This window comes from Pinus tabuliformis, chromosome 5_1, assembly GCF_031772625.1.
Source record: "Pinus tabuliformis cultivar Carrire ecotype Pingquan chromosome 5_1, CPIR1, whole genome shotgun sequence".
Lineage (NCBI taxonomy): Eukaryota > Viridiplantae > Streptophyta > Pinopsida > Pinales > Pinaceae > Pinus > Pinus tabuliformis.
Genome location: NC_142305.1, coordinates 388,119,137 through 388,191,225, shown reverse-complemented (window position 1 = coordinate 388,191,225; position 72,089 = coordinate 388,119,137). Strand labels below are relative to the sequence as shown.

Below are 72,089 nucleotides of genomic sequence, written 5' to 3'. Positions count from 1 at the left end.
TACCCCCGAGCTATGTTTGTTGGTTTAATCTCAAGGTCGTATTCTTGAAGAGTCGTTATCTAGTTCCCTCTCCATTCTCCCATCACCCTCTACATGAAGAGGGTCCTTACAGCAGGGTGGGGAATGATCACCTTGGTCTTGGCCTTCAGTAAATAAGGGAAAAAATGTTTCATGACTTTAAAAACCGCAAAACCTTGTTTCTCCACGGCAGGGTAATTTAGTTCTGCTCCCTGAATATTAGAGCTCATATAAGAAATGGGGACTTTGTTGTTGTTATCATTTTTTTGGGTGAGGATTACGGCATATGAAACATCAGAGGTGAAAGTGTACAGGAGGAATTCCTTGTCAAAATTGGGGCTAACCAATGCAAGAGCTTCTGCGATGGCCTCCTTAATTCGCTGAAATGATCTCTTAGCTTCATCACTCCACCTATACACGATGTCTTTCTTCATCATCAACTGAATGGGATGCACTATTTCTGTGAAACCTGAAACGAATTTCCTAATGAAATTAATCTTCCCGAAAAAATATTGCATTGCTCTTTTATTTACAGGAGGTTGTATTCTTATGATGGTCTCTATTCTTTCAAGACTAATAATAATTCCTTCCTTGTAGAGGATATGACCCAGTAGCATCCCTTCTGTAACTGCGAAAATGCTCTTCTTGGGATTCAATGATATTCTGTACCTTCAGCATCTTTCAAAAATCTGTTTCAGGTGATAAATATGATCCCTTTTGCGATAAGAATACACAGTAATGTCGTCCATGTAAACCACTACTGATCTGTTAATCAATCCTCGGAAAGCTATGTCCATAGCTCTCTGAAATGTGGTGCCTGCATTAATAAGTCCAAACGGCATTTTATGATATGCGTAGGTGCCCCATTTAGTGTTGAAGGTTGTCTTAAGTTGATCTCCATTTGACACCAACACTTGATTATATCCTGAAAACCCATCCAATAGGGACAACATTTCAGACCCAGAAATGCATTGAAGAATGTGTTCCATAGAAGGGACAAGATAGTTATCCTTTTGTGATGCTCTGTTCAAGTTCCTGAAATCGATACATAATCTGATGTCTCTATTTTTTTTTCTTACTGGCATGATATTGGCTACCCAACGGGTGTGCCTGACTGGAAAAATGACTTTAGCATCCAATATTTTGTTCAATTCTTTCTTCACCAACGGTTCTAGGCTTAGATGCATATTACGAAGCTTTTGTTGGTAGGGCTTAACATATTTTCCAATGGAATTACATGTTGCATGATGCCAGTATCAAAGGTTTTTAAGTCACCGTATGTCCATGCAAAGACGTCCTTATACTCTTTAAACAGCTTAACAAACACAACCTTTTCTTGTGGAGAGAATCCTAAGCCCAAATTAACATTTTTTGGGTCTTTTTCGGTTCCAAGGTTGACCGACTCATACTTCATGGACGAGCTATGCATTTTGCAGCTAGTTGGCCTTTTAAATTTATCATGTAGTTCATAAAAGTGCTCCATCTTGAAAACTCACTTGGGAATTATATTGGACTGATATTTTTCCTCATCTTCACTGTCATTCATAAGCTTGTCATGCTCTTTTTCATCAATGAGTGCATTTTTCAATATCTTTTCACAATGTAGGAACTCAAGGATTTGCTCGTCACCTTCGAATACCTACCAATTTGAGATGTTATCAGGTACAGATGGTCTGAAAATCAATTCAACATAATATTTATTCTTGTTTAATCTAAGGTCAGGCAAAAGTTTTGAAGCCATACCAGCCATCAGATTGGCATCTTGGTTTTGCCCTCGAGGTATGTATGTGATATTAAAAGAATCAAAATTGTCAATTAAGCTCCATACCTCATGTTGGTATCTTACCAGGTGTGGTGAATTGCAATGTATCCTTTTCCTTACCTGGTCAACAATTATCTATGAGACACCAAAAACTTTAAGATTTTTCATCGTCATGTCAATGGCTTTCTTCAAGCCCTGTAGCAAGCCTTCGTACTCTGTTGTGTTGTTGGTGCACTCGAACTCCAACCGGCTGGCCATCAAATGTTGGTTCCCTTGTGGGTCTATGAGAATGCTCCCAACACCTGTGCCCTCAATGTAGTTAAAGCCATCAAGATAGAGTGTCCAAAATATAGAATCTAATGTTACATCAATTGAACTACTTTCTACAAAATTAGTCTTATCATCTAATATAATGCAAGATAGTTCATCAGTTGGACTACAGGGGAGAGCTTACAACTATGTGTTCGTTGTAGTTTCTTCAACTCTCTCTACATGGAATTCTCCAAAATAGGTTTCAATGGCACAAATGTCGAAACTGTAATTCCCAAGGATAGAGTTGGTAAACATTACAGGTTCATTGGGATCATTTTATTCTGTCACTACATACTTCATATGTATTTCTCGATCAACTCTCAGCATATCACCTTTTCCTTTCTGAGGCAACAAGAGATGCGACCAATCGGTTGAGAAATATCCATTCAAATTTGCTAACTAGTCCCTACTAAGAAGCATTCCATATGCCTCGAGTATGTCAACTACCACTATGTCAATGACTTGCATGTATTGTGGTTTGGTAGTCATCTGAATCAGCACATCTTTCAATTCTCTAATTACTTTTACATTCATTCTGTCCAATTGCATAATTCGAGTTCTAGTTTTCTCGGGCATTGCATGAAGTCTTTTAGCAACAACGTAAGGCATAACAGTGGACGAGGCACCAGAATCTACTAGGAAATTGTGTACGTTCATGTTGAAGATTTCATATGTGATAAATAAAGGTGGAGTCATGGAATTTGATTTCCTTCCTATCATGGCTGCACTGACATCTTGGGGTGTCAGATTCATTTTTGACAAAGTGGCCTCCATGGTTGATGGCATTTGGGATGTACTAGAGGTACTAACAGGTCTGGACACTGAAGTTTTGGTTTGACTACTTGGATTGGTGAGATATTTGCAATTCCATTCATTCATAGCTTTCAAAAGCAAATCTCTTTGTTGCGTTAACTTTAACAAATCAAAGTACGTGATATTAGCTTGAGATTTCTTAAGATCATCAACAATGTTATAATCAATGTTATAAATGGGGTAGGGTAGAGTAAACATATCGATCTTGCCACTCTTAGGTGGGAATTTACCATTTTGAATTACCTTCATTCCATTTGGTGATGTATTATCCTTCTCTGGATAGCTCATGACTGGAGTACTTTGGGAATTACCACTAGGTTTATTCTTCTCAACAGGAGCCTTGGGAGTGGATGTCTTTGAAGGGTGAACATCTCTCTTTGTCTGGTCTATAGGCTTCATCACATCTGCAAGTGGCCCTCTACTTCGTGTGTGGATTTCATTAGTGTGAATTTCTTCTATACTATCTTCTTCGTCATTGTTCCCATTTGCATAGAAATCCCACAGTACAATGACTAGAGATGCGTCGTCCCTAAGCTCTTCTACTTCGTAATCTTCCTCATCTTACTATTCTTGCTCTAGATCTGCTATAGGTTCTTCTTTGGTAAGAAGCAATTCGATAAGAGCCAAGTCTTCCATATTTAAAATCTCTTCATTAGGTGGAGCAGGCAATGCAGGTTGACCATGACCACCTTCTGTCTTCTTACGATAGAAAGGTTTGAAGGAATTTCTATTATTATTATTTCCTCCATTCCCATTTGTACTCTCTATAGAATTTCTTTTCATATCGATGACTATGTTCGTCAATTTCTTAATGATATGAACCAAACCTTCCACATTTGTGGTGTCCTTTTCTTTGACCTCAGCTGCTTTGTTATCACTCCCATTATTCTTCCTTGATGATTGAGAGGCTTTCTTTTCTTCGGTCATATGATGACATGCTGTGAGACTGATCATTTCATTCTCAACGTTTACTACTTCATCAATGGCACCCTGTAAGGTTTGTGCATTACTCCTTTTGAACCACATCACAGTAGGGATAGGGAGAGTAGTGATGTAGAATTCCATGAGAACCTCATTAGTAGGTCTAGCATTAGCCAGGATTCTGTTGAACAAAGTGTTGAACCAGATGTTAAAATCCTTGACCTTTTCTTTGGTTTCCATTTTTAAACGTGATAGTTCTAAAACCAAGGCCGTAGGTGTCTTATCATCGCCAAACTTGTCTAAGAAGGCCCACTGAAAATCATCCCACGAAGTGATTTATCCTATTCTCAAGCTAAAGTGCCATGTGGATGTTGCACCAATGAAAGTAAAAGGGAATAAGCGACATACCACATCCTCATCGGCTACCCCTAACAAGCGCACGGATAGGAAGAAAGAGTGAATATGGTTATCAGCTGTGTCTCCTTGCTCAGGGTCGAATTTGGTTAATACTCTTTCTGCGCTCTTTGGTAAGGCATGCTACTACCCAGGTACTGCTACAACATCCTGTGAAAACCAGGGAGGGAGTCCTCCCAGAGGGGTTGGGGTTTGATTCCCACCTAGAGGAGGTGGTGGATGTTGATTCCCACCTAGAGGAGGTATGTTAGCCATATTATGGTTGGGGAGGTTCTGGTTGAAGGTTTCCCCCAGGTGTTCTTTATTAGGATTTCCCAAATCAAGCCAGGGATTACGTTTAGAGAGGGAATCCTCAGGAATTTCTTCCCAAGGAGTGTCGATACTTTGCAAGGACTCTAGCATAATATCTTCAAGAGCAGGGGTTACAGATGTCTCGTCACTTATGGGACAGATCCTTGGCTTTCTTTTATTTGTGAGAGGTAAAGAATGAAAGATGGGGAGCTAAGATAGGGAACATGTGTAAGCACGAGTAAGTACTCTGACTGGTTGTTCCTGAGTGACAAGATACTCCCACAGTCTCTTTTCCTTGGGTGACCCAAACATGGGACATAGAGGGACCTCTACTTCTTCAAAATGAGGCTCTTCCAAATGGGCAGAGGATCTTTTCGAACTTTACAATCCATACATCAATCTTGTCGAATCCTTGCGCGATGTTTATACATGAAATCCTGAAAGTTTTGGACAGCGGTTCAGGCCCTCCTTCTAGCACCAATTTGTTGTCACATTGAATGTTCATTGTGCCAACAAAGGGAGCCAACTCGATCGTAGACCCAAATTAGATCCTCTTTCATCTGGAGTGGCTAGTTCCAATTGGTTTTAAAGGATCCCGTAAACTATTATAGGTGTTGAAAGATTGCTTCTTAGAGGAAGACTTCAATTAAATCAACAAAAGGAACAACTAACCTATATGCACTAAGCTCTACCTATATTGATTCTACCTACTTGTGTTAATCTTAACTATTCTAACCTATCCTGTAGGAGCATAATCAAAAGAGATTAAACATCATATATGGATTCCAGGTCCAAATGAATCAATTACTGGGTTCATCGATGAACAAGGTTGTATCTAAGCTTAATTGCAATCTAATTACTCGTAAAGGGAATACACATTCATTTTCCTACAAATCAAACTTGCAACTGATGTTTAATACGGTCTCAAATAAGAGAGTCCTCATGAGTTAACCATGAAAACAAATTATATTAGGATAACCAAGACTAGCCATAAACTGTATGTCATTACTGTGCATAAAAACAAAACATATATCTCCTCATGCCCTCGACAATACTCTCATTCTTAACATAAAAATTGAAACTGTGAAAGGCCTCTTCTTGACTGAAATAGTCTTCTTTATTAGCACAATAAAATCGACCCTTGTTCTTCCAAAAAAAGTCCCTTTTCTTTTATCCATAGGTGATACTTATGGCCTTCCCTCTTCCTTTCCATATTCAAATTAAAGCATACAAAATGTAACGGTTAATGAAACAATGAACACATTGAATCCATTGCCACTGGAGCATTCTATTTCCTAAAGAAAAATATATGGATGTTGGTAGAAAGAGGAAAGACTGCATGCCATCCCTTTGCACACGTATTGACTGAATGTTATTCCTTTTTATTCCCTGAAGGAAAATGCAGACAGTGCACTCATTTTTTAACATCTAGCTTGTTTTAAGGTTTATCCGGAGGTAATAATAACTTGATGGATCTGTGCTATCAGGAGTACCTTTACTTAGTATAGAGCGTGCCTCCATTATACAATGTGGTGGTTCCATATCCCTTTCTTGCGGAGTATGTCTTTGCAACATCGACATCGATGATGCAAAGGTGTCATCTAGAGTCCCCAAAGCAACACAAGAACCCTTATACCAATGTTTGTTCTACTTCCCGTCTTCTTAGAATTTTAGGATGCCCTACCCCATTCTATCCCAAAACCATGACACATGACAACAAAATCCAGCTGGTAGAGGTATCATGTGGACTAGGTGTATTGTTCATGCTATGATCATTTAAAGGCTACGTTGCTTTCTCAAATTTCATTACCACCTTCCGATCCCTTTGCATCTTGAATAATTCTTTAGAGTTTAGCTATATGTTGTCTATGTATATTTACCTCTCTATGACTGTGATTGCATTTTTCAAATCAACCGAGCATCCAGGCCAGCGATCAACAATGACTTCGTACTCATTAAGAGTTTCTTCGATGTGTTCATATGTTTCTTCAACAGATTGCGGGGTAGAGTTATGTGTTGTTGTTTCCATCCATCGAGCCTTATCAAACTTGCGCAGATCTAGCAGATGAAGGCATTTTTCTAGGATCCAAATAACACTGTACATATGAAACAAATATCTGAGCTTGTACCTCCTTTTCTTGGACATGTATATCAGGATGTAAGATCCTTTTGCAAGTCAGCAGTTGCAATTGAAAGCTCTGTTACAAGAGTGGAAGGGCTGGAGGGAGGATAAGCAACAAGAAATCACCATAGTCTGTTGCGTATCTCCCCACTATGTATGCCTTCCCTGTTGCTTGTCATAAATTCCTCTGTTTCAGCTAGGTCTCTTTTGTATCTTTTCCCCGTAGCCATTCATGATGCTTATGCATCAGCTCATTGACCTCGCTTTTCTTCTCTTGGTCCTCACCTACAGAAGTAATTAACATTAGCTATGATTATGAGAGATATGATAGAAATGCCCAAAAACAAACCTTGCCTTCATTAAAACTTCCATAAAGAGACACACTCTGTAACTAGAAGCTCTATGAGTTCTTCTGGCTCTAAGTCTCAAGAGGGCATGGTGATATTTATTTGGTCATGGAACAATGATGGCCCTAAACTTGCTAGGTGATGGGGAACTCATGATTAAAGAAAAACGGATAGCCATGCGATGAAATGGTTAAAGTCTTCCGCCGCAGTAGGGATGCATCTATTTCAAATTTTGTTTTCACTTATTCACATTTGGTACTGTGAACTGAGAGCCCTAAGGAATTTCCCCAAAATCCAGAGTTCCAACATCAAGGGAAGTGATCACACGACGATCTCAGGCTCCTACTATCTTAGGCGAGGTTTCAACACTCGACACGATTCAAATTTCAAGAACCTATAGGTTGATTCCACGAATTATAGTATCAAGAATTTCGTGCCACTCTTCAGGCATACATAGTCACAGTTTCCATTTTAATCTCAAAATGCGTTGCAACCATAATTATTAAACCATTGAACCATTCAACTTTGAAGACATAATTCCATCTGACAATGCCAGTTATCATTCGGAGAAATGAAAGATCAGACTTCTTAGGGGACCTATTCAAATTTTCGCCTAGAGCAGGTTTTAATAGGTTGGTGCTTGTGGCCACAACATGTTGTATTCGTAGAGTTGGGACAAAGGCTATTTGAAGGATTTTAACATTCACTCAATGCATTGGAGAATTTTGGAAAAACTTTTCGTCTTTTCAGTAGTCGAGATGTAGCACATGTCCATCAATATTGCATTTTTTGCACCTACCTACAAAGAATTGTTCCACAGCATTCCTTAAACAATATTCATTCATGGAATAATGGGAGGATACTAACTGTCTTGCTATATTTTCTTTCATTTATAGCACACCTCGTCGACCACACTTGGGAATGATGTTTACATTCTTAATATTGCTATGGAGGCAACAAAATATCAACAAGAGATTATGATACATATGACACGAACATTGTCTTCCTTCTCTCGAATCGTGTGCACACTAGGTCTCTTTGTTGATATTTTCCACATCTGTACGAGTGGTTATCTTAGATATCCATACTCCACTATCATTTCTCACAGTCACAAATTTGAAAAAAATAATTTTTATGTTATATCAAAGTTTAAAAATTCAATGTGTGTTCAAACTAATAAGCCAAATAAACAAAACAAAGATAAACTATGAACCTTGCAAAGACCTCAAGGATACTCTATTGAACATAATCACTACACAAAATGACAAGAACAGACTGAGAGGTATGCATCATCCTCTCGAAGGATGTCTCTATTTACTTTGATATGTTAGTGCCTCTTTCCTCAATCTTTGGTGATTTATAGAGCTTGGTCGAAGACTCTCTCTCTCTCTCTCTCTCTCTCTCTCTCTCTCTCTCTCTCTGAGTTACTTCCCATGTGTTCCAACTCGCTTCAGTTACGTGTTTGTGTATGGACCCAACCCGCATTTATAAATTTTTGACCAACTCGCTTCAGTTACATGCTTCCAAGCTCCTCCTCCCAATGATTTAGGAATTTGAACCCAAGAATTGGTTTCTCCAATTACATTTTCAAACCCAAAACAATATAAATTCTCTCTCTATCTCCTCCCAATGATTTAGGCATTTGAACCCAAGAATTGGTTTCTCCAATTACATTTTCAAACCCAAAACAATCTAAATTCTCTCTCTCTCTCTCTCTCTCTCTCTCTCTCTCTCTGAGAAGTGAGAGAAGTATTCGCTCTCTCTCTCTTTCTCTCTCTCTCTCTCTCTCTCTCTCTCTCTCTCTCTCTCTCTCTCTCTCTCTCTCTCTCTCTCTTCTCTGTCTCTCTGTCTCTGTCTCTCTCTGAGAAGCGAGAGAAGTATTCTCTCTCTCTCCCTCTCTCTCTCTGAGAAGCGAGAGAAGTATTCATCTAATCATGAAAAAAAGAGAAGAATATATATTCTCTGAGAAGCGAGAGAAGTATTCATCTAATCATGAAACAAAGAGAAGAATATATATTCTCTGAGTAGCGAGAGAAGTATTCATCTAATCATGAAAAAAAGAGAAGAATATATATTCTCTGAGAAGCGAGAGAAGTATTCATCTAGTCATGAAAAAAAGAGAAGAATATATATTTTTTATAATGTCTAATAAGATGAATCAATGTTAAGCTAATATACACATTACATTTTTTATCTCCTCTCTTCCATGTATCACATATGAGCATGTAATATTCTTTTAATAAAAGCACGATTCCATTTGAAAACTGAGGATTATCAAGTAAAAATAGTCTTATTTGTTAAGGGATCATATTTTAGAAGTTTTGTATAGGGTTTTGCTTGCAAAGGATGTGGACACCATCTCTCATATAGAAACTTGGTGTTTTCGTCATAGAAATATACACTTCTATTGCTAGCCTATACAACTACATCAAAAATCCTACAGAACCCCATCTCTACCTCTATTTTTAATTTTTAATTTTTATTTATTTATTTATTTATTTATTTATTTATTTTTATTATTTTTTTCAAAAATGAGAACAAGAAGCATTTTGATCTTTCAAATGGTTGTGTAAGTGGCACAATTCAAATAAATAAAAGGTTTGAGTTGATTAAACCTTGTTGCATCTCCATCAATTTCTAAAGCTAAAATAAATATTTGATCATCAACTTTCAGTAGGCCTCGTAGAATAATATATGTCATATGAATACATGGGACATGAAGTCTCACAATCTCACATCAAAAAATACCTATTTAATCCCCAGTTTGACATGAATCTCTGTAAGTTTTTTAGCTAAAAGTTGTATACATAGAATTCGCAATGTGTCAATATGCATATCAAACATAGATTTTGATGCTTTTAAGAGACATCAATGACCAATTCCACCATGACCTTATGCCTCCTCCACTCCTTTTCATGGATTAGATTTCATAGGTGACTATACTGTGGAATTACAATATACACATATTATGGAAAAAAGAGGAGAGCCCTTATCCAAAGCCTAATAGTCCATAATAACATGTAGCATCCTCTCATATAAAGTCTTTTTCTGATGCAAAAGGGAGAAATGAGTGGGAAATTTGGATTTGAGATATAGTGCAAACAAAGAGTAGATGGAATGAGTACATGCATGCGACCAACCTCTATTGGAAAATTGGATCACTTCCAAGTCGGGCACTCTTGGGTGATCATGAAGCAAGGAGAGATCTACTATAGACGTTGGATCATATGCATGCTCAACTCATGCATCATGATTGGAGTTTGAAAGCGATCACCAACAGGTAGGCGCAAATATAAAGACATATTGGGATTCCAACACAAACCCTAAGGTTGCTCGCTACACAAGAATATCATATTCCCAAAGAAATATTGAACTACAATCCTACTCCATGAGTTTATGATATTTGTTTGTGCTAAGTATGAAATTCCTCTTTATAATGTTCATGGACATGATAGGATAGAGCAACTTTTCTATGTTTTTGTGTTTGGGTATGGTTATGCCAGATAGTGTCGATAACCTATGGCCTTCTATAGGGACCAATTTTAGGTATGCTCTAGTTTCCTTGGCAAAAGACCGGAATGACATATATTTTTGACGTAAATTTTATATTTTGTGGTAATAACATTAATCCTTGAAAAACAAAAAGAAAAAAATCGTGATTTTTTCACATATATAACTATAGAAAAATGTGAATTTTTATATCAATCATATCGCTACGATACATGCATTTAAAATATTGTACCACATGAGCTCTACCATACATCTCATTTACTTCATCTATTTTTCATTAACACAAGTAAATAAAAGGAATTCAAACATAAGTAGATAAAATAAAACTACCTCTTCTTATATATCGTTTTATGTTAAATAGGTTATATAGAATATATATTTTATATAACATAAAATCACACAAATAGAATAAAATAATTGTTTTTAATCTTATCATGGAAATAAAAAAATATTCATCATTATCATATATTAAAAAATTAAATTAAATTATATATTTAAATATTTGATAGAAAACTTACAAATTATGATAAAATTGTGTTCTCATATACAACTTCAAATTTTAATATGCATCTTAGAGTATAATGGTCATGGTGGTTTGTGATGAAGGTCTACTAAAACGTCGCAAATTATCTAGGTATTTCTCATTTGTTTCTCTCGCTATTTGTCTAGGCTAGTTACATTTCCAATCCCCATAGATTTATGTGGCATATTTCTTGATCTTTGGCCCTCGGGTTACCAGTAATTAGAAATTTATGCTTCGTAAATTTTGACATTATCTTTCTAAGGTTTATACTGGAGCTTTCATATTGGTCCTTCTATTAACTGAAGGCATAGAAAATCATGGATGAGGAAGGTGGGGGTCTATGTGGAGGAAGAGAAAGTGTTGCTAGTATCCAACTCTAGGAGGGGGGAATGTAGAAAAATACCCGATCTTAGAGGTGGGGGGAAGTAAATGCAGTGAGGGAGAGGATATTGGTGGGAGACAGGGAATATTTTCTAGTCTACAAAGAAATAAATTTCCTTTTTTCTTGGTTAGGGTTAAAACCAACATTTCGTTTATGTGGTTATCCTCTCTTCGAAGGAGCACACGATTTATTTTTTCATGGAAAGATAGAATGTGCAAGGAAAATTATAGTGGACATTGGAATGACGAGAGGATTGAAGGATTTCTCACTATGACACATAAGAGAAGAAGATGCAGGAGGGGATCAACATATCATGAGGGAAGAGTGTGTCGTGGTAATTCTCGGCCTCATAATAGGGTTGTTGTGTTTGTAGGTGACTACCTTGAACAGAAGTCTCACCATGTTGAGAAGGAATTATAGAGATTGGAAAGGGAGGCATCCTCTTAGAGAAGGTCTCTTTTTGACACATAAGTGAGGGCTTAGTGGGATAGTTGGATTCGAGATACAAATAAAGCAAGGAGCAGAGGGAATGAGTACATGCAAGTGATTAAACTCCATTGGAAAATGAAATTCCTTCTTGGTCGGGCACTCTTGGATAATCAATATGTAAGGAGGGATCTACTATAGAAGTTGGATCATATGCATGGCCAACTCAAGCATTTTGATTGCAGGCTAAAATAAATCAACACGAGGCTGGCACAGATCAAAAGACATCTTGTGATTCCACCACTAATCCCAAGGCCCCCAGCTACACCAACATATCTTATTCCCAAATATGGATTGAAATGAGGTCCTGCTTCCTAAGTTTATGATGTTTGTTTACATTGAGTACAAAATTCATCTTTCTAGTGTTCATGGGCATGATAGGATAAAGCAACATTTTGATGTTTTTATGTTTAAGTCTAGTTATGTTAGATATGGTCGGTAACTTATGGCCCTCTGTAGGGACCAATTTTGGGCATGGTTGAGTTTCCGTGTCAAGAGACCAGAAAGACATGTTTATGATGTAAAAGCCTGAATTTTTGGTAATACAACTCACCTTCAACAAACAAACAAACAATAAAAAAATCATGATTTTAGCACAAATATAGATACATAAAATGTAAATTTTTACATGAATCATATTACTACTATACATGCATTTAAGATATTGTGCTACTTCAATTTTACCATACATCTCATTTACTTCATGCATTTTTCATAAACACAAGTAAATAAAACTTCTTCAAACATAAATAGAGAAATTAAAACTGCCTCTTGTTATATATCACTTACTTTAAATCTAAGTTGCACTGAAACGGATACGGGAACAAATATAGATATGGGGTTTGAAATGGATACGACAAATTTTTAGAAAACCATGATACGATACGTCAAGAAATTAGCATAAACATTGTCATCGCCCTTAATGATTATTATAACATCCAACATATTATCATCATCATTAGTAATGTAATGAGAAATGCTACAACGTTTGTGCTTTCGGGTCCAACTCCTTCAAAGAATGTTTCATGCACAACAGATGATATCTATCTTCGTTGCATGGCAATTAAAAGGCCCATGGGATCATTGGAATATTCCATCAAGACCTATTTGAACATTTCAATCTTCTCAATGTTAGCTTGGTCTCTTGACTATATGAAAGCAAAATATTGTCTATAAAACATTTGTTATATTGGAGGGATTTATGAAATCAAGAGAAAAATCAATGACAATTAACAAACCTTAACCAAACTAAAAATTAATCGCTCAAATAAATCTCTTTACGAAGACATTCATCAAACCCTTTATTTGCATTTTTTAACATTTATCTTTTTCTTACTAAGAATCCTTGATAAATATATGGAGTGTCATTGTTCTAGAGATTTAGAAGAGACATTGTAAGGTTGTGTTTATAGTGAGTTTATTTGCAAATATGATTTCTTCATTTTTATTATTTATTTATGGGTATACAAATTTTCATGCTTTCAAAAATTTAATGGTGGATTCCGATCACGATTTTCATGGTCTTGTTTCGGGAAATCCAGAAACAATTCCAAAAAAATTTAAATCCCTTGGAAACGTATCAAATTCCAAATCTCAAGTTTCCAATTTTTTGAAATGGCACAAAAAAGTTTGTACAAAGTTTCGGATAAGAATCGTATCTGTTTCCATATCGGAAATTGGGATCCGTGTTTCCAGTAACTTCTTCAGGTGTTTCTGATAACCTAGATTTAAATAGGTTATATATAATCTATTTTAAATTTTGAAAATCAAACATAAGTCAAAGCAACACAGCTCTATCTTTATTGATATATATTTTATATAATATAAAATCACATGAACAAAAGAAAATAACTATTTTTGAACCTTATCACTCTTCAAGTAGTAAAAAATAAATAAAAAATCATCATTATCATCTATTAAAGAAATGAATTTAATTAGGGAAGGGAACATATTGGATATAATAATATCCATATTATCTTTCAAAATGGAAAGAGCTCTCGAATCCCTTGGGGCGCGTAGGGTTCCACCCAAACCCTAGCCGCCTAATCTTTGCTCTAGTTGCATGGATTTTCTACAGATAGTTCAATGGCGAATCCTCATGATTTGGCAAAGACATATTTTTCTTTTAAAGGTATGGCTTTCAATCAAGCTATCTCTTCTTCAGTTTCATACATTTCTATTCTGAAGTTTGGTTGTGGCCCTTGAGTGGTGCAAGATAATTTTTCCCTTTACGTTCTTGTGAATGAGGAAGCTTTAGAGTGTGAAAAGTATTTTTTTAGGAATGGTTTGGTTTACAGCTTTTATGGGTTATGGTCATGTCTTGTCAATCTGCTTAAATGGATCTCTAAGACATGGAAGCCCCTTTCGACTCGCGAGTTGGATATTTACCCTATGGCACAAGGCTTCTTCACTTTGGTTATCGAAACAATTGGATACAAGAAGGCTACATGTGAAGCTTGGCGATGGTTTTGGGGGAGCACTAGCCTCTCCATGAAACATTGGTGTTTCACTTTCGATCCGGTTGCGAAATAATTTTTTGCCACCCAAGTTTGGATAAGACTATCAAACCTTCCCTTGGATTTTTGGAGTCACACATAGCTTTCCTACTTTGCAAATGTGGTGGGAAAATTCTATTGTAGTTATCTTATTAATAACAAAAATAAATAAATCTTATGCTCACATTTGTGTGGGGATGGAATTCAACAAGGGTTTTCCTCGAGAGACTTATTTGATGGCTACAAACTATGTTTGGGTCCAAAATCTCTATTATGAGAACATCTCATTTCGATGTAGAGAGTGCGATGAAACATGGCATGTAATTAAAAACTTCCCCAAGCCTCCTTAGAATAAATAAGACCGAACAAAACCCCAAAGGCCCAAGTGGTGGGAAGGTTCACAAGGTGACCACTATATGATATTTAAAGAAGAGGAGCTTGAGAGAAAGAAAGAACAAGAAGACATGAAAGAAGCAGAATGAGTGAAAGAAGCCGGAGTTGCGCCAAAAGATTTTAAGAACGGAAATTCACTTGCCAATGTGGATCCTTCACTTGCTAATGAGGATTCCCTGAATGCAAAGTACGTCCTTAGAGAAACAACAAACCCTCGTGGAAAATGGATTACCTCTCGAAACCACAAGGAGCCTTGTTGAAAATGAAAATTATGGGGCAAATAAGGTGGATGAGAAAGATTTGAAGAAAAATACCGTGCATTTAACGAAGAACCACCAAGTGGAATTTGGAGAAAAATTGGCTTGGATTCAAGTTGGGAAGAAAGGAAAAAGTTTTTCTCCAAGAAATACAAGAATTCATTCTATACCAAAATAGAAATACAAGGGAAAATGGAATGTAAATATGTTGGTATTTTGGGGGTTTTTTGGAAAATATTTAGTTGGAAAGGGATTGAAGTATTTGTTTGATGGGGAACTAGTTTGAGGGTTTGGGCTATGGTCAATCTCAAAAGCATAAGGAAGAGTGGAATATGTAAAGGTTTTGGCCTTGCAATATTGATGTTTTTTAATACAAATGTCTATGAGTTCTGTTAAAAAAATAAATAAATTCAATTATAAATTACAAATTATATAAAAAAATAAATAATAAAAAATAAAAAAATAAAATAAAATTCGGGGGATATCTAAATGGAGGCACCCTACTAAGCGTGACCAGTTGCTCAGCATCACATGCCCTGTAAGGAGAACACAAATTAAGACTCTTGAGGAGGCCAAAAGGATAAATTAATATACCACAACACATTAGAACATAGTAACAAAGGATTATATGGAAAACCTTGGGTAGGATAGGGCTTCAAACAATTGCCAACAAGCACTAGAGGGTAACCCCAACTACTCCTAAACATTGTGCTACACAGTGGACTAAATCCAATAAAATCAAGACAAATACAAATGTGAGCACAAAAAGGATCGTTAAGTGCACTAACTCCAAACTTGAAGAGCTAGAGGGAAAACTACAACACCAAACACCAACTCTAGAAGAAGCCACAATGTCCAATGACAAGTCTCATTGACACATTCAAAGTTACCCATTAATTGGCCATCGCTAGCCCCAAACTACTAATCCATATACTAGTCCAAAGCACAAACAAAACCAAACCATTGGCACAAGCTCAAAAAGGCAAAAAGAAATTGCTAGTGGCTACATGCAATTTATTGTGCACAAACCCCTAGATGTTGAAAGACACCAGAAATAATCCCACCTGCTAGGAGGGAAGTATGTAACACATCATAAAATCCATTGACAAAGACACGAGTGTAGAATTGCCATATTCTTCAACTTAATAAGAAATGGTCAAATCTTTGGTGAATAGGGTGGGTTGGCCACCCCACCAACCCTCTTGAATTGAAATATGAAGCAATGTGGTGGTGAGCTAGCCTCCCAACCTTATGGGTACTCTTGATATCCACCTCCATGAGGGGATGAAACAATGTTCATTAATATGTATAAACAAATAATTTTAATTAAAAGAAAAAAATTATATTTATTATATCTAAACATTTCATGAAAAATGGGAAAGTATTGGGGAAAGCATCGTTGAATATGCAATTTAAAATTATAGAATTAAATGTCTCACAATCAAATACATTTTAATTTTTTTACAAGTCACTCCCCTACACATCAAATTTCAATGTATTTAAATTATTTTAAAATACACAAATTGTACACACATTTATTCAACTTAATTCAAAACACATATAATATGGCATACAAAACTCACACCATAATTAATTAAAAATTTAAACATTTCAATAAAAATTCACACATTTTTTATTATAAAAAAATACAGTTAAATATACAATATAAACTTATAATATCATACAAACAAAATACAAAATTTTAAAATGTTCATGTCTCTCCAAGTACTTACATTAATTTAAACTATTGTAAAACACAAAGTGTTAATTTATTATATCTAAACATTTCATGAAAAAATAGGAAACTATTGGGGTAAGCATAACTCAATATGCTATTTAAAATTATAGAATTAAATATCATACAATCAAATGCATTTTATATTTTTACAAGTCACTCCCCAAAGCATCAAATTTCAATGTTATTTCTCAATTTAAGTTTCAAGTAATAAAAGAAATAGCAAAACCAACCCATGGTATGACAAATATTGTAAAAGTGTGAGGAGAGCAATTAAGGAAGTTGTTGATGAATCTCTTAAAATTGGCAAGATAAAAATATACAAAGCCCTAACTAAAAGGAAAAAAAGGGAGTATATTTGGAAAAGACAAGAGAATCTCTTACACCTCTCTAAGGTAGCTCCTAAGAAATTCTAGAGGCAGATTCTAACTAGGAAAACTAAATATAATAATAAAATTGCTTTACATGACTGGAATTCCTATCTTAAAAATCTTTTTGAATCTCCAAATTTCATGGACGACTTTGAAACCTTGCTCACAATGAAAGAATTTTTCTCATTAGAAGACATTGATTTTGGGGTTAATCGCTTGGCTAATTTGAAAGCTAAGGACATTGAAGGTTACCACATGGAAATCTTAAAAATTGGAGGTCTTGTCCTCATCCCCCACATTCACAAGCTTTTCATCAAGTGGTCAAGAAAGGTTTCCATAAAACATGGACTCAAAACTTCATTATCCCTATTTTTGAAACTGGGGATACAAATAACCCCTCTAATTATCGGACAATTATGATCAGCCCTCTCCTAGCCAAGTTATATGGTATTATTTTGGAAAGGAAGTTGAGCATATGGCTTGAAAGTGAAGGTAAGCGGACTAAAGGCCAAGCAGGTTTTAGAAAGCAGCACTCAAGAACAGACCACCTCGTTACGCTTAGGATCATTGTGGAGGAATGTCGCAATGATAAATCCAAACTCCTTTGTTGCTTTGTGGAATTTAGAAAAGCTTTCAATACGGTTCTTAGAAACAACCTTTGGAACATATTATAAGAGCTAAAGGTTCCTTTTGAGTTGAGAGTTGTCACTATAAGGTTATATGAGAATGTAATTTCCAAGTTAAAGAGTTATGATGGGTGGTCGAAAGATATTAAGTGTAATATCGGAGTTAAACAAGGTTTCCCCCTCTCCCCTACCCTATTTGGCATTTACATCGACAAGCTAGAAGGTTGTTTAGAGGAAGCAGGATGTGGTGGCACAATCTTAGCTGGGATAGTCATCATCCTTCTTCTCTACACTGGCGATATTGTTCTTCTCACAAGGTGCCCATCTGATCTTGATAAGAAACTTATACGTCTTAAGGATTTATGCTCTACCATGGGTATGATTGTTAACACCGACGAAACAAAAGTTATGATTATCAAATCCAAGAATGACAGTTACGTTGATTTTATGTATGACAATAGTAACTTGGAGGAAGTGTCTTCATGCAAGTACTTGGAAATTGGTATTCATCACAAGCTCAACTCGAACTATAGAATTGAGAAAAGGATTAATGGGGGATGGAAAGCTTATTTTGGTCTTGAAAATAATTGTAAAACAACAAACCTCGTAATGTGGGATAGAAAGAAGTTCCTCTTTGAAACATTAGTCACTCCGGTTATCTTATATAGATGTGAGGTTTGGGGTTGTAGCATCTCTAGAGAATTGTGGAGAAATATTGAGAAAATCTAGAAGTGTTTTATAACGTATAACCTTAAAATTAAAAGCAACACACCCTATCCTATTCTCCTTATAGAAGTGGGTCTTTCCCCTATCAAGAGCCTAGCTATGACTAGACTTTTGTTGTACAAGCACAAACTCAATAACATATGAGACCATAGACTTCCTAAGCTAGCTTTAAATTCCAGCCAAAACCACCTAAGGCTCAAATGAGGTTGGTATAAAGACAACAGGGCCTTGTTAAACCATTGGGAGATTGATGAGAATGTTGCATTACAAAACATTAATAACATTAAAAATATTGTTACTTCTAAGTTCAAAGACAAAATGTGGTGTGAGAAAGATTTAGCAGCTAAAAGAAAATTGAGATATTATAAGGAGGTCATCAACCCCACCCTAGAAGATAAAAAGTATCTCTCTGTTTTAACTAGCTCAAAAAAGAAAATTAATATAGCCAAGATTAGAACGAACTTTCATGAGCTCCATAGTGAAACGGGTCATTGGGCAGTTCCTAAAACACCATGGATGGAAAGGTTCTACCATCTTTGTGAGAATAAGAACATCAAAGATGAAAATCACTTCCTCTTAGAGTGCCCTGCGTACAACCAAATTAGATCTCAGTTTCAAAATCTTTGTTGCAATACTGACCTTCCTACCCTTTTACAATGTCAAAATTACAGTGAGCTCGGGAGGCTTCTCTCCAAGCTTTTTGAGCATAGGAACAAAATATTAAATCAAACTAAATAATTCGTTTCTTTAGGTCCGATAGACCAAATTTTGGTCTCAGTGGACATTAACCATCATCATCATCGTCATTATTTTAAAATACACAAATCCTACACACTCTATTCAAATTAATTCAAAATACATATAATATAGAAAACAAAAATCACATTACAATAAATTAAAAATTTAAACAATTTTTTTTATAACAAATATAGTTTAATATACAATATAAAATCATAATATCATACAAATACAATGCAATTTTTTTAAATGTTCATATGTCTCAAACATCAAATTTCCAAGCACTTACATCATTTTAAAATATTGTAAAACACACGGTGCTAATTTATTATATCTAAACTTTTTCTTTGTATGCCACTCCCCCAAAACATCAAATTTCAATGTATTTAAATTATTTTAAAATACCCAAATTTTAAATTGAAATTAATTGAAAATACATATAAGATGTCATACAAAAATGGGAGAGAATTAATTAAAAATTTAAACATTTCAAGAAAAAATCAAACACCTTTTATTATTATAAAACATATACTTTAATATACAATATAAAACTATAATATCATACAAACACAATACACATTTTTAAAATGTTATGTCTCTAAAATATCAAATTTCCAAGTACTTACATTATTTTAAACTATTGTAAAACAAACAGTGGTAATTTATTATATCTAAAAATTTCATGAAAAAAATCTGAAACTATTGGGGAAAGGGGAAAGCATACCTCAATATGAAATTTAAAATTATAGAATTAAATGTCGTACAATCAAATACAATTTTTTATTTACTTTTTACAAGTCATTCCCCCAAAACATCAAATTTCAAATGTATTTAAATTATTTTAAAATACACAAAGTTTACACATCTATTCAAATTAATTCAAAATACATATAATATCCCATACAGAAATCACAACAGAATTAATTAAAAATTTAAACATTTCAAGAAAATATCACATTTTTTTATAAACAAATATAGTTTAATATACAATATAAAATTATAATAACATACAAACACAATACACATTTTCTTTTTAAATGTCCATATCTCTCTAACATCAAATTTTCAAGTACTTATATTATCTTAAACTATTGGAAAACACACACTCTTAAGTTATTATATCTAAACATTTCATGAAAAATACTAGGGAAAGGATAGGTGGATATGCAATTTAAAACTATAAAATTAAATTTTTAACAAGTTACTCCCCCAAAAGATGAAATTTCAATGTATTTTAATTATTTTAAAATACACAAATTTCACACATGTATTCAAATTAATTCAAAATATATATAATATACCATCCAAAAATCACAATAGAATTAGTTAAAAATTTAAACATTTGAAGAAAAAATAACACATTTTTTTTAAATGTCCATCTCTCTCAACCATCAAATTTCCAAGTACTTGCATTGTCTTAAACTATTGTAAAACATATAGTGTCGATTTATTATATCTAAAAATCTCATGAAAAATCTAAACAATTGAAAAATATAGAAGTAGATGTCATATAATCAAATACATTTATTTTTTATTTTTTTTACAAGTCACTCCCCCAAGCCTCAAATTTCAATGTATTTAAAACATTTTAAAATACACAAACTTTACACACTTATTCAAATTAATTCAAAATACACATAATATCCCATACAAAATCACAACAATTAATTAAAAATTTAAACATTTCAACAAAAAAATCACACATTTTGTTTTATAAACAAACATAGTTTTAATATACAGTATAAACTTATAACACCATAAAAACAAAATATACAATTTTTTTAAATGGTCATGTCTCTAAAACATCAAATTTCCAAATACTCACATTATTTTAAATTGTTGTAAAAACACAATGTTACAGCCATAACCAAATACAAACAATAGAACATTTACCTAAAACATTAATATGGTACAACATAGGACACTAAATATAACTAAATATAACAAAACATATGTGGCTCAATAATGGCACATCTAGGCACACAAATGAAAGGGAAAAGGTTTGTTTGAAATATATGATAAGCAAATGGAATGACAAATCTTCAAATTACCCTAAGTTGAAGCTTTGATGCAGAATTAGGGTTTTATAAGCCCTACAATTTCCTATAGTTGATGACATCAACCAGAGGGAAGAACTTTAACCCATGCAATTTTCTAGATTTTGATGTTTTAAGGTAAAGCAAGGTGGAAGGAACTCAAACAAACTCCACACTCAAGCCCTATTTGAATTCAACCTTATATCCTAACCCTAACAACTTTTCTTGAAGGGCCAAAAGTTTAGGAAGGAGGGAAAAAGATGAAGTTTTAAAGTTTTTGATCACCAAGATGGATGCCAATGCCTACTATCCACTTGGGTGATGGAGTCTTAGGGACCTTGACCATGGAAATATCAAACATTTGTAGGGAGTAAGGGTTAAAACCCTAGCTTTTCACTTGTTAACCCTAGCTAACACTTTATAAGGGGAGAAATTCACTAGAAAAAAACTCTATATGAGATTTTATAGGCAACTTAACAATACAAGATTAAAGCATGCAAAATCACTAAGCATTTCATATAAATATAAACATTTAGACAAGGAACATAGAAACCCTAGCAAATTCATTACATACAATAATCATAAATGATAGTCAACAAAAATTACTCACAAAATATCCAAGAACATGCCTTCTTTCAATCCCAAAACGACATCTCCACAACAAGCATTACTCCCTAATAGCCAGAAAACCACATGAGATCACATCTCCACAAAGTAGTGAAGTACAAAATCTTGTTTGAGTTCTCTAAGAGCGGCCAAATTTGACATAAGTGATGATGAAACAATGAGAGAGGTTATCCTCTATTTATATGAGGTCTACCTCTTCTAATTTATCACCAAAAGCCCCTACATAAATTTTAGTTTTGAGTGGACAAAACATAAAAGTGGGTTACAAGCCAAACCATTAGCTTTACAACAAGAAATGCCAAAATAAGCCCACAAGTGTGAATTGTAAGCCTAAAAGAGTGATGACACCATGCCATTTTAGGGCTCTAAATGCTCCATCAAGGCAAAGACAATGTTGAAAATGTCTCCAAGCATCATGATCATCCTCTATTAAATGAAAATCCCCAAATCAAGCATCAAAGCAGCTCTGAGGGTCCAAAATTCAGCGGTGGGTGCCACACTTCATTTCCATGGGTGCCAAGTAGGCAATGTGGTTGCCCCCTCTCTCTAGCATTAGGGATCCATCAGTTGCAACAAGCCCTCTTCTATCATTCTAAAGATGATCATCCTTTTTGGGACCTGGATGATGGCATGCCCATTAAGTGGGGTCAAGGCTAGCTTGGGGACATGTTGGGTCCAGTGGTACATCAACAAGAATCCTCCATGCTAAGTAAGAGAAGCTTAGCATTTTAGCAATAGGGTGCCCTGAAATGTGTGTCAACTACTCAATTCATAAAAAAGTGCAATGCTCTACCAAAAATGGGCAATGCTACACTTGCTAAGTCATCATGCTCTCTAAAATGTAATGTATGGCCTAAGCATGTTTCTTCAGACCACCTGAGAAAACCAAGTCAAACTCAAGTGAAATCAACCATTCATTAGAGACTAAGAGCATAACTACATCTAAGTGGACCATACTTAAGTGTTAATGGCATATTAATACTTCATGAAACTGAAATCACCTTCAAATATCTAACTAGACCAAGTCCTATAAAAGTGTTCCCTACCTTTGTAGGGATGCCTAAGTAGCCAACCCTATTAGGTGCTTCCAATCCCCAAGGGCATTTCCATGGTTGACCCTTCAATCAATAGGTGCGACTGTAAGTGACAATGGAGGGCAAAGACTTCATGGCCAAGTGCCATGGTCAGGGGACTAGCTAATGGAAGTCCATATCCTAAGTGTATAGATGTAATGGAAGAAATAATCATGGAGGCTTGAGTTACCCTAATTAGTTTGCTTTTTATTGCTCTTTATGATATAGCATTTGATTTACTCCTTAAGGTAAGGCATTTTATTGCTCATCAAGGTTGGAACATGCAAGGGTTCGTTTTGATGGATGGAGCTTTAAGAAGTCAAAACTCATGTGATGATTAATGAGGAGGGTAGGGCTCATGCTAAGATTTTTCCTACACACTCTATGATGTCTCGTCCATCTTTTTCATTTTAACCTTTGTTTTTCTTTATTTGTGGCCATCTTATGTTTTTCCATTATTTTAGCCGCATCAACCTCCTGGTAAATGTTTTCTGTCCCTACTCAAGGATGTGGATAAGAGAGTACCAAATGTCAATGAATCAATGACAAATAACTAGAAGGATGGAGATGATATCAAAGGGTTAATATAAGTGTTAAGTATGGCAAAGGAGAATGGACATGCTATTTCAATCCAAGTCTTCCATCTAGTGCCACTCCTAGAACACTAAGGCCTTAGGGGAGGTCCCACTAGACTAGGGCTAAACATTAACCCCCTCGTAAGGTGAGAGAACATTTTTACAATCATGATTAGTCAATCATCTATATCACCCCTTTATCTCTACTAAATTCCAAAAACATTAAGAAAAAGCATCTGATTGCAAAATGATCAAAATACCTGTTGAGTGGTAGCACGTGTTAGTTTTTGAAGTAGCAACAAATAGGTGTTCTAGTCTTAGATGATGCTAAGAGGATAAGGAACATGAGGTCTCCAAAATTCAGAAAAGGTTCCACGAAATAAGACTCATGTTAAAATATGTAAATAGGTTGCATCTTAATAATGACATGTGCAGTCATGATTTCATGTAATTGATATAAAGAAGAAAAATAAATTTGTTTTTTCATACTTGAGTCATGGTTTTCATGCTCAAGGAATTTTATTTTTATAACTGAAGCTCCCATTGAGAGCTATTAGGATTGGTCATCAAGTCATAAAGTCTATTGAGTCAACATCAAGTATTGAAGACCCATTTGGGAATGTTACACATTGTAAAAGGAAAGTTTATTTGTGTCACAAACCCTCCAAGACCTTGTCACATGCACTCCCTCATGTTGGCCTTCAAAAGAGATGAAGATCAATCTAGACAAGCATGTTGACCTAGTCACAAGGTGAAGTTGGCCTATTTTGACAAACAATCCACTATATATAGTGAGGACTTGGCCTCCATTAGCACACCATTCGATTAAGCATAAAAAGGATAGAAAATAAGTGTGAATATCACAAGAGAAGAAACTAATCTCCAAGCGAAGGAAAGAGGATCATAACTGCGTTGATTCTAATCTGTTTTTGGTTAATATACCTCACACGTTCAAGAAGAAGTGATGCTATCTACTACAGAAGGAGCCAAGATATTGCAGTCACACTAGAAGGTCAGATTAAGGAAGAAAATCAAGTTGGTTCTCAAGCCCCATTGCAGAAGGAGTCTCCACCTATTGAAGGTTTTTTTCCCCATAGTGGGTTTTCCCAAGGTAAATCTTCTCTCTCTTTTGTGCATTGTAATCTCTATTGTTCTATTCTTATTTATTGTTTAATTTATGATGTATAATTGTTGAATTATATATTGGAACAAGCTAAATTTAAAAGATCTACATCAAAAGTAACTATCAAAATTTCAAAAATATTGTGCTACCCTTAATTGCACTAGAAAATCAACACTGCCTGCATTGCATTTGATCTCATGTTGTTGTTGTTGTTGCAACCACTACAACTAAGAACTAATATACTATCCCTACAGTTGGATTCTACAATTGTTCCTTGTCTCTGAATGCAACTAGCTCTACTCTGTCTACAGAGTATCTAACTACGCCCAACTGTCTTTGTACCCTTCTAGCATTTTACTACAACTAGCTCTGCATAGTCTCTCAAGATCTAACAGCGCTTTGTTGACATATCGATCCTCCTACTACTAAATATTGTTGGCCCCCATAGCAAAGGTAATGATCCATGAGGAAACACATGTTTGATGTTGTGCATCCTCAGACCCTGCCCGATCCTACAACTCTAAAGCCTCGCACTCCTCCTCCATCTGGAAGTATAGCCGCTATTAAGGAAAACTACTCCAACCTAGAGGTCAACTCATTTATCTTTGCTGATGTTGTGGTATGCTTCTGACCCTTCTCATCCTTCTTCCTTTTGGGACACTGGGTCATGTAGTGACCAAACTCACCACATTCGAATAATTTGACCTTCGATAGGTCCTTTTTCTTCTTGTTGTCTACTTTTTAGTTTTCTCCCTAGTTGGGACCATTCTTCACCTTTCCCTTACTAACAAGGCCTACATTATCCTCTTCCTTCTCAACCTTAGGCCCCCTACTACTGCTGCTGGTAATACCCTCGACAAGACTGAGCCTTAGTTCCTCCTGAGTGAAGTACTCCACATGCATTCCCAATTTGGAAATTTATCTCGTCCACTAATTCCCTAAATGAAAGTTGTCCACTCTTTGGAAAAACCATTTAAAGAAACTTGCAAAAGTTATTTGTCATCAAGCTTCTCTCCTACAATAGCCAACTCATCACAGATGTTCTGAAGTTTGGTGAGATAGGAAGTAACTCCTTCACCCTTTTTCATCTTTTTGATCCTCAGCTTCTCCTTGAGAATCATTTTATGGTTCTTTGATGGATCCTTGTATAGCTTCACAATAGCCTCCCACATGTCTTTTACAGTATTCTTGTCTACAATATGTGGGACGATATGGTCCTGAAACCTGTCTAGGACCATCCTCTTAGCTTTGGCCATATCCTTCTTGTAGTCAAGATACTGGATAGGATCTGTTGGTTCAGCTACAACTGTTATCATGAACTCCTTCAGACCATGCTCATCCAATAGGAATAACATCCTGGCCTTCCAGACACCAAAGTTAGAAGCTTCGTCAAGTCTAACCTGATCTCTGAGACTTGTTGCAGTTATGTCTGCAAAACTCAAATAAACTGGAGACTAGATCTAGAAATCTCCTTCTCCTTCTGGCTTGGCCCTCTCCGTTTGCTACTTTCACTCCCTTAGGAATGCACAGATTTTCCTCCGGATTTCATTCTTGGGCTAATACACTGCCTTCATTTGCTCACTAAAACTACTCACTCTACCTCTCGAATATCCTTCTCCATTGAATAGCACACAAACTATAACCTCTGCAACTCAAATTAGCTAAATTGGCAAACTTGCATGGCCAGCTGCAATTGGAAATCTCGGATCTCCTCCTACAAACTTGAAACTAGAAACCCTCGGAGAATTTCTAGAAATTTCCTCTAGTGTGCTTTCTCTTCCTTTCACAACACAAATCTACTGCTGAAAGTATTCAACGCCTAGATTTTCTCAACGAATCAACCAATCTACACACCAAAACTGCTTCCCAGCAACCACACTGCTTGTTGGAATTCTTCTCTAGACAAATTGTACTTTTCTTGCACTCTGCTTCTGGAAATCGATTTTCCTGCCCAACAATTCACACTGACTCTCTAGGCCTGCACAAATCTGAATCTTTTGCTTCATATCTCCCTCTGAAGCTGCACAATCTCCTAATATTTTGATTCTGAGCCTCTGATTTGATCTTTAATGCTTTGATACCATGCGAAAATTCCTTGATTGCAAAAACTGGATATTATTCTCCTAACTATTACCAATTTAATTATTATGAAAATTAATGAATAATTCACAATTTCAATCTCCACCATAAAATACATTGCGGAAAATAAAATGTGAAACTAAGAAATAGATGCACACACAATAAAAGTTGACACAATTATTTTGGACTGAAAAGTCCCTGAAGAAACCCCGATGGGAAAATCGATGCAGCAGATGAGGGTTTATTTTATTATGCAGCAAATTCTGGGAGTATGGTAATCTGGATTTCAAACTCGTAATCCTCCATCAAATACACTGGCAAAATATGTGGGAGATATTTTACTCCCTCTGCAAATCAATTGAGCCTCCCAGTGTCTTGCTCACACTGCCCTCTAGAAATGTGCATTGTTGGTCTAGAATAATTCAAAATGCCTACTAGATGGCTCCAGTTGAGTCGTGCTACCTCCCTCTACCTCTTAAAAAAATTTGTTTGCTTCCCAAATGATCTTTCTGGCCTTTGGCAACTAAAACTACCTCTCTCTCGACACTCACACTAGGATTTCTGGTTGCTCCCATTGGTTGCATGGCCTCTTTATAGAATAATTTAGGCCTCCCTTCTCATGCCTCTATGACACTGGAAAACTAGTAGGAAATTCTCTGGAATCCTCCTCCCAAATTATCTGTTGCTCCCTCTCTCTGATGCTCTCTTTGGCTCAAATTGTCTCCCTTGTTGAATCACTGAAACTAGGTAGCTTGATTTGCCAAGTTAACTCGCTCTCCCTCTTGTCTCTTTCTCCATCCCATCGACTTGCTCTTATAATCTCTTGTCAGAGATTCAACAGCCAATATATAATCATGATTGATGGCTAAGATCATCTTGTACTTGATCCAAGTCATTTTCTAGAAGTCTCTAGAGCATAAGCCGATCTCCTTAATTAATTCACTTTAATTAACCACTTTTTCTAAGTTAGACTTAGGAAATATTTAAAATGATGGCTAATTAACTTAAGGCGTTTCATAAGGTTATCTCCCGAAATATTTTCTATGTTTTGGAGATATCGCACTCCTTAGCCTCTTTGACAAAAATCTAGACTAGAACACTTGTCTGATGGTATCAAATCAATTGAAAACTAACACACTAGTCTACTTAGCTTGGGTGAAGTTTTTTGTGTGTAGATTAGGGAAGTCCTCCACAACCTTTAGTAGGAGTTGACTTAAAGAGTGGGGATTTGTGCCAAGGTGACAATAAGCACTTATCCTATATGGTACCACCTTAGTGCCTCAAGAAGACCTTATTGAGACCACTAAATTGGTGGTAACAGTGAGTACTACACATTTTGTGTTTGAATTTCAACAAAGTAATTTTCAAGCTGAGCTGAATTTTGTTTCTACACGAATGTGGGAAAACTAAATGACTTTAATAAGTTGTTATTCATGCCAAAAATTCTTGACTAATGCAAGCCATGCAAAGATGGATATTATCAAGGAACCATATCATCTATCTAGGAAAACTAAATGACTTTAATCAATTGTTATTAGTCAAAATTTTATTGATCAAGTAGCAAAATTGCACAAAATTATTAGTTTTGTTTCTCTCATATGGAAGAAACAAGTGGATTTCACATAGAAAATGCTATGTTACTAGTAGGGTATGTTATCTTATTTTTTTTTTGCTAAAGCAAGAGTCATACCTTCTATTTCATTAAATCTAAAAACAACTTACATAATATACAACATTCCCAAAAGAACTGTGGGCCAAAGAAAAACCATCTGCTTACAGCCTAGGGCCCCGAGCTAAAGGCTTAAACACTGAGCCTCAGTCCCCCAAAAAAAAACTACAATATCCACAAAATACAAACAAATTCGAGACCGTTCGATCTCCCCTCAGAGATTGGACAGATGAGGCTCAAATCGGGCCAGAAACAATCAAACAATTAAAATTTAGAATCAGACCTGATGCGGAATTAGGGACTCAACTAAAAGGATTTCAGGGCCGAATGGGGGGATAACCCTCGAGCATGTAGAGCGCGTGAAAGCCACCGATTCCCACAAAGATGTGAAATCTGCCCGGACAATATTCTTTCCCGAATCAATGCCATTTTCCTTGACCGTCGATCCTCCACGCGAAATCTAATAGCAGAGGAAATATCGTGATACCAAGTAGCCCAGCGATTAACCACGCGATAGCCATCCTGGCCCCACCAACATGCTCACTTGTTTCTGACTGTAGATCTGACTTGCATGATCTGACGGTCGAGGAGTATATCGCATGAGCCTAACACACCGAAGATTACCATGTGATGAGGGTGGTATTCCTTCCCCGTACTATGCCATGTGTTGCTTGGTGAGTGGAATCACTCCCAACTCTGCAAAACCACTTCCTGCATGAAGGGCATGCGATGGACGATAAACCACCTCGCGAGCGGTATTGCAGCCACAGAAAGGAAAACAGGGGTTTTAAGGCTGTCGGGAAAGCCGGAATTCCAGCCCCACTCATCATCCCTTCTCTGCAGTCACATGAACCCGTGCAAAATGAAAATCCAACTATTTGGCCGACCATCCGCAGAATTGTATCTGCTCAGCAACTCCCATCTGAAACTTCTGTGTTCGTACTATCGAGGGTTGGGGAGGCTGACAGTGACTTGCATCCCCAGAATGTTCTTACTTTGGAAAAAACACTGCATAAAGAATCCAAATCAACTAGACCCCACCTCTGTGCCTTTGTTTCAAAACACCATTATGTCCTCATCCGCCTGGTCATGACATTGCACCTTTAATCTATTCAGAGGCATCTTAGGCCAACTCAGCGCAACCCTGCTTTTGGTATAGAGTACTCCTTGATTAGCCAAGATGTCCGCCAATTTGTTTGTTGTCCTTCGCACATGGTTAAAACTCACAGTACGTAATCCACAGAGATGAAGCTGAATCCTTTGAAAGACCTAGAGCAGCCTCCATTTTTTTGAGACTTTTTCCTACTCCATGCCATAGCTGATTCTTTTGACCAAGTTTATGATTAACTCTGAATCAGCTTTGATAATAACATTATGGAGATTATCCTACTTCAGGAATTCTAAGCATTGCTCAAGAGCCATTAATTTTTCCATATTGTTAGTGGCTCTTCCCAAATGCCAATGGAAAATGAAAAGGAGATTGACATTTTCATCCCTTAACACCCCTCCACAGCCAGCAATACCCGGGTTATCTTTGGAAGCCCCATTTTTGTTGTATTTCGAAAAACCCTGAGGGGGAGGATGCCAATAATCCTGCTTAATATCCATTTTCAAAACCTTCCTATCCAGGCCTTGTGGAATAAGCCCCTACATACCTAACTTAAGAAGTATCTATGTTTCAGCTTCTGAAGGTGGATTCTTAGGGAAAGTTTGCACTATGGTACTTACCATCTCCTTAAGTTGTCTTAAGATTTGCTCAAAAAGGCGCCGTGAGGAGATTTTTCCATTCTTAAAGATTTTGTTGTTCCTTTCTTTCCAGACAGTCCATATTATGAAGCTTGGCGTTAAAGCCCAGGCTGAGCCAAGAAGTTCAAAATCAGAGAAGTTACGTCTCCAATTGATTAGGGTATTGATAATGCTTCCTTTGTCCCTATCTGTCTGTTGGAAGATAGTGGCAAAAGTATCCCACAACCAAGAGGTGAAAATGCAATTATTGAGAAGGTGCTCCATTGTTTCCTCTTGGGCTTCACAGAGCTGGCATCTGGAAGGGCCCAGAACACCCCTCTTCTGAATGTTATCCCAAGTTAGAATGTTCCTATTATGAACCAACCACATGAAGAGTTTATTCTTCATCCATCCTTGATGTTTCCATATGTTCTGCCAAACCCTATTCGGTTCACTGGAATCCAGCTCAAGGAGTATGCATTTTGCCTCCTTAAGATTGAAGGCACCTGCATTATTGTTGCCCCATCTAAGTTGGTCATGCCCCCCTGTCACTAATATTTTCCTTTGTTCCAACATAGTCAGAAGTTCCTTTTCTTTGGCTTTCAGTGGGTTATCTTCCCTGTGATCTATATTCTTCTAGGTTCTCCATTTTCCTTCACTGTTGGTTTGATCCCAAAAATCTTTTACCTTAAATAACCTTTTGGTATCTGTTTCTTTTTTGAGGTCTAGAAGGTTCTCTCTCAACAGTGTAGGTTCTTGTTGCCATTTGTCCTCCCAAAACAAAGCAAGATCGCCATCTCTGATTTCCCAGAAGCTACTTTTTGTACTAATCCTCAATTCCACCATGCCTTATTCCAGATGTGTGAGCCCTTTATGATGCCAAACATCCTTATTAGATCATTATCTTGCCAATTGCTGGCATATTTTTCTTTCCATATTGTAGCCCACTGTGCCTTTGGGTCTTTGACCCAGTGCCACCATAATTTCTCCCCTAAAACTTTACTTAGTGCTTCTGGATCATCCAGTCCAAGACCCCCATAATTTTTAGGTTTGTAGATCTTCTCCCATGCTACCAAGGCCCATTTCTTTCTTTCCTCCCCCTTACCCCAAAGAAAGTCTCTTTGAATGGTTCTAAAATGTTGCAAAACTCCTTTTGGAGCTAGAAGAGCTGATAGCATGAAGACGAGGATAGATTGGAGAACAGCTTTTGTAAGCACCAACCGACCAACCAAGTTTAAAGATCTAAAGGTCAATTTTTTGATTTTATCCCACATCTTATTAATCACCGACTCCCAAATGCCCTTGAGAAAAGACTTATCAGTAAGAGGCACTCCCAAATATTTGGAGGGAAGGACATCCCTTTGAAATCCTAGAATCCTTGAGATATTTTTCTGAATAGCAATATTGGTATTAAAGAAAAAAATCTTAGATTTGGAGAGATTAATTTCCATACCTATAGCCATGGCAAAGTCAGACAGGATATGTTTGTACGCTAGAGCTTCTCTAACTGTGGGAATTCCCTGCAGCATAGTATCATCAACAAATTGTTGATGGGTCAAAGCCTGACCAGTCTCTGAAAGTTGGAGGCCTTTGATATTACCAACTTCTTTCGCATGCTTGATAGATCGACCCAGTCCTTCCATCATGAGGATGAAGAGAAAGGGAGAGAGCAGATCACCTTGCCTGAGGCCTCTGGAAGGAGTAAAAGTCTTGGAAGGAGAACCATTAACCAGAATTGAAAAGCTGGAAGAAGTTACCAGGGCCATGACCCATCTTACCCAGTTATGATCAAACCCAAAAGCAATAAGGACCCTCCTTATATAGGTCCAATTCAGCTTATCATAAGCTTTGGCTAGGTCCAATTTCATAATCATACCAGCCTTCCTATTTCTTGTCAATGAGTGCACCATCTCATGCACTTGAATGATGTTATTGAGAATTTGTTTGCCCTCCACATAACCAGATTGCTCCATAGAAACTAGAGTAGGAAGAAGTGGTTTGAGTCTATTAGCAACAACCTTGGATATTATCTTATAAACCACATTGCACAAGGCTATGGGTCTAAACCTATCTGGAGTTTGAGCATTGTCCTGTTTGGGTATTAGAGAGATGAAGGAAGTATTGAGCACCTTCAAAATTGTTCTATTCAACCTACAATCTTCCACTACATTAAGAATATCCTGTTTAACTATATTCCAGAAAGCTTTAAAGAAATCCACATTGAAACCATCAGGGCCTGGCGCTTTTCCATTCTGCATTTCTTTGATGACCTCACTAACCTCCTCTTCTATCACTGGCCTATTAAGATTGAAATTATCCTCTCTAGTAACCAGTCTAGGAATATGCCCTGTTAAATCCCTGATAAAATGCTCTCTGTCTGAAATGGGTTCCTGTGTTATTCCATGAAAGTGCTAAACTAACACATCTTCTATATCTTCATGGAAATTAAGAAGATGACCACCCTCATCCTTGATCGAAGAGATCCTATTGTGAGGTCTATTCACTATGGTAGATCTGTGGAAAATCTAGTGTTACCCTCCCCTTCTTTCAGCCATTGAACTCTGGATTTTTGTCTCCAAAATATTTCCTCTTGTTTACATAAATTCTCCCAGTCTTGATGGTGTTTAGTGACTTGGTCATTTCTATCTTTATCAAAGCCATCAGTGATAAGGGTTTGATTGAGTTCCCACATTTTATCTTCCACAACTTTTTTTGCTGCAAAAATATTGCCAAATTCATTCTTGTTCCAATATTTAAGTCTGAGCTTGATGTGCTTTAGCCTTTTGTGTAGCTGGAACATACTTGTACCCTGAATATGCAAATCTTCTGTCCACCATTTTGTAATGTTGTTGATGAAGTCTAGGTGGGTGAGCCAGATATTCTCAAATCTGAAAGGTCTGTTCTTGGGGGTACCAATGCCCTGAACCTTGAGTTGAACAGGGCAATGGTCCGAGCCTCCAAAGGGGAGAATTCTCGCTATCATTTCCTTGTTGGTGAGCATAAGGTCCTCTGAGATTATGAATTTGTCTAACTTTGAGGCTACTTGAGACTCTCCTCCTCTTTTATTGTTCCAAGTAAAGAGACCATTACTCATGTCAGTATCAACAAGCTTCATATTATCTATAAAAGTTTGAAAAGTTGTAGAGTCTCTGCTTAAAGTTCTGGTTCCCCATTTTTTCTCTGAAAGTGATTTGATCATGTTGAAGTCCCCACACAAGATCCATGGTACATCTACATGTCTATCTCTAAGCTCCATAAGAGAATATAGAAACCTAAGTTTGTCATCCATTCTTTGAGGGCCATATACATTCGTGACCAAATAGGTCTCCCTGTCTCCCACTGGCTGTATAACCACTGATAAATAATTTCTAGATGCCTTAGCATCTATTATACCAATCTTTCTGGGGTTCCAAAGAGTAAGTATGCCCCCTGTTGTGTTATCTACATTGACTTCTAGAAACTCAAATCTATTGAGCCATTTGTTGTGAATTTCTTTTATTTTTTGAATGGAACATTTAGTTTCCTGGATAAAGATCATATCCGGAGCTTCTTGTTTCATTCTATTACTAAGAATTCTTTGTTTTCTTTTACTACCTAGACCTCTGATATTCCAAGATGTAAACTTCATTATTAAAGATTCGTAAAGGAGTAGCTGGTTAGATCTTTCATCTTACCTGGATCTATCATTAGTTTTCCACATTCCATGAAGAACTTGTTCTGCTTTTTCCTGCCTCCTTTCTTTCCTGGGTTTTTTGGTGCTAATCCAGGTGTGATTTTCATAGTTTTCACACCTTCGTTGCCCTGTCTTTCATTTTTTCTTTTCCTGTCTATCCCTTTAGCCTGAGTTTTCCGTAGGAACAGCTACTGTACTCTATTGAAATCTTTTGGCGGTAATGAGTCTACCCCACTCATGGTCCCCTGTTTCAAGAACCCTTCCAGATCTAGGTGTTCCCTGTCAAGAATCTCCTGCAGTTCATGATCCTCCATTTCCATCTCACTCTGGGTCATTTCTTGGTCCATCTCCAGTTCTGCATCGCTCAGCATAGTCTCTTTCTGTTTGTTAATATCCTGTGTTTGTACTATGTCTTCTTCTTTCTCCTTCTCCACTGGGTTTCCTTCCATTACCTGATCTACTTTTATTATCTCTTCTTCTTCTTCTAGTACTTGGAACCTATTTAGATTAGCCTGTTACCCTTCTGTTTGATGTTTCTTTGGCCCCCTCTTGCCCCCTTTTCCTCTATGTACCACATTGTGAAAGCCTTCAATATCTTTCATTATAGTCAATTTACTTCTGTTCTTTGTTTTACTGAGAGGGCAGTCTCTAAATAGGTGCTCGTGCTCATGGCATCTCCGACATCTGAAAGGAATATGTTCATAGACTACTGTTTGCACCCATTCTTCATCAAAAACTTCCAAGATGACCTCATCCGGTAGAGCTCCAAAGAGATCCATCTCCACACATATTTGTGCGAAGGAAGTGTACTTTCCCCTTTTGGTGGCCTCAGAAGCTTTGAAAAAACGGCCTAATTTGTTTCCTATGGCAAATAACAATTCTGTTTACCAGTAATCAAGAGGTAGAGAGTAGAGTCTTACCCAGATCGAGACCGAGGTGAAATTTTCTCGCTCAGGGACAAAATTCATCATCCACGGTCACATGTAGAGGCTTGCTGCTGCATAGAAGTAGGGCCCTCCTTCAAACACCCTATCTTTATCCTCAATATTTGTGAAGACCATAGTAAAGAAACCCTTTGACCCAAGATGTAGGTTAATGCTTCATTTTGGTTTCTAGTTGTATTTAATCCATGTCTGTAAAGCCTTTTCCGTGGGCCATAATCGTATGAATTTACAAATGATAACATATGTCCGTAGGTGGTCCCTGTGCACCTGCAGAGTAGGATCATTTAAAACTACTCTGGGTATGACCTTAGCTTTGGGTTTACATGGCCCCTTTTGTGCTTTGCTTTTCGCTCCATGTTCCTTGTCTTCTTCCTCATTTTCTTTATTGTTGTTATTCTCCCTTGACTTGTTTAATTCTTTCTCCTCTTCCACATTCCTTATCCCTTCTCCTAAAGGATCTATGACACTCTCTAATGGTTTCTTACCCTAGCTAGCCACTGCATACCTATAGTAGGGAGTGGAGCTCCCTCCTTTGCGTACTTCCATGGATTTCTACACCTGCAGACACCTAAAAACCCTAGCTCTTCGACCCTCCCATCGACTCCCGATTAATTTTACTTCATCGCGCATCTAGTAGGGTATGTTATCACTAGTCACCACATATGGCATTAGATTTCACCGGTGATTTTTAATACATTGGATTGGTTGTAGCATGCTATATATGGATTTTTTGCTAGATTGTGGGTATACATACCTTCATTCTTTGCTCAGATATGATGTTCATGCTTTATGGTGTTGTTCCACATCATGATCAACAGGGAATTTGAGAAATGATCATCATTGTCAATCATGGCTAGAGAGGATCATCCAAGTCTGGCAGAAATGGCATCTCTCAAGATCCATTTTTAGACTTGTAGAAGTCCAAGATCATTCTAGCTATGAAGGCCTTAGGGGGAGTATTAATCTGGGAGTTGTTGTGTCAACATTCTTGTAGCAATGCAAGGGGTAATAGTGGGGGTTGAAGAGATCTATATGGCATAAGGCTTATTCCCTGATTTTATCCGAATTTTTCCACAGCAGCTAGCATCACAGGATAGATTGGAAGGTAGCAAAAAAGAAGAATATGATGACAAAGGACCAGCTAGGGGTAGATATATCTGATGTACATGATATTAGTCTTAATACAAGTTTATATAAATGTTCTAGATAAGAACTAGTAGAGTACATGCTAATCCTTTTTGGTACTTAAGCCAACTTACACTATGTTGAAGCAGCAAGTCACATAGGGGACATTGTCCTATTCTGTTATCACTTAACAGAAGATAAGAATTTATGTTAAATAAATTCTTGGTGGTCCTCTGTAACTGATTAAAGTTACTACAGTAAACATGTGATACCAGAGGAAGAATGTTTAAAGGATTTTATTCGAAGTATATGCAAGAAATATGGGTTAAAGGGTAGCATGAAATCTATCCCCCTTATCATTGAGGTTTGCATGATAAAATCATCTTGGAAATCCTTAACCCACCTGTATGAGAGACATTTTATAGGAGTTGTGTTGAGCCTTTCAAGCAACAGATTTGCGATGCACTCCCTGAGGTTATTTCCAGCAGATTTGAAAATCATATGGTGTTATGCTTGAAGGATATACACTCAGTATTAGGTCATTAATCTAAATCCCAAAACTGCATTTAAGAAGCAGTTCTAAAGCCCTCCCCATGGCCATCTTGTGCACTACTATTGGAGGAAAAAGTGTTGTTGGTTAAAGGTGAAGGTCACTAATGGACCACCATTGGTATACATCCAAAAAAAAGCTACACCCTAGCATCTCATTGGAATGATTGAGGATGGTTCCTATTATTCTCCCTCGTAGTCTCTCCATTGTACAAGGCACATTTCGTAGCTTACTTAAGAGGTCATTTTCATTGATCATGAAAAATATATCAATTCTCTATTGCTGTCATTGAAGAGAAGAAGAAGGTACCCATATGATATACATTAGAATCATTTGTTTCTAGGCCTGCTCAGGGTAGTCACTTTCGTCCTTTCAGACTATTTATTGCTCTTCACTATCAAATATGCCTAGGCCACCAGTCAACAGTTTACAATCCCACAATATCTTATATCAGCAATGAGCATTTTGGTTTGAATACCCTCAAATAAATTGTGTGCCTGATCTAGAACCCTTAGCTAGAGTTAGGCATTTAGCACCTTGAATTTAGACATGTGACACATATGTGTCATCATAAGATTCATCATCTAAGTTTAAAATTATGAAACATCTAAGCAAATGGATTATCTCACTCTATGGTCCATAGCTATTTGCATTCACTATTTTACAAAAATGCTTAGAATTTGTAATCTAAAACCAACAAAAAATTCCTGGTGTTAAAGTACTATTTATTCTTTTCTATGAGTAGAATCATGTAATTTTAAGATTTGGCTTACAAACAATCTTACATCAATAAAAATAGATCCACAGAGGACAAATTATCTATGTGAAAATTGTTTTCCAACTAAAATAATGGTTGTCTACTTTGTATGTACATAATATTTATCCACTTTTTCTATTTCATGGAACAATGAAACTAGAGATTTTTGGTAAAAGCTAAACTAGAGCTTATAATGTTTTCTAAAGCATGCAAGAGAAAAAGGTGTACCTATCCAAAAAATTGTGACATTGCCCCACCACTGACAACAACTAACCCCCTTACATGACACGCCACATCCTTGACTCACAAAAAAGTGCATTCTAGATTTTTCACCATAGATATAACAAAGATCCATTTAGATGCTTCAATCCTCTTTTGCACTCCCATCTAGAAGGAACAATCTACATAACAGATAATCCATAATTAATGACAGAATATAATAGTGTCTAAAAAAATCTACACTTTTTGTGTGTGATTTTGCTTTTTGATTTCCAATTTCATTACAAAACCAAAAAGCATAACTTTGAAGTATTCTTCCTTCATGAAGTTGGAAGCATCATCAAATCATGTTCACTTTCAAATATAAAAATAAAGAAAGAAAAGATAAATAATTATTTTCATTTTTTTATTTAGATTAAAAGTAAATTTATAAAATATGATATTTTATTTTTTATCATAAATTTAATATTTTAATTTTATAAAAAAATAATTAAAATATAAAATTCTACTCTGTAATAAAAGGTAATTTAATTTTATGAGTCTTATTAAATTTATATATATATATAATTCTATTAAAAATAATTTTATCAATTTTATAAATATTATTTAGATAAAAAAATGAAAAAATTACTTTGGTTTTTTAAAAGTACACAAAATCCATATGTTAAAGTGAAAATTTATTTTAAATCAAATACCTTTTTACACAGCTATGATCAATGAATCTGTATTTATAAATAATAAATATTTTTACTATAAATTAGAAATTAAATTATTAAAAAAAAAAAACTAAAAATTAAATAAATACAATAAACCTTTTAACTTATTAATTCACTGGAGTGATAAAACCCTTTCCCTCTCTCCCACTTAAGGCCAATTGTGAAAAATTCTTACCTAAAATCCCCTTCCATCTAGCTCATGGCCATCTAATTCCAATCGTGAATATCACCCTAGCAGAATTTTCCGTGAGTGGCAAATCTAAAGCCTATATAAAACAAAATATGCTTAAGCTACAATTGTTTTTGGATGCAGCTACATTGTGACTCTAGAATAATTTTATTATCAATTTCAACCGTCAATAAGAAATTAATTAATGATCATGGTCTATCTCCACATAATTTACAGAGGAAGTATACGAAATGTAGCAGCCAAGTTTGTTAAATAAACATTTAATCAAAAAGCAGCCAAGTTTGTTAAATATTTATACCCTGGAGAGCAAGAAATGAAGCTACTCTGAATTACGGAGTAAGTACGCACAACTTTCAAGCCTACCCTGTAAATAATTAGCATTTAGCTAGCAGGAAACTACAGAGAACTACAATAACATGATAATTGATGTAATATCGGTAGCAGGAAAGATTGAGGGGTAAGCAATGAGTTCATACTCTTATGTGAAGCAATTTCATTGAAAAAACCTTCAAATTATGAGACTAATCCATAATTCCCATCCCTCAAATTTAAACATTGTAATTTTATGTTTGTGATTTTTTTTATGGGCTTTAACTATTTTTTATTTGAAGTTTAGTTATTTTAAATTTTAACACAACTATTTACATTTTTTTCCGTTATCAGTTATAATGTTATTTTTGTTGATATAAAAAAGGTATGGGAATATACTAATATCTAAAAAAATATTCTGAATTAATTTAAATTTTATATATATATATATATATATATATATATATATATATATATATAATTACATAACAAAATATATATATATAATCACATAACAAATTAATTTAAATTATATATATATATATATATATATATATATATATATAATCACATAACAAAATTTTAGTTCTTGTATTGTAAGTTTGTGATTCAAAACTCACATAGACATTTTAATTTACACATTTAAATTATTTTTACATTTCTTTATTATTATAGTAAAAAAATAATAATAATTTTTTATTTTTTATTTTTTTCAATTTTTGAATATCAATTAATATTATAAAAAATAAATAAACTGTTTAAAATTTAAAAAAAATAAAAATAATAAATAATTATAAATATAGATACTAAATTAATAAAATTGATTTTTTTATAATACATTAAAAAAAATTTAAATTTATAATTATCTTAACTTAACGTTAAATCAAGTTATCTCATAAATATTTATTATATTAAATATTGTAATAAAATAATTTTAATAGTAATAATTTTAGAATTTATAATTATCTTAAACTTAATGTTAAATCAATTTTTTTCATCAATATTTATTATATTAAATATTATAATAAAATAATTACAATAGTAATAATTTAATTTAAAAATTACAATTAAATTAAATTAAATTGTAACACTGCAAGGAAATAGGATCTTGGAGGGCTCGAAAATTGGCCAAGTGTTGGCCAGAGCCAACGAGCAAGTCTGGAAGAGAGATACACTATACAGGCAAGCGTGAGTATTCATCTTTATTCTTTGCTTAATGCAACACATATAGGAAGGGGTTTTGAGCAGTTGTTTTCCCCTAGATAAATCTTTGTACATGTGTGACGTTTCCTTTTGCATGTCTACGATTCTTGTTCTAGATGGTGAATTAAATTTCCCTCATGAGTAGAGTAGCTTCAATTCTTGTGATTTAGTAAATTTCATGAGCAGTAGAGAAGAGATCAGAGCTGGAATCGCTGTAGAGAAGCCCACAGCATCTGATGCTAAGGATCTAGCAAAATGGAAGAAGTGTATTTCCAGGGCGAGGAGAATCGTATTGGAGGGAGTACGAGACCATATTGTCTCAAATATCCATGGGAAAGAGGCTATGTATGCAATTTGGCAAGCACTGACATATTTGTTCCAAAATAGTAGTGACCACATGAAGTTGACACTCAAGGATAAGCTTTGAAATATCAAGGTGCAGAAGAACGAGACTATTTAGCAGTACCTTAGTAGGTTAACACAATGTTGTGATGAACTTAGTCAAGTGTCAAGTTCGTGTTACTATCATAGAGAATGATTAGTGAGCCTATCCCCTCTAGGCCTTCTTAAGAGCTGGCACAACTACCAAGATTCGATGAATGGGAGGGAGAAACTACCAAATTGGGAGCGCCTATGGTCCGACTTGATGCAAGAGAAAATAAGGCGGAATGCGAGAGATAGGACCTCATCCAAAGAAGAGGAAGAGTACTTTGCATTAGTCAGTAAAGGAAGGAAGGACCAGGCAAAGAAGTCCCAAGGTGAGGCTAATTCTAGCCAAGAAGAAAGAATGAAGACTTGTCCAAAATCAAGTTCTTTCACTGTCATGAATTAGGGCACTATGCCACAAAAATTTTCAAACACGAAGGAAAGCAAGAAGGAACCTGCAGTAGCAACAACAAGTGAAGCTTTAGCTTCAGAGTTTGAGCTTGACTTCACTCTCATGACATGTAATGTGAGCGTAGTGATGGGGAGCATGTGGTACTTAGATAGTGGTGCCTCATTCCACATGACGGGGAATAGAGAATTTTTCATGGACTTGGAGGAGAAATATCTTCAAATGAACATTGAGTTTGGAGACAACGAAAGGTACAATGGAACCAGTTTGGTACAGTGACCTTTCAGACGGAGTCGGGCTCTGCTCTCATACTCAAGGATGTGATGTTTGTTCCAGATCTAAAGAAGAATCTTGTCTCCATTACAGTTTTGGAAGACCATGGTTATGATGTGATCTTCAACAAAGGAAATGAATTCTTGAGACACATAGCTACAAGACAAGTGAAGCAGATTGGGGTTCGAGTCAAGAACATGTATGCACTTGAGGTAGAATATGCATGCAAAGCCTTGAGGAGCAAGGCAAAGACTAGAAATGTGGTGGTTGAGACGTAGCATGTTAAACCTCTCAACATGCAGCCTCAAAAGAAGCCTCATGAAGTTGTGGAGCATCCACAAATGGAGAAGCAAAGAGGAGGCAGAGTGGAGACATCCACTAAAGTAGAGACCTCCAACAAGGGGAGAGTTTGAGCCAAGTGGTCAAAGGGAGCACATGCAGCTATACCTCAAGGAGTGAGGTGGAGCGATGTAGATCCTTATTCCAAGAGGTGCAGAAATGTGGGAAGGGTCCATTGAAGAATTCTCCTCATGGATCATTACCTTGATATGGGGGCCCACAATATTCAGTAGCAGGAGGATGAGTGTCAGTTAGATACTAAGGATTTTTGACAGCAGAGCATGAGGCTTAGTAGAAGAATCAACATCAGTGCAATTTTCTGAGTGTACAGTTGTAGACACAGTTGATTCAATTTGTTTTTTTTTATGCTTCTCAGTTGTAGATGTTGCAATTGTAGCAACAAAAATGAGAGTTGTTGCGTGCAGTACATTCCATGGGTCCAGGATAAGGGTGGTTGATAATCCCTTTCTTGCTGAGAGGGAGGTTGAAAATGTAGCAAGAAAGTCTCAATTTTGATTTTCTGCCTTCAAATTGAGAAAATTCAAATTTCCACATCAACATACAACTTGTAGGAGTTAACTAAGGTGACATAGCACTTGTCACTCAATTAAGAATAGTCAATTCAAGTTAATGAGTTTAAGTTCAGTTTACTTGAGTTTATTCCTAAAAAATAGGAGTCTAACTTAGTTAATTCAGGTTCGGGGCATGAAGTTTAGTTATGTGTAGTGAGTTCCTAAATTTTAGGAGCCTAGGTTGAGTTAATTTTAGTTGTAGCAATTTAATTCAGTTAAATTGAGCTATGGTCAGTTAAACTGGTTGTAACTGTTTGAGGAACTAGTTGAAGGTCAAGTTGTGGAAGTGGAACTTCAACCACACTCAGTAATCATCCAGATAACTAATCAATCAACCTAGATTAGCTCATAACATAGTTATTGATCAAATGGGAACTCTTACCTCAAAATGGATAGTCTAGCCCAAAAGCCCCGAAAAAATAGGAAAAGACAACCCAAAAACATAAATTATGTATGTTTTTTTTTTTAAGATAAATTTTCAACATTTTTTTTTAAATGGAAGTAAAAACAATTTCTTTCTTTTGCAAAATAGATGAAAAAAACACCATCAAAAAAATAATTGTTGATTATGGAATAAAAAAAAATGGGTTAAATTTTGACACTTTTTAGCAATGGAATTAAAGATAAAATATCTAGACTTTGAAAAACTGAGAAATTCCAACAATTCTCAGACATGATGTTAAAGATACAATATTCATTCTCAAATCATGATAACTCCAACAATTTCCATCCATGTTGTAAAAGATAAAATATCTTGACTCCAGAAAACCGTGAAATTGTAATTGTTTTCAACCATAGCATTAAACATTAAATATCATGACTTAGAAAAACATTAAAATTTTGACAAATTTTCAACCATACAATTAAAACCAAAGATTATGATTACAAAAAAATCTTAAGTTTTCAAAATATTTCAAGCTTGACATTATGGAAATTTTTTATGACTAAAAAAACTTTAAAAGAGTTATTATACCAAGAGTAATTTATTTTTTAAATGGTAAATATATAGCGATTTTAAAATCTTAGCTTAAGACAACTTGATACATTGCAACAAAAAAGTAAAAATCAACCATCAAATTGACATGCGGTGTAGGTAAACTTGACCCGTTGTAATGAAAACTTAAGGACCAACCATGAAATTTACACATTGAGGGGGCGGACTTGATTTATTATAAACGAAAATTTTAAAATCAACTATCAAATTGCACATAATGGGATCGGGTTGCTAGACGAGCATTCACACAAACACTTTACAAAAATAAAATAATAAAAAAATATATAAAGAAATAAAAATGAAAAATACAAAAGAAAACAAAAATTCAAATATTGAAAAAAAAAAACACAAAAAATAATACAAAATAAAACAAAATTCAAATATTGAAAAAAAAAACAACAAAAAAACACAAAAATTGAAATATTGAAAGAAAAAATGCAAAAAATAATACAAAAGAAAACAAAACTCAAATATTGTAAAAAATTAAAAACATTTAAGAAAAACAAAAAAAAAATACAAAAGAAAACAAAAATTCAAATATAGAAACAATTAAAAAAAACACACAAAAAATAATAATAATAATAATAACAAGTAACAAAAACATAAAAAAGAATTTTAAAAACATGACAAAAAAAATTCAAACAAAATAAAAAATAGAGGTAATTTAAGAAAAGAGATTAACTAACCAACAATAAAAAAAATTAAAAAATAAACAATTTTTTTAAATTAAAAAAATAAAAAGTATATAACTAAAAAAAATAACAAAAACAAATCACAAATTAAAAAAATCAAAACAAAATAATTAAAAAAAACAAGTAAAAAATAAAATTAAAAAAGATAAATAAAACCCCAGCATGGGCTAGCATGGCTGATTCCATGCAGTTGCCTCCCTCCGGAGGTGCCCAACCCCTCCGAGAAGTGGCGAGTATTTTTTAATTATATATTTTATTTTATTTTTTAATTATTTTGTTTTGATTTTTTTTTTAATTGTTTTATTCTTTTTTTTTTTCTTTTTTTTTTTTATTTTTATAAAAAAAATAATAATAAATTAATTTTTTCATTTAACCTCTCTTTTTTTAATTTTAAATTTTTTTTTCTATTTTTATTTTTTATTTTTTATTATTTTATTTTATTTTTATTTTTTTTCACTTAAAAAATTGTTATAGATGTTTTGTTTTTTTGTTAATTTTCAAATTTTTTCTTTAAATTATATATATATATATAATACAATTTAATTTATTTTTTTTATGTTTTTATGGGTGTTTCTTTTCTTTTTCCTTTTTTATATATATTTTTTATTATTTGAGTTTTTCTGTCATGTTTTTTATTTCTTTTATGTTTTATTGCCAACACGAAAATCACAAACATTTAACAAAAAATATCCACACTTAATTAGAAAATTTAAAGTGTAAAATATAAGCCCTCTAAACAAAAAGGGTTGATATTGCATCAACACTTTTCAAAATCAAGATGAAAATTACTAACACTTTTAAAAAATGTTCATACTCGAAACATTAAAATAAATAAATAAAGTGTCAAAAATAAGCTCTTTAAAAAAATTTGTTGATGTTGCATCCACACTTTTTTAAAATCAATAAGAATGTTCATACTTGATACATAAGAAAATTTAAAGTGCCAAAAATATGCCCAAAAAAAAAAAAGTGTATTATGAATCGCCAATTTTCAAAATCGGGTGATTTTTTGCAACCTCAAAAAAACAGGTACTAGGTATTTTTCCCATTTGATCGATAATGGGTAAGGGGTTGTGCTCAAGCTTGAGCAAGCATGTGTATTCGTCTCTATTCTTTGATTAATTTTGGATGAATTATGCACCAAATGTGGTATCGTGCACAACAACAAACTTGGCATGAATTTATTCCAATTAACCTTTGTTGATATCTAGTAGAATATTTTGAAGGTGTATGATTTCCACTATATGATCAAAGGGTTTTATTGTTTACATATAACAATGATTATCATAGTCCACATTGAGTGCCTTCTTTCTATGATCGAAGTGCCTGCCTTTTATATCCAAGTGGCTACGAGTGGAAATATATTCAGCTTTGTATTAATGTGAATGTTGTATGTGGCAAGCAATTAATCCAACAACGTCTCCACCATGATGCCTCTGCATTCTTTGGATGTTGCAGTGAATAAAACAATTTCGTACAATAATAATGATGACAACAAGCAATGTGTATAGTGAACAATACAATTTCGTACAATAATAATGACGACAACAAGCAATGTGTATGGATGAGCAACCACAAAAGGTGAAGATTTGTATAGCGTTGCGACAATGATGACTACAACATCATATGACTAGATGGAATGGTGGCCAAGTAGTGAACTAGTACAAGGTTTGCATGTGAGTATATGGTATGTGAGGCGTCCATGGCACCATGTGCGACAACTCGAAGAGAGTGTCGAAAAAGGCCATTGTGGTGGAGAAGGTGACTAGGGTGGTTGGAGATGGAAGATGGGCAACGTGTTCGATGGTGGCTTGCTTTCAACTAGTGGTAGCCATTACATATGATTTTTTATTTTGATTTTTGTTATTTTGATATATCTTTATATATATATATATATATATATATATATATATATATATATATATATATATATATATATATATATATATTATTTTATTTTATTTTAATTATTATTGTGGTCAAAGGCTTGATGATAAAATGGAGAACCTCCAAATACTTGTGTGGCTAAAGGTCTCAATTGAACGACAATGAAATTGAAGAATTGATGACCAAAAGCCATATCAGGCTAACTCTTTGCAACGATTTAGCGGCCAGAGGGTCAAACAACTCTGATATCTGTAATGAACAGAGATTGTACTTCACAATAATCTTCGAAATACTCGGAATACGAAAACATCCATTAATTATATAAACATATATATATATATATATATATATATATATATATATATATATATATATATATATATGAATGAGAATATGATGATGAGATTGTTACAAATGAGGGCCCACTTATATACTTAGGTAGGTGCCCCTTCATGAATGGTCTTGTCTTCAAAGATATGCTTCTCATATACTAATCACTAATTAATAATAAATAAAAAATGTAAGCTTGGTAGGACTCTCCGATTTTCGAGTTTTACATGTCCATTATTCACCCCGTTATGGGGGAGGGTAGCACAAGATTCGAACCCAAGATCTCTGGTTCGATGAGACTTCATTCCACGACCATCACCACTTGAGCTACCTGAGGCAAACCACTAATTAATAATAATTATTAATATTGTTATTATTATTTATATTTACATTAATTTTTATATATCGTCCTTAAATATATGCCTCTCAAATACTAATCACTAATTAATAATAATAATTAGTATTGTTATAATTATTTATATTTACGTTAATATATATATATATATATATATATATATATATATATAACACTCACAAATGTAGGTGAAGCGGACCCCACTACATTTCATCATTGACAGTGAGAGTGGGCATAACATGATGTTACTCAAGGTCATCAAGATATTAAAGCTATTTATAGTGTCAATTACCACCTACCCCTCCAACCATAAACAATTACTTAGTTGAGCCATGGGCAAGACATTTGTGCCAACCATAAATGTTACATGTACTAGGAGTCAATCCCTTCAAATATGAGATATTATGCAATGTGGCTCCACTAGAAGTTTGTGATTTTATTTTAGGAAAACCTTATATGTGTAAATGCTATTTTGTTTAAGAATCACATGCATATAGTGTCATTTTTATTCTAGGAGGTTAGCTCTACAAGGTACTATAGGTAGTTTTGACTATTTTAATTTCGATAATCTTAGCAAAACAATGTCAAAAGGTCATTTCTCATACTTTAAAGTTTGTCCTCTTCATGGTTTGGTTGGAAGGTGAAAGGAAGGTCACTACAACCACCATAGCCTCAAGATGGGGCCTCTCTATACAACAAAAGTATGTGGACAAGATTGCAGAGACATACAAATATATCTTTTCTCCACCTGTTGGGGTGCCTCTGTACTGCTAGGTCAAACATTCAATTGACTCGATGCTTTCTGCTACTTTACCTAATGGTCAAATATATAGATGCTCCCTCTTAGAGAATGAGGAAATAAAACATCAAATTCATGAGCTCATCCAAAAGGGCCACTTTCACCCAATCTTGTTATCTTGCAAGAGACTAATTGTGTTGGTGCAGAAGAAGGATGGCACATGGAGATTATGTATTGATTATAGACCCCTAAAAAAAATAATTTCCACAAATAGACAGCTCATCCCCCTATTGAAAATCTTCTTGATCAAATTACGAGTGCCAAGTTCTTTAATAATATTTATTTGAAGTTAACATAATATCAAGTTCCAATTTAACAAAGATATGTATGGAAGACAACCTTCAAAGCTAAAGAAGATATTTTCAGTGGTTGATCATGCCCTTTGGCTTGACTAATGCTCCAACACTATTCATGAGGACGATAGATGATATCCCACAACTATTCATGAACTTTTTTGTGGTTGTATTTTTGTATGACACCCTCATCTTCAATGGAACTTAGGCATGATATTTGCAATACATTCAGTAAGTCATCAGCACCCTATGAAAAACTAACTTGTATTCCAATCTCGAAAAATTCTCATTTGGAAGGTAGAGAGTCCAATATTTGGGATCCATCATGGATGAACATGGGGTGCATGTGAAACCAACCAAGAGCTATGTTGTTCAAATTTGACTAGTTGTGATGACTCTAACATAGCTTTTTGGCTTCATGGGCCTTGCTAACTTCTACCAAAGTTTCATGTTGGGTTCTATCATATCGCTTAACCCTTAAGTCAAGTGATCAAGCTTGGAGCTAAGGAAATTTTTTCTTGGTCTATGTCACAACAGGACACATTCAAGGATATAAAACACTACCTCTACATCACACTAGTCCTCACCCTATGACATCAATAACAACTATTTGAGATTGAGATAGATGCCTTCTAGTATGTTGTTAATGTAGTCCTCATTCAATAAGGATATCTAGTGATCATAGAGAAATAATCTCTGGTATTGTCCAAAGATACCCCACATATGACAAGGATATATATTCCATCTTGTAGGCATGAGTTTATTGTAAGAATTATATTATGGGATGGAGATGATCATCCACATTGATCACAGGCCTCTACAATTCATGCAAACACAAGGAAAGTTACAAAATAACTTCCATCTGAAATGGTTAACATACCTGCAATAATTCCACATGAACATCAAATATAAGAAGGGAATCACCAATCATGTTGCAGATTGCCTCAGCTAATCCTCGTTGTTTGCGCTAACCATAGTTCTTAACTCTTGTAGGAATGAGACATTTGGGTGGCCATAATTATACAATAACGACTCTAACTTCATTGTCACATACTAGAAATTGATCATAGGAAAATAAGTTCTAAATTTCCACCTCCATAATGCACTCTTATGCTACCCAGGTCGCCTTTGTGTTCCTTCAAGCAATCGTGCTAAACTAATCTAGGAGGCACATTACAGTTGGGTGGAAGAGCACTTTGGTGTGGAGAATATAGTAGTATTATTTTAGAAGTATTTCTATTAGCCAAATCTTCAAAAGGAATCCACCAGTATATCAAATTGTGCACTACCTATGTTATTTCCAAGCTAACCATCAAGAAGTAGGCCTTGAACACTCCTATACATACCCTAGACAAGCCCTGGGAGTCAGTCTCCATGTATTACATGTTGAATTTTCCCTCCACCAAACATGGTAATGATTGTATGCTTATGGTAACTTGTTGATCAGTTCTCTAAGATGGCCATTTTGGCAGCATGCAAGAAAGGTATAATAGATGAAGCCACTACTAAACTCTTCTTTGAGTGTGTTTGGGTTCATTTTGGGCTACCTCGGACCATTATTTCAAATAGGGACATGAGGTTACTCAATAACTTCTGGTTCAACCTATGGTAATTGATGGATAATAGGTTGACCAAAATGAATGTGTTTCATCCCCAAATAGATGGAAAAACATAAGTGGTCAACATGATGATTGTGCATATATTGGACATGTATTACTCCAAGAATTTGCATACATTGGATGAAAGCCTTCCACATGTTCAACATAACTATAAAAAATCCATCCATAACTCCATAGTAATTTTTAGGTGTTCTTGTGGTTCCAACCATTGGCCCCAATTAATGTAGTTATCCCCATTATACCTTGATTGGTAGAGTCCTCCCATATTGAGGTTGAGGAAAATAGAGCAGCAAAATTTGTTGAATGCATCGAACACCTCCAATAACAAGTTCATGATATCCTACAGAAATCCAATGCCAAGTATAAGAAACATCATGACTAGCATAAGGTTCCACACAAGTTTTAGGTTGGTGATAAGATGTGGTTGCATAATTTATAGAAAAAGAACCCCACCCAGAGAAAAATTATACCACTATGGTATGGGACTTACACAATCACAAATGTTATGGGTGAAAATTCTTTTGAATTGAGTATTCCCCTTTTCCTTGGCTTACACCCATTATTTAATGTGTAGTTGCTTCGACCATATTTTCCACCTATGTTGGACACCTCAAGGGAAGTCGAGCATCTAGCCCCCATAGAACTCAATCTTGACTGCATTTAATAGGCTATACTTGATCAAATCATGGACATCAAGATAGAGGATAACTTCTAGTAGTGCATACAACATCACTAGGTTGTAAAAGTAGGGCAACATTTTTACCAATGCAAGAGTCTCACTAGGATCCAAATTCAACAGAAGTTTCCCCATCTATTGAGGGAAATTGATGCAATGGATACCATGGTTCCTAATGGGGGAGGATTGATTTAGGTGGATATCAATGATCACCCACCTCTTTGACTGACTCAATGGTTCTTTATCTTCTTCGTAAATATTTCTATGGTTTTTCGGTCCCAAAATTTTGGTGTCATTTTAAGGCCCTAAACAATGTTCTTTGGAAATTCAATGGGCCAGGGGTTTCCATGGCATGCCATAGCCCTAGTCAAAATTATATTCCTTGAATATTTCTTTCCAAGGAGCTATTGTGCACCCTTAATGGAGATTGTATGAAAATGTTGTGCCCCTAGTAAGTTGATGTACCAGCTAAACACCTCAGGGCCCACAAACCTTATGGTGGTTCATCTTCCAGGGTTAGGGATTTGGACCTATAGGGTTATTTATTTATTTTAAAAGGCCATTCTTCAACCTCTTTTAATAGATTTTGCGAAAGTGTATCCGCCATTTCTCTATGTTCAGAAATAACTACCACCGTTCTAGCCACTTTGTGTTCTACAATATTCTGTTATTTTATTTATTAATAAAAGTTATTTTTTCACTATATTATTATGCCCTCTATTATTTTTCAATCCAAGTGTGTTTCATTTCCTTTCTTTAATTTCATTTCATTCCTTATATAACTTGAATCAAAGGGTAGTCGAAGAGTGGTATAGAAGAATTTTATCATATGCATGGTCACCTCACGCATTATGATTGCAGGGTGAATGAAATCAACACGAGGCTGGCACAGATCAAAAGAAATCTTGTGATTCCACCACTAACCCCAAGGCCCCTGGCTACACCAACATATCCTATTCCCAAATATGGATTGAAATCAGGTCTTCCTTCCTAAGTTTATGATGTTTGTTTACACTGAGTACAAAATTCATCTTTCTAGTGTTCATGGGCATGATAGGATAGAGCAACATTTTGATGTTTTTATAAATAAGTCTAGTTATGTCAGATAAGCTCGGTCACTTATGGCCCTTTGTAGGGACCAATTTTGGGTGTGGTCGAGTCTCCGTGTCAAGAGACTAGAAAGACATGTTTATGATGTAGAAGCTTGAATTTGTGGTAATACATCTCACCTTCAACAAACAAACAAACAAGCAAACAAAAAATCATGATTTTAGCACAAATATGGATACATAAAAATGTAAATTTTTACATTAATCATATTACTAATATACATGCATTTAAGATATTGTGCTACTTCAATTTTACCATACATCTCATTTACTTCATGCATTTCTCATAAACACAAGTAAATAAAGTTCTTCAAACATAAATAGAGAAATCAAAACTACCTCTTGGTATATATCACTTACTTTAAATATGAGTTGCACTAAAACGGATACGAGAACAAATACAGATACGGGGTTTGAAATGGATACGACAAATTTTCAAAAAACCACAATACGACAAGTTTTCTAGAGACTTGAGTATACTAGGAATATTTGTTTGCATATCAAGTTTATCTCCTACTAGTCAATTCCAACTAGTCAATATGTTTCTTTTACAAACGCCAAAAAAGATTACGAGAAAACTAACTTGTTCTCTATCAATATAAGTGAAAATGCTAACAAGTTGCAATTGATCCAATAGTCTAACCATGTTTTGAGAGGCACCTTTCCTACATAAACTTGTGGCTTTCCTCTCTCCCTTTCATCACCTTATCTTTGAACACACCACCTCATTTATCTCACATGCAAATGCAATAGCACATATAGCCATCTCCCTCCATTTACAACATCTAGATTATTTTTGTACAAACTTATAAGGCAAAATATTAGAAAAGGCATACATCCACTACCTACAACTCTTTCTAGCTATAAATGTGTTTCTTTTCCTTCCAATAATCCACCAATCCCACTACAATACTATTCCTCTCACTTCGTCCATCTTCCACATACTTTTCCATGGAAAGAAGTATAGCATGGTGGCCTTTGACCCCAGGCCATGGTATTCCCTAATCACATTGGAAAAAAGAAACATGTTATTAATTCCTACATTGCTCACTGATTGCTAGGCTCTTGTGAAACATCAATTTTTGTCTTCTTTCAAACATATTGCTTGTTTTCAATAACTCTAATAGCCTCCACACCAATACCGATTTTATCATTGATACACATTCCCTTTCCTGGGTAACACTAACAAGCACCATGAATCGATGCCTCTTTTCAAAGGATTTTGTACAAATATGTAATCTCTATTTTATGTTCTTGAGTTTTTGTTTGGGACGGAATACAATAAATCACATGCATATCATGATGCCTCACCTATATGCCTCTCCTAGAAAATATTTCTAAACTATGGTATTGGGGGAAATCACTCCCTTTACTAAAACTGAGAATAATATACTTTTAGATGGGCTGAAATATATTATTTCTATTGGCAAAAAATTGGGTCTCCCTCTTCTCTGCAAGAGTGCAACCATTTCCTCATAAATCATATCCCAACCTCAATCACACGGCTTTATGAATGTCACAATAAAACTCCATTCCATTCTTCCACACATTGTGACCTAACTCCTTAATGTTGTCTTCGTAGAGTTGGGACAAAGGATATCTCAAGGATTCTAACATTTACTCAATGCATTGGAGAATTTTGAACAAACTTTTAGTCTTTTCAGTAGTCGAGATATGGCACATGTCCATCAATCTTGAATTTAGTGCACCTACCTCCAAAGAATTGTTTCACAGAATTCCTCAAACGATATTCATTCAAGGAATAATGGGAGGATACTAACTGCCTTGCTATATTTGCTTTCATTTATAGCACACCTCTCCAACCATACTTGGGAATGATGTTTACATTCTTAATATTGCTATGGAGGGCTAAAAAATATCAACAAGAGATTATGATGCATATGACATGAATATTGTCTTTCTTCTCTCGAATCATGTGCACACTAGGTCTCTTTGTTGATATTTTCCACATCTCTTTCGAGTGGTTATCTTAGAACTCCACACTCCTCCTCTCATTTCTCATGGTCACAAATTTGAACAAAATAATTTTTATGTTATATCAAAGTTTAAAAATTCAATGTGTGTTCAAACTAATAAGCCAAATAAACAAAACAAAGATAAACTATGAACCTTGCAAAGACCTTGAGGATACTCTATTTAACATAATCACTACACAAAATGGCGTGACCGCATTGAGAGGTATGCATCAGCCTCTCTAAGGATGCCTCTAGTTACTTTTATATGTTAGTGCCTCTTTCCTCAATCTTTAGTGATTTATAGAGCTTGGTCGAATCTCTCTCTCTCTCTCTCTCTCTCTCTCTCTCTCTCTCTCTCTCTCTCTCTCTCTCTCTCTCTCTCTCTCTCTGAGTTACTTCCCATGTGTTCCAACTCGCTTCAGTTACAGGTTCATGTATGTACCCAACTCGTATTTATAAATTTTTGACCAACCATTCTTCTTGCATGCAAGTTGTTGTTGCACTTCATGTTTTTCTAAAGGCATGCATGCACTAGGAATATTTGTTTGGATCTCCAACACCTTGGTTCAATTTTCAACATCTTCATCCAATATTATTCTTGAAGCATCTATACTTTTCTAGATAACAATTAGAGTTTGAATTACAAAAACATTTCCGCTTACACATTTGTTGACTAACAAAATAATTTTTATGTTATATCAAAGTTTAAAAATTCAATGTGTGTTCAAACTAATAAGCCAAATAAACAAAACAAGGGTAAACTATGAACCTTGCAAAGACCTTGAGGATACTCTATGTAACATAATCACTACACAAAATGGCGCGACCGCATTGAGAGGTATGCATCAGCCTCTCTAAGGATGCCTCTAGTTACTTTTATATGTTAGTGCCTCTTTCCTCAATCTTTAGTGATTTATAGAGCTTGGTCGAAGTCTCTCTCTCTCTCTCTCTCTCTCTCTCTCTCTCTCTCTCTCTCTCTCTCTGAGTACGTATTTATAAATTTTTGACCAACCATTCTTCTTGCATTCAAGTTGTTGTTGCACTTCATGTTTTTCTAAAGGCATGAATGCACTGGGAATATTTGTTTGGATCTCCAACACCTTGGTTCAATTTTCAACATCTTCGTCCAATATTATTCTTGAAGCATCTATACTTTTCTAGATAACAATTAGAGTTTGAATTACAAAAACATTTCCCCTTACACATTCATTGACTAATCTCAACGTGTTTCCTTTACGAATGCCAGAAAAAATTCAAAGCACAAACAACATGTTCACTAACAATATCATTGAAAATGCTAAGAAGTTTCATTTGATCCAACAATCTAACAATGTTTTCAAAGGCAACTTCATATATAATGTTGTGCATTTATTATATAGCGTGTAATTTTCCATAAGTATTGTTTTTCATCTCCTTATCTCTAAAAACAACAAGTCATTTATTTCATATGGAAGTTTAATAGCACGTAGAGCAATCTCTCCGCATCTACAACATTTGGATTTATTTTGTACAAACTTACAAGACAAAATATTAATAAAGGTAGACATCCAATAACTAAAACTCTTTCTAGAGATAAACGCCTTTCTCTTCCCTCCCATCATCAATCAATCATGCTACAGTATTTGTGTCTATTCTTCTTGTGTTCCAACATGCGTTTCTATGGAATCTATTATAACATGGTAGAGTTTGATTCAAGGACAAGGAATTCCCTAACCACATTGGAAAGAAAGAGTGTGGAATTAAGAGTTGTTCTTCCTACATTGCTCGTAGTTTCCTCCGCTATTGTGAAACATTTATTTTTTTCTTCCTTCAGAAATAATATTTGTTTTAGATAAATCTATTAGCATCCATAACTATACCAATTTGATCATTGATACAAATTATCTTTCATGGAGATACCATCTTAGCACTAACAATCACCACGACTCAATGGGTCTTTTCAAAGGGTTTTGAACAAAAGTGTAATCTCTATTTTTCATTGTTTGGTTTTAATCCGAGATGAAATAACAAAAATCATATGCACAAGATGATTCCTTGCCTCTCTCCCTCTCCTAGAAAACATTTCTAAACTATGGAAGTGGAGGCAAATCATTTGGTTTTCTAAATCAAGGTATATGATTTTTTTATGGGATATAAGACATTATTTTGGTTGGAAATAACTCCGGTCTCCCTATTCTGTCCAAGGGTTGTGCCACTTTCTCAAAAATCATATCCCTCCAAAGTATTCATCATCGGCATGATCACTTCAATGTCTTTGTAGAGCTCCACAAGAATCCTATCCAGAAGGGTTCCAACCTCAATCGCATCGCTTTGTGAACAACAATAAAACTCCATTAAATTCTTCCATGGAATGTTAACTAACTCACTAATGTCATACTTGTATAGTTGGGGTGAAGTATCATTGAAGGATTCCCACATTCACAAATGTAATACTATTATGCGACTTTTCTTTGTTCTTGGGTTGAGGAAAATTAAAAGACATGTGATGAAATATTGTTTTATTTTATAAATAAGAAAATAATAGTGAATGAGAATTTATGTTGATATAATAAATCCTTTGAAAAATATGTTAAGAGGCTAACATTAGAGATTGACCCCAACGGTCACGAAAAAGGTTGAAATTAGTTATGCCTAAAGAGGCAAAATAAAAAAGGAAGGAAACAATCCTCCTTCTCTCTCTATCTTGAGATTCTAAAAGAAAAAACAGAAGAAAAAGAAATGACTCGGCAAAGAATACATACCACTATTATAAGTTATGAGGTTGGAGAGAAATACCATGTGGTGGAACATATACTAGGTACTATGGGATATAAATAAAGTGTCATGGAAGCCACACGAGTGGTAGAAAAAGACTAGTAAACACATAAAAGGATTTTCAAGATGCTACAAAAGGTTGTCGATGTAGAGAGTTGAAATTATCCTTCTTCCTCTGTGTGAGGACTTTTCTTCCTCTCCCATAAACATCTCCATCTCTTCTATGACTGAGATCACATTGGTTAGAGAATCCAACTCAACATGAATGGATGTACTTTTCCATGACCATTGATACTATAACACACCATTTATTAAAATTTATAAACATAACTATAACACTCCCTCTCACCCATCATACTATCTCGAGCTCTTGAAGGTGTTATCTATGACTTAACCCAACCTCTGAAGTTTGTTATGAATATGGCCTCACCAAAAATCCTTCTTTTCCAAAGTTTGCAGAAATAAAATTTGATACCATGATCGCGTCTAGCTTTTCGAGGGCTTTCAAGAGATATAAATTCCATCTCAATCTAACTCTTGGATTGAAATTTATGGCCAATTGAAGTTAGGTCAATTTCTTAATGCCATGTGGCATCCACATGTAATTCAAATGGCTTTAAGACATCTACACAAAAAGTTCTGCCTCACACCATACCACCAAGGATGAGGTTCCATAGTGTTACCACCAACCAAGACCGGGTGATTTTAAACATGGGCAGTATTCAGTTTCAGACCTCGCCCCCATTGTTAACTCCCAATACACGAGGTGGACCTCATCATGAACATGGATTGTTGATCAGTCTCGTGCCCCTATTGAACCTTCGAAGAGTAGCTCCTTGTTAAATGGGGGACCCACAATGAGGGTTTCCATGTTGAACACCCCACTCTAAAGCCATGGTGTATTGGGGGGCACCAGGATGATAGTGGGCCGATGAGTAGTATATGTATTTAAAACACTGTACTACATCAATTTTACTATACATCTCATTTACTTTATCTCATTTTCATAAACATAAGTACAAGTCATTTAAACATAATAGATAAAATATAACTACCTCTTATTATATATAGTTCATTTTAAATAAATTTATATATATGTTTAATTAAAAAACTACAAATTATAATAAAATTATATTTTCTATTGTACAACTTCAAATTTTAAAATTAAATATCACACACTCCACTATAAATTTAGAGAAGTTCATATCCATTAAACATCAAATTTCAATATATTTAAATTAAATTAAATAACGTGTTTTTGCATAAAGTAATATTATAATATTTTTGCATAAATTAATATTATAATATATTAGATGATTATAATATATATGAAAGGTAAAGTTATATTGTTGTGTATAATATATTTTTATAATATCAATCAAATTAAGATAAAATTTAGAATTTTGTGTTTATTATAAAAACAAAAAGTTGAAAATTACAATGAATTTTAAAAATACAACAAATAAAATAAAATTTGCAATTTTATAGATTTTTAAATATATTACGAAAGGTTACAAGTTAAAAATTTAAATTAATATTAAATTACAACTTTACATTATTATGAAATATGTATATAAAATCATTTGTGTGTGTTTTGTATATAAATATAAAGAATTCATAAACACATGAATAACTAAAATATCAATTTTTCGTATTTCAAAGAATTTTAATCTCAATCGAGTTGTTGATGGACGAAATGAATGAGTATGGGATAAACGAAGCAATTAAGAGAGATGGCTTGGTGGCCATCCTTTGCCGCACGCCTTTGCATCATGACAGATGGATTTGATTATGTCAAATTTCAAGAGACCTCCAACACTAGTGTCATTTGTTTTTGGGAGAGTTCTGGTTTGTTTCATGGTAAATATTTGGGTTGGGCTCCTTGACTAGTAGTGGAATGGAGGGTTTGAATTTGGATTCCTCTTTATGAGTCAAAATTTATGGTTTGTTTCATGGTAAATATTTGGGTTGGGCAACTTGACGAGTAGTGGAAGGGAGGGTTTGAATCTAATTGAACTTTTAAAATGACAAAAAACACTATGTTTAAAATTTTGCACTCCAAGAGTGGTACTTTGATAACAAATTAACGCTTCACCAATAATTTCCTTAACCTCCTTAGCCTACTTGGGAATTTCGCCCTTAGGCTCCATTCAATTAAATATTTCTTCATTTACAGTGGCGTTTTTAGTAGCCATCACAAGTGTATTACAGATACAATGATTAATGTACCCTTTATATTAGCCCTTAGTCATTAAAACACAACTACGATAAGGATTAATTTATAGCATACAATTATTAGAACTCTTTGATATCCCTATCTCATCATATTTGGAATAAATTTTTGAGTTTTGTTGTAGCTAAATAGGCTAGGAACAATGAATAAAAATCCCAATACAAGTATGAGACATGACATCGTGAGTTCTTTAAGCAGCATACAAGAATCATCAACAATTCTATGGGAGACATTTCTACATAATTGTTCCATATGCATAAACCTTTGCATATTACCGAGCATACTATCCCTCCTTATCAAATATAAATATGATCATAATATCCTTGACATGCATATGCATTCACATGTGAGTCACATGCATTACTCGCTAGACCTCATCTTGTTACAAGAAACCCTCAGTCCTATTGCTGATATATCTCACACTCTTGAGAATATACTACCTAGATGGAAATTCACTAGACTGGATGCCCATGGTAGATCTAGGGGTCTAGCCTTGGGATACAATTCTCGTTCTATCAAACGTCTTAATTGCTGGGGAGGGGCTGGTCATATTCGAGTGAATATACATTCTGCCTACCTAGGAATGACATTTAGAATCTTCAACATATACCGGCCTTTTGCCAAAATAGGCCTGAATTTTGGGAACATCTCCTAGGTTTGGATCTGTTCACAATTGATCATCTAATTCTTGGAGGAGATTTCAATTTCTCCTTAGGACACTCAGAGTCTTGGGGTCATCGCGCTCAGAGAGATTCTCTCTCGGATTTTTTCTCTACCACCCTGGAATTACACCACCTGATTGACATTCCTTCTCCCAAGATTCAAGCCACCTGGAGAAATAATCGGACAGGAGAGAATGGGTTGGCTAGATGACTGGACCGCTTCTTAGTCAAAGAAAATGTTCTGGATTTAGGTCTTCATATCAGACAATGGGTCAGATTAGGGGGGATCTCTAACCATCTGCCTATTTACATGGAAATTGATGGAAGCAGAGAAAAACCCAAGGAACCATATAAATTCTGCACTGCCTGGCTCAAAGAAGCTTCATATATCAACATGGTTATAGAATACTGGAAAGCAAATCCACCTGAGGCAAGGGGAAATTTCACAATGGGCTTCATTAATAACCTCGCAGAGCTGAAGAAACTGTCCAAAATTTGGGCAAATCACAAAAGAACTAAGGATGATCTCATCTTGAGACAAATTGAACTCGAGTTGGAAAATTTTGAAAATGATCTAGGTGGATTGTACAATTCAGAGGAACATAAGGAGAAGATCACATCCCTCTACTCTACTAGAAGTAAAATTCTTAAGGACAGAGAAGAAGCCTGGAGGCTGTGAAGCAGGGCTCTTTGGATGCAGGAAGGGCTATTTGCTATTTGGATGCACTCAGCATGAAATCCATTTTGCACTGCACCGCTTCCAGTTTACTCAACTGGGTCTATCTGATGGACTAAAATATTTGGGGTATAAGCTTAAGCCCATAGGATACACAAGAGCATCTTGGATGCCACTCCTGTGTACTAGATGTCCCTGGCTTGGATTCCTAGAGGAATTCTAACCAGAATTCAAGTGATTTGCTGTAGATTTTTATGGAGGGGAAGTTAGCCAAGAAATATTTTTGCATGGGTCAAATGGGACGCCCTAAATCTACCAAAAAAATTGGGAGGTTGGGGACTTAAAAATGTGGATGACTTTTCCTCTGCACTGGTGGCAAAGCTTGGGTGGCACCTTGTCACATCTGATAACCTTTGGACAAGAGTGACTTCATCGAAATACATTGCCCCCTTATAGATCTTGGATTGGATCATAAGACCGATCCGGAACACCTTAGGGATTTTGACAATTTGGAAGGTTTTCATTAAGGCTTTGGACCCCATTTGGGCAGGCCTTACTTGGAGGATACACTCGGGTCTCAATGTCTGTATTGGTATTGACCCATGTGTTGGGTGCGGGAACACTCATAGACTGCCACCTGAACTGTTACAGCATCACCGAGAACACAATATCTCTCACATTGCTCATATAGAAGATGAAGCAAACTCTACATTTCTCTACTAGGCCTGGAAATTCGCCCACCAACTAAACATTCCCCATCCATGGAAACAACTCTGGAATGACTATAAACAGGCTCTATCAAAAGCACATATCCGTATACCAGAAGGAGAAGATGAGCTCATTTGGGCTTTAGCTAAATCGGGCAGATTCACCCCAAAGGATGGATACTTGTTCTTATCGGAAATAAGGAAACCATAGACCATACACGCATGGTGGAAACATCTATGGAAGCTAAAGGCTCCCGCCGCTACTAATTTGGTGCATCTTGAATAATAAAATCCCCACTAGAGATAACCTACTGAAACGCACCTTACAGGGTCCTCACTGGTGTTACCTGTGAAAAAGAGATAGTCAATCTGTAGAACACCTGTTTCTTATTTGCTCGGAAGCCCGCAAGCTATGGTCCCTATTATCATCTACTATTTCTCCTCCTTGTGACTGGCTTGCAGATACAATAAACTCAGCATGGAATTTATGGTACTCCTTGGTGTCCCCCCACAAGCTACGCAACCTCCCCTCGCTGTACTGCTAGGCCATTTGGATCGCTCGCAATTTCCTTATTTTTCAAAACACTCCTCCTTGCTGGCCTATCATTGCTACTAAGCTCATGGCTGATTTTTCACTCATCCCAGATGACCCCCCTCCCTCGAGGCCAAGGAACATTACTCCAGAGGATTTTGACCCCCATATACCAAGGGCATATTTTGACAGAACCGCTCAGGATGATGGCTGCGGTGGAGGAGCCATATCACATATCTCTGCAAAACACCCACTCATCATGCTCCTGGGTTTTAGAAGAGGCACCAACAATTTCGTGGAGTTATCAGCAGCAAAACACCTTATACTTTTTTCTTTGGAGAAGAATTGTCGAGCCTTACAATTTTTTGGGGATTCTAAAATTATTTGTGACTGGTTGAATAAACCACTAGATGCTGGTCTTTCTCTTTGAGACATATTCTAGATGAGACTCTAAGATTGATTACTCATTTTGATTTTTTTTCTTGCAAACACATCTACAGGGAGCAGAACATAGTTGTGGACTGCGTTTCCGAAGAAGCTGTGCTCTGGGAGCTGGGCATCTGGTTGATCCGCGAACAAAATGATGGTGTCCATTATCAATACTATCATCAGCCTTTTATGGCAATTAATGCATAGATAGCAGGGCATCTGGTTTTTTCTTTTTTGTATATTTATTGCACTTCTGGAGAGTTATGTCGCTATCATATCATGTTTATCTTAGTATTTTTTGGATTGTTACCTCCCTGCGTGGATTAATGGTAACAAATTTATTTTGAACTCTGCTACTCTGGTTGATGATAGCTATGTCACTGAACAGTTTTTGAATATGCATTAGCATCTACAAAATATAATTTCTTATATTAATGAAATTATGAATTTTTCCAAGGGAAAAAAAAAGTAAGGATTTAAACATGATCACATACCATGCAAATAAATCTCATCTAAATAGAGGGAACATCCTTAAGTATATTAATATCCAAGCACATGTAATTCCTTCAAATATTCTTATAACTAAGAAAAACCACACATAAGGAAATTGGAACAGTAACAGAGAGAGAGAAAGAGTCAACATACAACCATTCCATGTAAATTACACCAACTAAATCTAACTTAGAGGGAGGAGCACCACCACCCAGCCATGAATCACCTCTGATTCCCTCCGAGCCAAAGATCTTGCCACGGATCATCTATCCTCAATTGATCGATGCACTCGGTATTTAATACCCTCTTTCATGATTTAGTTGCCATTAGCGGCGTCCCGCTTTATGGATTTTTCCACTTGCCTAGGTTTTATCCGGAAAAGCTTGTCTTTATCTCCTGCAAAGCTTTTATGTCCGATGGATCTTTATCTCCCATCCATGTGATGGATATCGAATCCATCCAAGCTTATCTAGAATCACATGTGGAAGCTTATCATGAAAAATTCATCTCTATCCCATTCCTCATGGGATTTGGCAAGCATCTCCTCTCTCTTGGTGCTTCACCCTCCAAGTGATTTATTTTATTAATTTATTTAATAATACATTTGCTTTTCATATTACATATAACCTAGCTTTCTTGAGCTTAGTTTTACAACATTTAATACACAAGGGAGGATATCACACCTAGCTTTAACTTAGCTTAGGTTTACAATAATGTAGTACACAAGGGAGGGGTGTTACATACTCCACCCCTTAAATTTTACACCATCCTCGGTGTATCTCTACATCATGTCCTTGTTCACAGGTAGCTGATTTCTAATCAACACCTCTCATGGCTCTACCATCTGATGCAACTTTTCCAATGTACATCTACCACAAGGAGTGCTCCTAGCATCTCTCCTTCCATAGCTACATCGGTCTAAAGGAGTGCTCCAAGCATCTCTCCTTCAACAGCTACCTGTCACATATTTTTTAAACCATTTGTGAGAATTTATCGATGCAAAGTTTAAATATCATAATCTTTTATTATTAAAGAAGCTATTGCTTATCATTTATTTTATTTGAAGAATGCATGTCCTCTGCTTTCATTCTTTCAAGCCTTTGTGTTCTTGTCAAACACCTGCTTCTTGCAGTCTCTCTGCATACAATACATCAATTAGCATATTTGCCACATTAATATGCCTGCAAAGTCATAACAGATTATTTCGCATCTTGATATATATATTCATATACATATACTCATCATAATTGTATGTATGTCAAACTACGATTAACCATAGTTACTTATACCAACTTACTTTCCTTCTTCTGTGTAATCTCTAGGTTTATTTACTTGGCCAGACATCCATCCAATGACTACAGCGTACCCTGCACATAGGGTATGTTATACACACCAATACAAATTTTAGTTTACAACCTTGTAGCATATGTAGTCATATGATCCCATATGTACTGCAATACCATCGTCACGGTATCACCTGCATGACATAAGCTTTATCCACATATTTTTCCACCATGTTAGTATCATACCCACATTCATTGATCATGGTTCATCTATGTAATTAAGAAGGTTTTTAAGTCATATGTAAATAATTCGAGATCTCATGTGGTTACAATATCAATCGCATATTATTGGATTCATGCACATTTTCCTATTAATCATATCTTCTGCTTAATGTTCTAAAGAAAATTATTAACTCATAGTTGTTGAAGTTTAATATTCATGAGATCATTAATTCACCTCATATGTTTTATTGTTGCCCTATTTATGCTTCAACGACCTATTGACCATGCATAATTCTGTGTAGTTATACATGAAAGTTTTTACTACTTACAATCGTACACTCCTTGTAGTTGTAAGTGTTTATGATCTCAGGGTATTTACATGTTAGCTCATTCTTAACATTAAATCACCCTTTACCAAAATTTGAGTTATCTGTTTATGAATTCTTGTTTGAATCACACAACATTTCCTTATGTTGTCCAGACACCTTATCAATGTAATATGATAAGAGATCCTCTCAAAATTTCTTGGTACAAATATGAATCTATTTTAGATAGATTGTTAAATATCATTGACCGAGGGGTCCATACCATTTGTGTTGCTTCACCAATTACTATGGTTTGAACTCAAGGATACTTATAGGTTCTATTATACATATCCTTCAAAACATTCACATGTCCTGGAAATCAGTTTAAGTTAAATTCATGGAAAATTTTAGGGGCTAATGTTCGCCCAGTGGGCTAATTTTCCTTGATTTTTCCAAAACAAGATTCGCCAATTACCAATTTTTATAAAAGACGATTCGCCCAAATTTTAGAATATAAAATTATTTTACCTCAAAAATCGCCAACATTATATAGAGACTATATATAAAATCATTATAGATTTGAATAATTTTACAAATATATCAATACACATTTTATAGTTTGCATATTGGGGATTAGTGAGATTCGCCAATGTTTTTAAACTTCAAGAAAAATTTCCATCCTTAAAATTTTCCTAACTTAAATTTCCCCTTTAACCATACTTCCTTACAACCAAAGAATGAGTCACATTGTAAGCAGATGCATTAATCAAAGGATTTATTTGACCACAATTTGTACAATTATATAGTCTTTATACTATAACATTCTCTCACCATCCCTTACTTTGGTATAATACTTTTATAGCAATTATACCATTTATAAGTTAGTTTTATAGCATGATGACCTTAGTTTAATCTCTGACCAGAATCATAGTCTAGTTTTGTGTGCCACTCAAGTATTGATATCTTCCACCATTTTCATTACTTGTTATTAATTTTAACAAAATATAACAACCTCACTTTTAAGGTATTTTCTCCTTATTGCATGCTATAACATCTTTGGTTATAAAAAATTTCTTGTCAGTAAGATCAATAACCTTCAATTTCTTTGTCCAGCATGACGCCTAACATAGTCATGCATACTTGCCTATGTATTATTGGCATATATAAGTCCGAATATATAACTTCAATATAGTTCAATCAATTCCAATCCCCTACATGTAGGAAAACCCAAATTACTACATGTTATGCATACGTGTAAACATTGATAGCAGCATACCATTGATTTTGCAAATCACAACTATGCCCAACGTATAAGTAAAAAAACATGTAGTTTATCATCAGGTCAATCATTCTCTTTCCTTCTACAGAACGTACTCCTCTTTAATAGGCATTGGGGAAACCAATATCTTTATGATTGTTGAGCACTCACTCAACATGTAAGAGGCTATCAATACCATAATTCATGAGGAAGTGCTTACATGGAAGGTTTGTATGACTCATTACTATGCAACTATACTATACCATTTGATAAATACAACACCCTTTCAAGTCTATAATACTGCACACACATGTTCTTGCATGGTAAATTCATATAACTCATTAACATGCATGGATATTAAGCATGTTCCTCTCCAACAAGTTTATCTTAATGACTACTTAACCAACTATGGAAACAACATGTAAACTATTCATGACAAAGCATGTGTATATATACAACAATTAAGCCAATTATGAACATGGACTTCCTCCATTATATAATCCTCCTTTCAGGTATTAGGTGCAATTTTATTTAGCCAAGTCCCTATCTAATTTTATCTTTGATAATTTTATTTTACTATAATTAAGATAACATGATGATCATGTTAAAAATTTACCTATCAATTATTTCATTCCATCATAAGTGTATTCTCTTTTCCCCTTGCAAGTTAATTATCCAAAAACTCAATCAGTTCTACCTTGCTCATATCTATATGGATACTCACCTAACTTTTCACATAACATTTCACTTGATTGCAGCTTTTAATTAAAAGTCACTTCTAAAAATTTGGCATGGGTGAAGTTATTTCATATCGGTGTTGAATATGGGCAGATATTCATATTTCACTTTTGTCTATGCATATTGAAAGTCAATGTCAACAAAGCAAACAAGTCCCAATCTGTTCACCCAACCATCATATACGTTCAAAATAGAAGTATTTCTGCTTACACATCATAGTCCATGGAGATGCTATCATAAGTAGGATAGCTCTAATGAGTGTGATAACAATTACCCACTATGCCACTTCCACTAACATCTTACTGACCATATCTATCTAAATAAAATCTATTATCATCATTTTAAGCCACTTGTTTTTTAATGTGCTCTTAAGCATGCAATAATAAAAATCTTTATATAACTATGGAAATTAACACCTACTTGATTATTCATCAAGTCCTACTATATCTCTCTTGAATTTATGGTTTAATCATGAGAGATGTTCATAGTCTTGTCCTGCATATCTTTCCTATGATATTGGCTGAGCCAAGAGGAAAGACCCCATTTGAGCATGAAAAAGTCATATCGCCAAGGCACTACCTCTAAAAATAATACAAAGAATGTAATAACTTCCTCAAGAGTATTAATTGCCATTGGCAGAAGTTAATTGCGTTTAGCTTTAGCATTATGCTTGGCTGGTTAACTATCATTTTCTTGCTGACTAGATGCATAGTATTCTCAGGAATGACACCCATAACAAAACACCCTCTAGAACATTGTACTATTTTCCCAAAGTAGACACCAAACTTGTTACCTAACGATATATCATTTGAGTGAAATGGTTTGAAGAAGAAGAGAATCGTCTTCTTAGTGACTATGAGATGCCTTCTTCTAAGGCTTCGGAGCTTACATCTTACTGACCATCCATCACATGTGTTTGTAGCAACAACTGATCCCCTTTTCCAGTGTTCGTATTAATAATTAAACTGACGGTTTTTTTTTCACATTTGGTAATATGCTTCAAGGGTAAAAACAAATTGCATGTGGTTCGCTCGTGTTTTTCATACGTTTATAGATTAACCCATGAAGTGACCCTGGAGAATGCAGGGATCCAACAAAAACCAAAAATAGTTAACACTATAATTTAAATTCCTTTCTGTTTTCTGCCACCATCGAAGCCAAATCATTGTTGCAGCAAGGAATGACCAAATCGATGTCGAAAGGTCCCACAATGAAATGTTTCTTTTAAATTTAGCTTGAAGGCTCAACAATACCCATCTCCTTACGAAGATCGTGGCACATTTTGGGGTTGACATCCATGCCATGCTATGATATGGTCTTCCTATGTACAATTTGTGTTGTTTAATTACATAACCAAAATAAAAACAAAGACTTCCCAAATTCATTTACAAACCAATGAATTAGGATACAAGGTAAGACAAAACCCATGATGATCTTATGACATAATTACATATATATAAATAAAATACAACAATTCAATCGTACTGCAGATGGTGATGAGACAATTACTCCTGTAAAACCTCATTGCTCTTTCTTAGATTCCTCTTATCATGTCGAGACCCAAACCCCCAAAATTCAGTAGAACCTTTTAATATTCCCGTGAGGTGTAATCGAAGGTTGTGGTGGTCCTTGCCTCTGCTTTCGTTTTATTCTGGAGAGGCGAAATGAAATTGGGAGCATCTTCTCTACTGCTGCAAGGCTACGATGGAAATGTCTAAACTTAGCCTTTAACACAGTTGCCCTCATTTTTCTCTCTATAGAGCAGTGCCGAATTGTGTCAAGGGAAATGAAGGCACTCACTGGTATAGAACTAGATAATACATTCAAGGATTTAGCTGGTATTTTAAGCGATGCATAGCCTCTATGCATTGGAGGATATGGCAATGAGGATAATGATTATCCTAGATTCTAATTTTTCTATCTGATCATGAAGATATTTTTACTTAATCTGACTCAGGATAATCATTATCCCAAGCCGACACCTTCCATGTCAGTGGATAATTGTCAATGGAACAATGAGCTATGACAGTTCTGCCACCCGATTGGCCTCTAAAAGTAAAAGAAACAAAAATTCGTGATTTTCTGCATACTTCAATTTGGCAAGCATTGTTGCTTTTATCCACTCAACCCGATATGCACACCTTCTAATCTTATTTGAAAAGAGAAAAAAACTTATTTCTCCAGCAATGCAGGATGAATAAAATAGCATGATCAACGCACCAGGAGCCCCGATTTTTTCCTCGATCCCTCCAAACTTGTGATAAGCCTCCAAAAGGTAGTCTTTCAAGGAAATAATACTCTAGCTTTTCCAATGCGGAGATGTGTTTAATTTGCTTCGACGAGCTTTTGGAGTAAGTTTTTTTTTAGTAATTGTATTGTTTCTAAATCCCATTTCCTTAACCTGATCATCAGCAGCATGACTAAAAATCTCTTACCTGCACGTCACGTGTAACACTCTCCATGTTTTAGGGGTAATTCTATCTGCATGCAACTATCTGCAGTTTAGTGTCGTTGATGATTTTTCCCATTAACTCGTGATGTAAGCCGATTCAGATTCCATTCTCTGTACAAAATATTTCATTTTGAAAAAAGACAATATACCTACGAACCCAAACCGAATACACACAACATACAAGCATAGAATATCGACAGCCAACTCGAATTGGGGTAGAAATTGATTCCCCATCCTTGCTATTTATGTGAGATAAGGACAGCAGTTTGCAACCCATTTCCCACCTTGACCTGTAAAAGCAAAAAAAACGTATTTGAATACTTAAGGGTTGACAAGTTATGAGCTTACACAAGTCAACATGTATTAGGCCCAGATGTGAAGTGTCATGCCCAATTGAAGGTTTCACTAGTAGATTAGGAAAAGTATTCAACAGTCCAACTTCTACCTAAGTAATCTTCATAGGTAACATAGATGTGACCCAGTTTCAAAACCAGGTAGATCTCAGAATACACATCTTGGAGCTCAGGGGCATGGCAAGTGGCCTTGATGGAATAGATAGTGTCAACGTTGTTGTCTACAAAGGGCTTGTTGAAAAAGTTACCGTAGATGACCTTACAAAGGCGATCGAGCCCCACCTTCTTGTTGTGGCTGCAGGCACGCTCCACCTAGTAGTCATTAATGGTGATTCCCACAATATTGGCACCCGAGTGCGCTACAATGGCCTACATTGGCCCTCCCACGCCACACCCAGTGTCAAGAACCCGGTCCCTGGGCTTCATGCTCAGCAAATCTGCGACGCGCTCCTCATGCAGGTGCATCTCCTCCTTGTGGGATTTCCCGTGCAACGCAAGCGAGAAATGGAAGCTCTGCCCCCATCCCACTCATAGATATCCATCACCAGGTTGTAGAAAGTGTCCACCATCTTTGGATCCTTGTCTGCCTTCTCGATCTCCTTCGACTTCTCGAAGAAAGTCAAGTACTGCTTGTACTTGTCTACCACCTGGTTTTGCGAGAGCGAACCCCCACCCAGCTCCATCGCATGTTTTCCCCTCTTCTCCGCCTCTTCCACTACGTACAGGATCCAGCACAACCCCATCCTGGTTCGTGGAAAAGTGAAGCGGCTTGACTTCTCTATTGTGGTTGTCAGTGAAATTGAATTGGGTCATTGACTGAGCACCAGCCTCAAAACACGATACGTTTGGAATGTGGGTTAACCAAAGTCCATAGATTTCATATAACCCCGTACTAAGTATATATCGGATTTTATTTTAGCATTTGGATATTAGGGATGAGAAAACTTTAACCAATATATATATATATATATATATATATAAAAAATATCAACCTGGGCACCCTTTAATTGATAGCAACTGTGGTAGGGTTTGTTGAAGTTCTTCGACACTTCTTGAAAATTTACCAATTCTTAATTTTTGACCCCATACTCTCTTATTTGACCTTGCTGCAATAATTTTTAAGGTGTTCTTGAAAATCCACTTCCCTATGACATAAAACCTCAACCCATTAATTCGAAAGGCCTTAAAGTAATATCATGTTATGTATGGTGGACTGTTATTTATAACGGTATTAATAATTGGATTCATCCTCAAATAATTTCTAAGTTATATATATATATAGTGAATTTAATAGCTATATGTTATTAATCCTTCAATAACCTTGTTAATGTTTGGACACTTCTTTGAAGAACCTTAATTTCCCTTGGTGGTGATAAATTCCATATGCTTAAATTTCTCAGATAGATAAATTTTGGGGTCATTGTGCTTATAGAATTTTTTTTCTTTTTTTAATCAAACCTGTCAATAAGCTTTACGGAGATAGATGAGTCCATCGGCTGCACGGTTTGAACTCGATGCTCTGATACCATTTGTAACGAACCTCCTTAGCCTACCTAGGAATTTCGCCCTTAGGCACCATTCAATTAAAGATTTCTCCATTACAATGGTGTTTTTGGTAGTCATAACAAGTGTATTACAGATACAATGATTACAGTACTCTTTATATAAGCCCTTAGTCATTAAAACGCAACTAGGATAAGGATTAATTTATAGCATACAAAAATTAGAACTCTCTGATATACGTATGTCATCATATTTGGAATAAATGTTTTTAGTTTTGCTGTAGCTAAATAGGCTAGGAACAATGAATAAAAATCCCAATAACAATATGAGACATGACATCGTCAGTTCTTTCAGCAACATGCAAGAATCATCAACAATTCTATGGGAGGCATTTCTACATAACTGTTCCATATGCATAAACCTTTGCATATTATTGAGCATACTATCCCTCCTTATCAAATATAAATATGATGATAATATCCTTGACATGCATATATGCATTCACATGTGCATCACATGCATTACTCTAACCATCATTTCCATAAGGGAGGAAATTAAGGAAGCCATAATGATTTAACATCCTATCAAGTAAGGATTTGAACATGATCACATACCATGCAAGTAAATCTCATTTGAATAGAGGGAACATCATTAAATGTATTAATATCCAAGAAGAGGTGATTCCTTCAAATATTCTCAGAACTAATAAAAACTACTCGTAAGGAAATTGGAACAATAACACAGAGAGAGAGAGTAAGAGTCAACATACAACCATTCCATGTAAATGAAACCAACTAAATCTCACTTAGAGGGAGGAGCACCACAACCCAGCCATGAATCACCTTTGATTCCCCCTGAGTTGAAGATCTTGCCAAGGATCAGCTATCCTCAATTGATCGATGCACTCGGTATTTAATACCCTCTTTCATGATTTAGTTACCATTAGTGCCATCTCGCTTTATGGATTTTTCCATTTTCCTAGGTCTTATCCGGAAAAGCTCGTCTTTATCTCCCACGACACTTTTCCACATAAAAGCTTGCCTTTATCTCCCGCAAAGCTTTTATGTCCGATGGATCTTTATCTCCCATCCATCCAATGGATATCCAATCCATCCAAGCTTATCTAAAATCACATCTAGAAGCTTATCATGAAAGATTCATCTCTATCCCATTCCTCATGGGATTTGGCAAGCATCTCCTCCCTCTTGGTGCTCCACCCTCCAAGTGATTTATTTTACTAATTTATTTAATAATGCATTTGCTTTTCATATTACGTATAACCTAGCTTTCCTGAGCTTAGGTTTACAACATTTAATACATAAGGGAGGATATCACACCTAGCTTTAACTTAGCTTATATTTACAATAATGTAGTACACAAGGGAGGGGTGTTACACATTGGTTTTTGGGAGAGTTCTGGTTTGTTTCATGGTAAATATTTGGGTTGGGCTCCTTGAATAGTAGTGGAATGGAGGATTTGAATTTGGATTCCTCTTTACAAGTCAAAATTTATGGTTTGTTTCATGGTAAATATTTGGGATCGGTAACTTGACGAGTAGTGGAAGGGAGGGTTTGAATTTAATTTAGTTTTTTAAATGACAAACAACACTATGTTTAAAATTTTTCACTCCAAGAGTGGTACTTTGATAACAAATTAACCCTTCACCAATAATTTTTTGCTTTAAATATTTTCCTTATATTAAAAATTTCGAAGAAAAAAACAAAATGAACATAACAGAGAAATTAGTTATTAAATCTTATTGTTTCATTATAATTAATAATTATAACATATTTTCTATTTTAAAATCTATTTTTATATCATTTTTTCTAGTAACGAAGTTAATAATCAAATTAAAATTAATTGTAAAGATTAAAAGTACTTGATTATAAGTCTTGTTCAAAAACATTATAGGGACTCTCTCATAACAAAGACCATGCAATGGGCCCTACTTTGTCAATCTTGTTATCGTTTTAAAATTAAAACAAATCATAAGAATGACTAATTGATTTTAAATTAAAGACCATTTTGACATAGAGTAGAGGAGAAGTAAAGAAACTATACAACCTAAAGTGATTTGTTGTGGGTTGGCTTAGGTAAAGAATGATAGTGGCTCATTTTAGACTAAAATATGCCACCTTATATACAAGTATGCAACCATTAACCATGAAGTCCACCATCAACAACCATTACTTTACCAACATTGTGTTTAATAAGATCATTAGTTAATGGTCTTAGGATCTATAGGTATTATAAAAATCACGGCATTATGGGCCTTTGGAGTTATTAGGGCTAATGGTTGCATACTTGCTTATATGGTAAGAGGAGTTGAAGTTCAACTCTTCTAGCAAAAAATATCAACACATATATTTAAGGAGGTTTATAGCATATAATTTCTAACTCAATGAAGTTTTCTTAGTCATTGTACAATTGAATGAGAATTTCGATAACAAAGTCATGTAAAATTGAATTAGTATGGTCATTTTAATCTCATTATTTACATGAATTTATAATCATCATTATCATATATTAAATAAATTAATTTAATTAGGGAAGGGAACATATTGGCTATAATAATATTCATATATATTTCGAAATGGAAAGAGCTCTCGAATCCCTTGGGGCATGTAGGGTTCGACCCAAAACCCTAGCCACCCAATCTTTGCTCTAGTTGCATGGATTTTCTGCAAATAGTTCAATGATGAATCCTCATGATTTGGAAAAGACATTTTTTTCTTTTACAGGTATGGCTTGCAATCAAGCTATCTCTTCTTCATTTTAGTACAATTCTATGCTGAAGTTTGGTTGTGGTCCTCGAGTGGTGCAAGATAATTCTTCCCTTTACATTCTTGTGAATGAGGAAGCTTTAGACTCTGAAAATTATTTTTTAAGGATGATTTTGTTTGCAG

At 35.2% G+C, this 72,089-nt stretch overlaps 1 pseudogene; it reads right to left on the bottom strand.

Moving 5' to 3' along the window:
• Nucleotides 1-25,668: 25,668 nt before the first annotated feature.
• On the bottom strand, nt 25,669-68,423 carry LOC149165079 (24-methylenesterol C-methyltransferase 2-like; annotated as a pseudogene).
• Between the last annotated feature and the right edge of the window lie 3,666 nt (nt 68,424-72,089).